Raw genomic sequence first — 72,089 nt, 5'->3', positions numbered from 1 at the left:
TAAATATTTGTAACACTTATAATAACAAAACCATATAAACACAAAATCCTGACACTTTTCAAGTATAATATTTTAAGACAGAGTCAGTGTCAGTCGGTAATAAAGAAACGACTTATCAGACTTTGCAGCGGCAAATTTACTTTTATTGGTCATACAGGATATAATACCACTGAACACTTAATTACTAGTATTCTTTATAGCAATCAAGATAAGTTAAGAACATAATTTTATCTTTTTCTGTTTCAGTACAAATAAAACATATTGAATACAAGAGAAAATTATCGATACAAATGCGTATACGAGGGTTGTCCAAAAAATTCGTGCACTACAGTTATTGTCGTGAGAGTTATTGATAAAAAGGCATGAATTATACATCACTTGAAGGGGAAATCTGTCTAAAATAAAAAACAAAAGAAAAAGCCATGTAACCGACGTGTCCTGAAAAAGAATCGTCATATGATACCGTTACCTTAGTAACGTAATACCGCCGCACGGCAAAAATTTGGGTTAGTTTATTAATTTAATGCATCACAGAATCCTTTAAACATTACATTTAAACGTCAAAATTCAGGGAAAAGTGTGTATACGTATTCCTGAAGTCACTAGAAAAAATAATGTCATTTACCATATTGTAACAGCCGTGAACAAATATTTCCGTGTGGTTGTCAATACTGTCATAGCATGAAAATGTCAGTCGCTAAACGTCTTGAAATATGGACGATCATTAAATTTTGCGCAATTATTAGTAAAACACCAACAGATACCTACAAAGAATTTAAAAGGGCAAGCGGTACCAGTTTAGTGTCACAAAGGCTGGTTTATAAATGGCACAAGCACTCTGTAGAAGGGAGAGGGTCGGTAGACGATGACAACCGATCAGACAGACGTCAGTCCGTAATGCCGGCGCATGTGCAGGGTTGTCCAATATATTCATATACTGGTGGAATATGTTGCATGTAGGTTGCATAATAACAATGAAAATAAAAATTACAAAATACTTTGCATCAGCCATTCCTCTAGTGACAGTATAACAAGTTATGACATAAAAAGCAAATGCTACTTTAAACACAAAGCAACAACAATTAAGACAATCAAAGTAATGAACTAACCTTTTTTTGTCGTGCGCAGGTATTACGTTACTAAGGTTACTGTATGATGATTCTTTTCCACGACACGCTGGTTACACAGATTTTTCTTTTGTTTTCTTATTTAAGACAAATTTCACCTTCAAGTGATATATAATTCATGCCTTTTTATCAATAACTCTCACGACAATAACTGTAGTGCACGAAGTTTTTAGACAACCCTCATATTGCATATAAATTGATACAAAAGAGATATTCAATGAATACACTTGAAACTATTCAACATATAAATGTATACATTGTACATTACATCGTTTAACTTGCCATAGACAAAATCATACAAAAACTCTGGAGACGGCAAACTCCTCGCAGATGCCTGCATATCTATTTTGGGTATATTTAGATAACTCGGTTTTAACGATGTTTTATTGTTCAGTTTTTAAAAAGATAAACCAGTAAGTTACAAAATGTAAAAGACCACGAAAACATTATATATCTGTCTATGCGAACATTGTTAATTTTGCAACTTGCATGATTGTATACAATAGTTGTCTACTCTTAACTTGCTATTTTTTTTTGTAATAAATGACCCATTCTTTCGATCAGGAACAGTCCAATTTCAGATTTCGGGTTTTCAATATAAAAATATAGATTTTTAAAGTAAAATGGAAAGTATAAAGGGAACTTTGTGTTTATCAAACGTCTTGTTAAATAGCTTTTTCTTTTGACATGTAATAAAACCATAATATTGCATGAAAACAATAAAACAATTGCATGACAGATGTCATACTTTCATTATATTCATTTTTTTATTCAAATATTACAATAAATACATTATTACAAGGAACTGATACTATAATATAAATGTTTTATTTACTTCTATATACTATTTTTATGGAAAAAACAAAACAAAAAAAAACAACAACAAAAAACAGTGGGTAATATTGAAAGATTCTGTAAATATAAACGATGAATGAAAATATTGAAAAATGTCATTGTCTGTTTTAGATAACCAGAGGGTACTTTACTCTAAGTCTAAGAAAATAACAGAATTACGTACAACTCGCGTTGAAATTTGTCCATGATATCTGATACAAGAACATCTCGGAAGATTTCAGTGAGTGGGATTCTTGCTAGAAATTAGACGAAATATTTAGGAGAAGATAATAGACTCTGTTTCAAAGTGCCGATTTAGTAAAGGAAATATAATAAAATTTGCATTGTCTTATACACTCCTTTGCACCGACGTATTAAACGCTATCAACTTCCAACACTTAACTTAAAGTAATGGAATCAATGTGTCCGATATAAAAACACTGAGATGACTTGAGGACAAAAACTTTTTTTCCGATTTTATACATCAATTTAATCTGATATAAGGAGCATAAAAATATGTGAACAGAAATGACTCAAAGGCAATGAAATCTAACAAATAGGAGATATGTGCATAATCGGTTTAATTTGAGTCTGTTAGAGAATAATTACAACCATTATGATTTATAGCTTAAGCAGCAATAATGCTTTAAAATTTAACCCGCAATTATGCTTCACTGCTAAAGAAGCAATTAACCTTAACAGTTTAATAAGCAAATATTCACAGTATAAGCAACAATTATGCTTCACAGCTTAAGCAGAAATTATGCTAAACAGTTTAAGAAACAATAATGTTTCACAGCTTAAGCAGAAATTATGCTAAACAGTTTAAAAAGCAAAAATGTTTCACAGCGTAAGAAGCAATTATGGCTCAGCAACTAAAATATAGACATCTTTGCTACATACGGAAAATATGTAAACTCGACACTAAACCTAGATGAAATTATATATTTCGTCATTGCTGGTGATACGTTGTTGATGCACCACTTCAGTAAATAGTATTATATATAGAATGAGCATGATCGTGCTGATACATAAGAAGTAAATTATTTTCAAGATGTGTTGTCCACTTAATACGTTTCTGGTTTTATTGTGAAGATACGGCTGTTATGTCGGATTATTATTTTTTATGACAATAGGTTCATATAAAATGGATAGTTCCTGCTGATGAAGGGCATTACTGTTTAAGAGCGTCTTGCAACATTATAAAGATATTTAGATATAACTGAGCTACAAGAAAAGGCTGATAAATCGACAGAACGCAACATCTATTTGCAATATTAATAATGATAAGTGATGTTTTTCTTTTAAATAGTGGAAGTTGAAATAAAAACAACGCGGAAGGCATTCCAGTTTTCTATTTTACTAATCGTTGTAGTAGTTGTTTTCCTAAATCTGTTTTGTTTCCTTTATCTACTTTTAATTCATTTGCATTTATTGTCAATTGTCAACCAACATAGCGGCTTCAAGTGGCATAAAGGCACTGCATGGAATGTTTTGACAAAAGACTGCTGTATTGATAAAGATTGTACCTCCGCCCGAATTGACACGCTGAAATGAGAGAGAGAGAGAGAGAAAACTTTTAAACATGTTTTTACATATTTCGGCTCAGGATTTTAATTGTCTGCTATTTATCTTATTACAATTTTAGTAATGTGTTTTGAATCCTAGCTGTAAACAGGAGTATCATTAACTCAAGATTTGACTGTGATATACATTTTTATGATTTATTAGTATTTTTAAACATGATTATATTTAGGTTTGCCTCTCTATGTCATGCCGCCAATACAAAGGACCAAAATGGAAATAAGAGCTTTTTTGTCCTTTTTTGTGTTATCCTTGGTTTTGGTGAGCATGTCATAGTTTTACTCGTATGTGATATAGTATTTAATAATGCTCATTTTTTTATCCTATGTTATATTGTTAATTATGTATATGCTTCCTTTGCCGAAATAAATCTATCTATCTATCTAGAGAGAGAAAATAGTAAGAACAGAATAAAATAATCATATGAATTGTTGTGAAGTAATAAAATAAAATTTAGGGTTTTACAATGTACAGTAGACTACATGATTTTGCGATTATTTGAAAGCAAATGATGGAAATCTAAGACAAAAATTGCACCTTGCATGTTGTGTAATGAAAGCGCTACATCGGTTGTCATTATGACATACATGTATATTTTGGTATGATTGTATTGATCTTTTTATATTTTTTCAATAACTTATCCATTCTGATAGAATAGCTACGGACGTTTTTGACTTTTGACGATAACTCTAAAATACATACTGTTAACATTCATTATCTCCCATATAATGATTTTTTAAAGGAACTCGGTAAAGAATAAATTCTAACTTCTGTAGAAATGGCAAATATGTGTTTAATGATGTTGTAATAATGGATGAAGAACATGACAGATGCTCATCACCTGATGAAAAAAATCGTTGAATGAGCAATATTTTGGGATAAAGGTTCAACAATATTAACGAAGTTGTATTTCGTATTTAATACGTAATCGCTATAAGTGGACAATGTCTTAAACGCAAAAGAGACAAAAGATGGAACAGGTATGTAGCCAATGTTTAACGTTTTTGAAACTAAACAGATCACTTAAAAAGTTTTAAAAACAATACAAACAAAAACATTTTTAAGCTAAATGGGTGTTTAAGATGTCTTTAGTATTAGGAAATTAAAACAAAATACACATCAAATAATGCGTTTGATAGTAAGTTGTGAGCGATTAACGAAAGCAACGCAATCCAAAAATGTATTTTTTTTTCAAATTTAATAGATTGTCTGAAAGAGTGGTCTAATAAAAATAATTTGCAAAACACAAATTTGAGATTTTGTTCCTTTGTTGCTTGCTTGCTTGTTTGTTTGTTGTTTTGTTTGTAAACTGTACATATACAGATCTACATATACACTTTTAAGGTCACATAACTGTTTCTTAGGTTTACCTGTTGAGGGATACAATAAAAAAGACCCATTAAACTTAAGACATACTTCTCTACTCCAATAGGCCCGACAACAGCATTGCATGGACTCCAAAATGGCAGATACCTGACGGATTTCATTGTAGACCATTGGTTCATATTCCGAAACGCAAACATTATAATAAAGTTTTCTTGTGTAAGCTCGATCACCTTCGTAAGATGTGTGTGTTAGATTTTCAACACTTAGTCTACAAGAGCACTGGCATGATATATGCTTTAAGAAAGTTACCATAACGATCAATATGAAGATTCTTGCAATACCTCTCATCTGAAAGGAAAATAATATATATTTAATGTATTGCATTGCAAACTGAGAATATAACAACAATGCGGTATAGAGGTTTTGTAACATTCAATACATGCCATTTGTCGTTTTAACTTATTTTGACATGTAACATTTTTTCCGTAAGATTATTCATGCACATAAGCACATTATGGTATACTTTTTAATTTTGGGCAAAAACATAAACCGTAACAGTATAACATTCAGAACAAGATGTTGAATTAATTACATGCATAACAATTTGGATTGCAATAGATAGCTTACACCGTTTTATTGAAAGAAAAGTATAATGACAATTCTAGTGAAATGCTGAAATACATATTGTATCATAGTTTGGGGACTTTTCTGTTGAAAATGTGTCAAAGTTAAATCGTATACATATACACGTACAGTGCGTTAACTGGAGTGCACATGTTAGTTACCCGCACTCCAGAGCATGTACATTGACTTGTTCATTTTTGCTGGGGTTTACATATTGTGACGGAAGAGAAAGGGAAAGCGACAGAAATATCATATTCAGATGCTCGTTCATTGGTTACTTTTTCCCGGGGTTTCATATTGTGATAGCAGGGAACGTGTTTTTATGTTTGATACAAACATCGTACAAATCAGATAGCCTCGTGTTTCGGTGCTCTTTCTATTACTTACCGGTTTATAGATTTAATTTAGATTTAATATATTATATCATTTTCAACATTTAAAAAGTGAAATGATGAAATTGATATCATGTGAATATAATCTGAATTTATATTATATCAATTCCAACATTTCACCAGAAATGCCATTGATGCTTCTAAATAATACTACTTCAATAAATGTACGGAATAAATAATTACATTTTGAAATATTTCATCTTGCCAATAACGTTGAGTGAACTTTTCCATGTATACTCCTTTACATAATATTAAATCTAAAAAGTCCTTACATTTTCAACATAATTATTTTATATTAAAATCAACATATCACTACTGTTGCAATTCTAACTATTGACCTTAAAATAGATACTCTTTTAACTAAAATAAAATGAATAAACAGGAACATTCATATATATTTCTTTGTACATAAATACATCTTTTGAAACTTCAATTTTTATGTACAAAAATGTATAAAATGCATAAAAATCCTCTGTAAAACAAATATCAAATTTGACATTAAAAGCTACTGCATATATAAATTGACTGATATATAAAAATTATTTTTTTAACATGACTACATATGTGTTGCAACTAATATATATATCTATACATTTATGACTAGATTTTAGGGAATTGAAAGGTCTGTCTCTAGGTAGCCATCATTTAGATATCATGATACAAATATGAACTATTATGAATGTAAATTAATAAATTGTTAAATATTTCGCCTAATAAATAAGTTTCAAAAAATATATGTTTGTTTTTTGTCAGGTGCGATACACAGAACATTTCAGTAAATTAGCAAATGGAGCTTCTCTGGGGTTAAAAAGGCTAAAAACATAAAATTTGAAATGCACAGATCTTGCTCTTATATCGGTAAAATATCTGGAAGATAATAAAGAATAAAACGCCCAGAAATCAATTCAAAGTAATTAAAGATATACTATGTTCATCCTATTTTAATCGCAGAAATGTATTGAAATCTATGAAATTCTTACTGAATATTCTTATTTGAATAAAAGATTAAATAAATTATGTATTGGAAGATGCGTTCCTTATTTAAGGCCAAATAAAGTTTGTCTTTCTAAAAAAACTTTTAATGATACTATATATTCATATTGTGACGTCCCTATGGTATGTAGACTTTTAAACATAACTTATCTTCTAGTGTAAAGTCAAAATATGTTTATTTCATATTTACAAAGAGACTGCGTAGCAATAACAATATTTTCTAATATCAAATTTGAACAAGTATATCTTTAAAAAGCTACACTTTATTCAAGGTTATTTTGCAAATTAAAACACTGGACGAGTAAATGTTCTGAAATTGGTACACAAGTTATATGTATAGAACTTTTTAAACCGTATAGAAATCTCGAAATCAAAATATTTTCGGCCCCATCATGTAAACAATATTCTCAGTGGAATTCTTTCAAATAATTCATAAAGTCGATAACCGAAATCAACACCCGGGAATACATTTTACAAAGTCCATCGTCATTATTTTTGCAGTATATTGTTAGAAAAGAGCATATAGTGAATAAGTTTGAGTATAATTATATAATTACAATGATATAAGTTAACATTTTTATCAATTTCAAAAAGATTTCTAGACAAATTTTTACATCTTTAGATTAGCATACATAATTATGAAGAATATATTAAAAAAAATTCAGTTTTCATAATTCAAATAAAAAACAGAGATACAAATACATATTAAGTAAGCAGTCACGTGAACAATAACATACATTTTACCTTTCTTCCAAAACCGTACAATCCCGTAGCACAACAACAGTCCACTATCGTTTATTTTCTTGTGTTTCGTAAAATGATATCAGCGCACAAATTTAGTGAATTATTTTCATTCAATCATAGTTTGCTGAAAGACAAAAGAATCAGAGCTATCTAGAGGACATGAATCATTTGCTCCCGCATCATCCATTTTAGCTGATCTTATCATAGTCAGAAGGGAACTGCTATATGTGGCAAGTAAAATGTTATTGTTATTTCGTATTAGTTACCCACGCACATGTTACAAAGCAACCATCATGTCACTTATTCAAACTATTTTTACCCATTTAGTTGTTCAACCAAGGAATGTTTGAAAATAGCTTTCACGTATTTACATTCAATAGCAGAATTGTAAAAGACACTCGCTGCTATGCATTCTAATTTTGGTAGATAAGAGATAATTTCTTGTGTGTCTTGGTGTAAAATTATAAAATAAAATAATAAATAAATAGAAAGAATAATAAAACAGATCTAAATAAACAAAATTAATCAAAATAAATAGAAATAGGAACGAAAAAGTAAAATCATTTATGAAAGTAGTTACAAATTCAGTAAAAGAATAAAAAGATAATTTCAGTATACATACCACAATAGGTATACAATACATTTAATGTACTTTCAGTCATGTCATACATAAATATTTCTTCAAGTATAATGGTATAACCTCTTGATATGCTATCAAGTCTTAACATCTTATACTCCTTTCTCTGCTAGAATCACAAGAGAACAGCCTTTCTCACCAGCATAGAGCCAAGACAGCCCGCACACCTTCAAAACCTGACTAGCCGCCATTCTGTTTACTAACTAAATTTACTTTTCATCTTGCAAAAGAAGGCGAATAAATTTAACAGCTAAGAGTTTGGATTAAACACATTATTATGTTACTAAGGCCTCGAGGACGGGAATTGTATGACGTCAACAACGCATTTCTTAGGACGTCATCATTTTGACGCACACATTATAATGCGACATACTAAATATACTGTAGGAGGATAAATGTTTCTTTTAAGTATTTTGTGTTTTAGAAGTTATCTTATAATGTAATTATAAGATATAGAACGTTGTTTTGATGAAACATTTTGAGACACTATACTATAGGGATTGTTATAATATTACAATACGTTGAGATTATTTGAACGTGATGCATTATTTTGCCTAAGTTATACTATATGACAAAGTCAAGTTCACTGACAATGAAAATTCGATGTTATTTAAATTTGGAATTGTTCTTATCATGCAATTTGAACAGAAACTATTGCGAAATAAATGCAAATTTTTGAACACAAGAATGGTTGTTAACTTGAAAAATCTTTCGGACTTTGATTAAACATACACATATGAATTTGTCGTTTAATATTTTATCAATTTCATTTTATTCTCGTCATGAAAATCATTTTCTAAATTAAAAGTTCAAATTATCATCAACAGTTTAAAAATGAAATACTGTTTTATATTCAATACACACCCCTTATGTAACATAATCGCCATGCTAACCAGAATGTAAGAGCTATTCATTAGGCAATGAAAGTGATAAAAAGTGACATTGAATATGATTGTCATTTTAATAGTTTCAAACAACAATCTAAATAATGAATTTCTTCTCTATGGAAATATCTGTTATTGAATGAGAAACGCTTAATGGGTTAGGATATCTCATTTCATTAAAAAAGTAAATTGTCCTCATACTATAATAGGATTATTACTCTTTCTTTCATATCATGTTCAATATAAATATATGCTCACCTTTTTATATGGAATCATTACACTATTCTTTTTTATGTGTATATTTATCGTTGTTTCTTTTTTTCTCCGCCGATTTTTAAGAAGCATGCCACTAGATCCATGCTTATTTTTATGAAAATTTTGAAAATGTATTTAAGAGTAAATTATTGTGAAGGAAACAAAAATAGTAATTTACATATTGAAAACGGGCCTTATAATCCCCGTAAATATTTAAAGAGGTCAAAATGCAAAATGCAAAATACTGTCCATACTGGTCTTGAGTCACGCAGTGGAAATATAATAATTGTGATATATACTGCACAATCAGTTATTTAGCGCAAATAATTTTACTTGAAAGACTTAGTTCATTTTTTTCAAGTTTGAGTTATTGAAATATTTTGACTCATCTGGTGGCAAGCAGCTTTGACTCGTTTTATTGGTGTTATATCGGCGAATGGTCCGCCTAACCGGCTTTACTGGATACCTAACTATTAACAACCAATGTCTGTGTAATTGACCGTGTTCTTATCAAACTTGATTTCTGAATCAGCGTTGAGAGACAAATTACCATATAACTTAGTGCCATAAAGTTTTGTGATTTGCACGTGGACCAAACCATCTTCCCTTTTAATATATTACCAGAAACATTGAGCCCTTGTGGCTGAGGGGTTGTCTATAATGGCTGAGGCATAATAATTGCAACTACCGTTGATCCCTGTGTGATCATAAAAGTCGACTCAATGGGTTCGAGTAATAACTGGGATCTATGCATCTCTTAGATACAGTAGGTGCGGCGGTTTTGATCCCTAGTTTGCTATGAAGTGTGGCCAGACGCCCTTTTCTATGTCTGACCACTCGGGGAATTAGCTTTAAATTGTAACTTCACAATTGCTTTTGAGATTTATATAACAACAAACTTCAATGTCCACATTCAGTTTCTTTTATTCCATATGATTTGCTAAATCTTTTACACCAGTCCACCTTATTATTAATTAACTATTATCTATTACAATATCAAATTAAATCCTTTTATTCACTTCTAATCTTTCTACTCAATGTATTTTCTTTTTTTATCCTAACCTTCTTAACCTAGACTTAAACCTAAACTGACCTAACTTTCCCCCCAAATCTGTATGTCCAAAATTCTATCCAAACCAAAGTATCTGCCCCCTTTTTGAATTTATCCAATCAAATAATATATTTCTTATCTTTAATCTGTCTATCATAATTAATATAACATTATCACATGTTTATCACATGTGCATTTGACCAGCTTCTAAGTTTTTACATCAAAGGATTTCACACCTAAGTGATATTGCTTTGAGAAGCTAAAGAAGCAGACCAAAACTAATTTCAGTCTATCCCCCTCAGCTTTCCAAAGAACTAAAATATGTTATTAGATCACATATTAGCATGATATTAGGTTGATCATAAACATAAAACAAAATATTGCCTGGCTACAGAAGTTTGAGGAAAAAAATGAAGCATAGCTAAATAATTAAATGGTGGACCTTAGATTCGCTTAGGAAAACGCCTAAGATTTTTCTAATGCTTTAAAATTTTCTAACGCATAATGTCTACTGGAAGTTATTACGTAAAAGAGAAATATCTTGATGACGATCAAAGGCAAAATATGAAAAGAATACAAATTGCGCAAAACTTAAGTAGAATCTTAAAACACCTTGCAAATAACAGATAATAAAAATATTGATATATTAAAAGATTACAATTGTTGCTATTTAAACAATCTATTTGTGACAATTAGGATTGTTTTTCTTGTAACTAATTTAATTTCGCAATCTGCTGTTTAACCCATCAACCTCATCAATGTCACGAAAGATGCCCGATAAAATAAATCAAATACTTGGTTTGCAGCTTGGTTTGTAACTGACCTACTAAGGAGATAAAGTGGGTTTATTAGATAAATAGTGAGACTCGGTTATCGCAGCAGTGGGCGTCTTTAAAAAAAACATACTCGGCCGAGATAAATCTGCTTTTACTTGCAAAAAAAATCATTTTTCATTTTTGTATTCATTGAAATTTTTTTTATTTCAAACACAAATATCTGTAAAATGTCATTAGAAGGAAAAAATAAACAAATGAAAAAATCTGAGAAACTTAAGAAGAAAGTTCGTTTCCGGAACTTCTTTAGGTTAACCAAAATTGGACGCATACACCCGTGCCAATCATTTTATTATATTATTTTACTCATCTAAAAATTGCCAATGAGATTCCAAGTTTACATTTTGTAATTTTAATAAACAATGAAACTTCTCCTTATATTCAGTTTTACAGAATCTCAAAACTGATTTTAGATGACATTCGACTGAAAAATGTATCATTTTGAATTAATTGACAGGAGTCACAAATTAGCAAATAACTTTAAAAGTGGTATCACGTATTAACACATGATAGAATTTAATGTGACCACACATTAAAGCATTAAACACGTTGATACAGAATATACGTTGAGGACATTTTGATCTTAATAACGACCTAAATGTACTTATATTTATCTAAAAGTCGAACACTCTGATAGCCCTACATAAATCTGAGTACATTATCGTATTATATTGCACATATCCAGCCATTGGAAGACTGTACAAAAGCACAGGAACAGAACTGAGCATATGTTTTGTTTTGTATTAAGCATATATAAAGCTTATCTTGATATACAAGAGCATATAGAACAAAACAGAACATATATATAATTTGAATTAGGCAGCTCATGTTTATTAGACAAAATATACATGTACATGCATGAATATGAAAAATGGAAACGCATATCAATAAATTAATGAGAGTGTAATACAACACATGTAATATAAACAATCCTTATATAAGTTTAAACATTACAACAGGATGGGCTTATATAATATCCGCATTAAATGAATCAAACTTAAACTTAAATGCTTTATTGCAATATACATGAAAGGCTAATTTTGTTAACACCGACTTCCTGTCCGAATTCAGCAATTCTAAAAATTTAAACATGCTAGGGTTTTTTGCAAAAATAGTTGGATATTATACTGTTTCCTAACATAATCATACATGCATGAATATCAAAATGTTAATGAATATAAATAAATAAATAAATTAATAAATAAATAAATAAATAAATAAATAAATAAATAAATAAATAAATAAATAAATAAATAAATAAATGATAAGAGGATATTTTTTTCGTTTGAGTGAAATATGGAATATATTTTCACGAAACATGATAAAATGCTACATATTTTCACATATTTTTATAGAAGATATTGAATGAGTGTAGATTTATTACTAAATTTATTGAACGAGTTGAATAGAACATATTATGCGAGCCTCTGAGCCTCTATATTGTTTTATTTAACGAGTTCAATACATCTAGTATTGCATCTACACGGATATTATATTCCATTTATCACATACATAAAATAAGAACGGTAAACTGTTAACCAGAGTCACTTTTACTTGACGCGCCTATAATGTAACGCTAACACTAGCGCCCTTTAACGCTATGTTAATAGCGCAAATGATGTCACGTCAAAGTGTTATTACACTTGTTTATTTTATGCTTTTCAGTGGATTACTGATTTATCCGTGAAAATTATATTTGATAATTTCACAGTGAACATTATCAAAATATAATTTCCCACTTTTCAATGACGAGACTACTTTTTTAAGATTTTCCCAATGTGGTTTTGTTTGTTTGTTTGTTTTGGGTTTTAAGTCACATCGACACAGTATAGGTCATATTGGGACGTTCCAGCTTTACTGGTGGAGGAAGACCTCAGGTGCCCTTCCGTGCATTATTTCAGGCACGAACGGGCACCTGAGTAGAACCACCGACGTTCCGTAAGCTAGCTGGATAGCTTTCCCCATGTGGTACCTCAATTTTAGTTTTGCTGACAATTTTAACAATGTCAGACTATTTAGAGAAAAGAAACGCTGAAATTGATAAAAAACTTAAATGTCAAAAATAATAAAAAGAAGAAAACTTACTTCTATTCATCCAAATTAATAAATCTCCAAATATCGTCTCTTAATTTTTTGTTTGTTTCATTTTTACAGTCTGAAAAATACATTCCTTCCACATGCAAAACTGCTCTTGATGACATTTGGGCATATTTAAGTATCCTACGAGTAATAATTGCCATATGCTTTATGAAAACTTGAAAAGCAATGACAGTCATCAGCCCGAAGAATAAGTAAACAACCCAGCGCTCGTAAGGCAGCCTTTCAACAAATCCAAGTTTCCAATTTCCAAGCCATTTTCTGAATGTTTACATATCAATCTGTCAACACTTATAGATATTGCCTGTTACCATCCTAAAACAAGTTTTCTTTCTTTTAAAAAGTTGTATGACTAACAAATCCAAATGATATCCCTCTGAATCAAACACAATTATTTTCCTCCCGTGAAATACACAAACGGCGGCCGTTTACATTTAACAGAGCCAGGTCTAATATAAATTCGCAGTAAGTAACAGAAATATGGATGGATGGTTGGACTTTGTCTCCTACTAGAATTGTTTGTTTTTATTATCATAACAAGCGATCATTCATATATTTTTAATAAATGAATAATATCACCGCCTTTTAACGTTGATTATCGAACTTATTTTTCAGCCCAAGACTTCTTGTATTTTATGAGAAATTCGACGAATTCATGTACATAATAGAGGCTACCAATGGGGAAAACAGATTTTAATATTAAAGTTTATATCAAGGAAATTTCGTTTTACTTGTTTTTAAGCATAAAATAAAAAGAAAATTTGTTTGTTTGTTGTGTAAGATGTAATTTTATTTCATCTCGTGAACTTTAAAAACAGTAGTGTATACTATTTTTAAAGCTCACTCGATGAAATAAAATTTCATCTTACACACAAACAAACAAATATCCTCTATGTAATATCGTTTAGTGTAATATCATTTTTATTAAATGGCTGTATTACACTCCTGCGCCGCGGTTTATGTGATAAAGAAGCTTCTTGTTTTGCCCTTAATTGCAAAATAAAGCACCATATTGATTGATATAGTACCATATTTCATGGGTAAAATTAAATAATAAGAGGAATTTTTTTCGTTTGAGTGAAATATGGAATATATTTTCACGAAACATGATAAAATGACACATATTTTCACTCGCGTCTCGGCTCGTGAAAATTTGTTGCATTTTCTCATGTTTCGTATATATTTCACTCAAACGAAAAAAAAACCTTGCTTGCTACACAGCTGCCATTGTACAGCGCGCATTAATTTTTTTTTAAGATGCGTCTTGTTTTGCACGCAATGTTTAGCGCTACATTGCGACGTCACGTGAACAAATCTTTGAGTGAGACTAAAAAAAAGGATTGGAGCACCATACTAAATACCGTATTCCGGTATATACCGGACAAGGCGCTTGAATGTTAAAATGCTAAAATCTTGCTTTTTCACCCAACGAAATTAACTTTAAAACGTCTAATTCATCTTTTCACACCGATTTATGTCTGATAATGATTGAAAAATTTAAAAACCGGCGAAAAAACCGATATTTGTCTATTTTGTGATCATGATTTGTGCAAGCGTCTACAGGTACTGCTCCAATCCTGTATTGATTTAAATCCCAAATCTTTAACGTCTGTACAGCGTTAATGACTGAATTAAAGAAATTGGTGTTCAGATTTGTTTTCTTAGTTGGACCATTAATTAATAGTAATGATTAACGATCTTAATGTTTAGGTGAAATTTACTTTAGATTACAGCTGTGTAACGAAAGGGTTAGTCCAGGTTATATCACAAGTGTTGCTGCTTTAAGCCTTAGATACCATAGATATACTTAATATACCAAAAGCCTTTCTCAGAACCCTGAAAATGTTATGTATACTAAATACTCAATAGTATTTTCCAATGCTATTTTCCAAAGACTATAAATTAACCAAACCTGACTGCTAATGAATTCACATTAAAGTGAAAAAGCTTGTTAACTAAAATATATTTCTAAACAAGTAAAAAGAAAGAGGCATTTAAAAGTATGTGGGCCGTTAGAGTCAATGTTTTATTAATTGTTATTCTTATTTGACTACTATGTTTTTATATTTATTTCTCATTTTTAATGAGTGACAGTAAGAAACTTATTAACGGTAGGTCATAGCTGAAGTCCAAGCATCAAAAACAACTCTAGTGAAAGTGTACGTTTTTAAGGGCAAATTATGCCTCAGAAATAAATAAACATTTTCTCCATTAGAAACGTAAAGTCAAACATGAGTTTAGTACGTTTATTAAGCCTAAGATTATGGTATTAAAGCATGTAAGATGCTCGGTACCCTCAGAAAGTAACGCTAAATGTAAAATAATATGTTATAAAAGTAGTAGAAATGCAAACAAAGTAGTATTGCGACTTCCTTTCAAAATACTAAATCACTATAAATGTACCAATTGCAAAAAAATAATAAATAGATTTATTAAAAATAAAGAAAGTAGAAAAAAGATTTTTAAAACTGATGATGATGAAAGCATTTCTTTTGGTATAATAGGTTTAAATTGACTATAATAACATGATAACATAAGTTTTGCAGTTTGAACTACTTTCAGTCTTATCCAGATATCTGTCCATTTGTCCCCACATATTGTTTCGTAAAATAACTGGACGATCATAAAAAGTTAGGAGCTGATTTTAATCTTATTGAAAGCAAGGCATCAGTATTCAAGTATCACTTGACATTTAACCTATAGTTTGTAGATGGCAATTTTTACTGTGAGAATAAAAAAGGTTGACACTGCGAATACAGAGCCTTCAATGAAAAAGTAGAAGAAAATCAATGCTATACAGAATATGTCATTATACGAGTAGCAGTAAAAGATCTGAATGTCACTTTGAAAACAAACTGTATTTTAATGCGTATATCAACTATATAGTTTCACCTTTCGAAATATTTTTACTATTTTGACATTTAATCTGAAGTTGTAAGTAGTTGACAACTTTATTCTACGTGGTTAAAGGAATCTAATATTGTTGTTAAATTTGCTCCTCTTTGATACATATGGCAACATCTAAAATTAGCTTGCAACTCTATTGTTTGCACATACACGTCACAAAAGATCAAATTAATCAGCTAAACTGACAGAATTAAATGATTGGAAGAAATATCAGGACCCCAACTGATGCTGTTTAAAGCGTAAACGTATAACTTATTATGTTGACCTATTTTCGTATGCGTATTGTTACTACTTTTTGTTCTTTTTCGCATTGTCGTCAATTATAGCGTTTATTTGATTATTAGGCCATTTATTTAAACGTTGCGTTGAAATGGATAACCAGTACAACTAGATGTGGCGTTAACAACTCAGTAAGATTCTTATTAATAGAAAAAAAAAATAAAACGGCTAATTAAAGTATCTCCTACACTTTACGTTGCTCTCTTTAATATGTTTATTGTTTTACTTATTTGCGACGGTTTTATTAGGTTTTTGCCCTTCTTGTGCCGCCCCCGGTAAGAAGGCCTAAATTAAAAAAAAAATTAAAGTCTTTGAGAGTCTTTGTCTCAATAGCTGTATTAAACATCAATTTATACCTTATGTAAATGTAGTTGTAGGCAGTGTCTGGAAAAAATGAAAGTCACATCATTTTGTTTTTAGTTTAGGCAAAGAATTAAAAAAAATGGAAAATACTAAATCGTATAATTGCGCATTCGAGAAATTGGATATTGTTTAATATGAAAATAACGGGAAGCATTTGAGTTGATATCTTATCTGTTTATTACAAATTTCTTCCAGAATGCGTACGTTTATAGAAATATTATTGCCAATGATTGTGTAGTTTGCCTACTCCTAAACCTAGGATATATAAATACAATTCAAAATCAAAACCACTACATTTGTAATATATTTCTATATCTTGTGAGGAAATTTCACAGAATTTGATTTACATTGACAAGAACAGCTTTAACAGGTATATAATAAAACAAAAAGAGGATTCCTTATTTCACAAAAAATAGACAAAAACAGAATCCTTAAAGAAAGCCCACCACGGAATAATGTTGGCTGTAGTCTCTGTTTGATTGAGCCTGTTCATTGACGGTATTGATGATTACAAGAAACTGTCCGCGTCCCCTAGCACCGGCTTAAGCAGAAGTCAACAGTTAAATTTTGAATTTAGAAACATCCGCTCATATGGTGGTCGTCATGCAACCTTCAATGTGACTCTTAAAGCCATTCCTAAAAGCCATTCCATAAAGTCACGGTTATTTGCAGCAATGAACAAACAAGTATCAAATATGACAAACAAACAAAAACTGGAAAAAGAATGGATACTCGGAAGCATTAATCACAACAAAAATACATGAAAATAGCAGACTCAGTTTGATTGGGTCTGTACATGAGGAAAAATGAAAAGGTGCAACATTCCTCACGACATCTAGCACCGGCTCAATTTTCAAAAGTCAACAGTTAGTGAAAAGTTTTCCAAGCTTTTACATTCGTACTTACTTCCCTTCCTGAAATGCATTACAAAACTGATAAATCATTAAACATATAGAAACAACTATATGCCTGTGACTAGAAAGAAACAGCATATAATTGTGTTCCTATAATCAAAACTATCTTCATTCCTAAATTATATGTGCTTCGCCAAGAAGGAGCACTCGCTAAGGAAAATCTTATCTCTTACAGCTGTTGGTTAGAATTTCGCTAAGGACGCTAAAGTCTTTAATGTGAGGAAGCTATTCAGTTAGCCTGGTCGTGCATATAATAATGCACTAAAGGTCATCTGAGGTCTTCCTTTACTAGTTAAGCTGGGAAGTTGCCATATGGCATATGCAGTGTTGATACCCCATAAAAATAAACAAACAATTAAACAAACTTTTTGTAACGGTTTCTAAATTTAACAAGTTTATTGCAAAGTATTTGACAGTGGGTCAATATGTATTTAAAAGATAACGTAAAACTTCTACTTTACATGGTGAAAATCGTGGATATGTATGTGATAGTATGCTTCAAAGCATACTCTTTCCTAATGGTACCAAATATATACATGATGTCTTAAACTGTACTAGTCTTTGGCTATACGAACAACCGAATGCAAATTTTAACTTAATGGTAAAGGCTCTGTCTGAAGTGTTAAATGAAATCCCCACCAAAACCTTAAATTCGGCTATTAATCTGCATAATCAAATTTGTAGTATTTATTATATTGAGATGGTTAAGTGTCTTATACGACTGTAACAGGGTGGATACATCACCATAAAAATGAACACAAGTTGAAGATGCGCACAAAATGAGGTTTTTACTTAGAAACACCATTAATCGTAAATAATAGTTTATTAACAGATGTCCAAACTATTATTTGTCAACATGGGACGTATTGTTTGAATTTCAAATAGGTCTCCTGAGATAATTCGGTAGGTAGAGACATTCCGAAATGGGTGCTCTACTTGCTTACGTCTGACCAGAGGGCACGTATAAATTGTCTCCAAGAATTACTGAAAATACTAGTGGAAGTAGTGGTGGTAGTGTTTATTAGTAGTAGTAGTGGTAATAAATTCACGGAAAAGTGCTGCCATATTTTTAATAATCATGGGAAATTGACGTTCTCTTTACATTTTGTAAATAAACATATAATAAACATGTACACAAAATTTCAATAAAGTCGGATAAAAATTAATAGTACAATTTCAAGTACTTCTAAGGTAATCGCAGTGAAACCGGCCCAACGTTGTAACGACGTCACGCTCAACGCATGTATGAGAGTCACCCAAAACACGCACCTAGTCCTTCTCGAAATACTCTCCGTGAAAGGAACACGCTTTTTACAACGGTTGATCCATGAATAATGCGATGCACTGTGCCAATGCTACAATCCGATCTTTCGTGTATTTCGCGAATTGTTATCCGACGATCATTGTCAAGCAGCTCCTTTATCACAGCGACGTGATTTGACGTTACGTTGGGACGTCCACTGCATTTGTTGTCATTGATGCTTTGTTGGCCGCCTAGAAATCGGGCATACCACTTGTACATTGCTGTTTTCTTCATCGCCTGATCACCATATTTTTTTTTGTAATCTTAACATTGTTTCTTTCTTTGAAAACCGTTCAAAACACAAAATTGTATTGAAGATCGTTGTTCCGATGCCATTTTAACGCATACGCACTAAACAATATGGCCGCTGAACGCCTAAATGACGTCACAAACTAACATGACGTCATGTGCGTAACGCCAACATATTGCGCGTAAATTATGCAAAGTTTGGTGAAAATCGCACGGAAAACGTTAAAATGCGACGAAATTATTAACCAGAGACTATTTGAGCGGTACTCGATTCTCAACACTTAATAGTGCTGGCATCAATGATCCCGAAGGACCAGAAAATATAACAACACTGAAGTGAAGTACGGGGCAACTTTTTACAGCTGCCACACAGCACTTGACACCTGCTGTTGTGAAGTATAAAAATTCTGGTAATTCTGGTAAAGTTGCTATAACGCGCTCTCATTATTTGTAACAATTGTGTGTTTTTCTTATGCGATTGATTTCTAACTTATTCTTTTTGTGAACAGTATGTGTTACAAATATTATTTTTACAATTCAGTTTCACTATTTTAGTGTCCGTTCGCAACGCACCTTACCATGTGAGATCAAGGAAGACATTAAACAGTTTGTGTAATATTAGGACATTTTCGTGCTTTGCTTTACAAACATGACAGCTGTCAGTACGATTTATGATGACTACACTTAACCAGTAGTTGTATCAATATGTATATTGTAGTATTGTAGAAGCCAAAAGAGAATTCAATTTGAATTTAATAGTCCATCTCGTTTTCACCTTATACCATTTCGTTGACATATATCAAGCTCTGACCTTATATCAATAGACAATTTCTGATATTACATAGTAACTGTTGCAATTAAGTCGCCGTTATTGCTTATATCCGTTAATATTTCAAATTTGTTTAATCTATATATCAATTTAAAATGATATTTGATACACTCTTTTCTTATTTGCTTTCTTTAAATTAGTCTAGGGTTTCGCAAATGTTTTTTGTGGCACGTATTTATATAGATGTTCGTATGTAAGAATTTCTCACCAGAACGCTCCAAATGTACTTCGGAATAGCTAGAATCCAATGCTGTAAACAAGGTAAACTTTTATTAATATATTATTTGTTTAATAGAAAACACAATATTTTTTTCTTTAAATAAATAAAATTTAATATGTATTTAATGTCAATATTTTTTAGAGTCTACGTGAATACAAAAAGAAATTTAAAACGAAAAATTACATATGCATTAAAAGTTGGTATTTTAAACAAATTTTGCAATGTCTTCCTCGGTCTGTTTACATGAAACGTAAAACAATCATCTGCTTGCTACAGCAGTGGATCCGAATATCCGCAACATTGTTGCATCTAATTGTGCAATTAAGCTTTCCCCAACTACCTAACTGCAGCCCAAAAAACCTAAATGTCTTTGACACATGGTTGTCGGTCTTTTTTAAATACTCGCTTCAGCTTGTCCAACAAGGTTTCCCGTCAACAATGGAAAATTACAGTTTTACCTCAAATATGTGGATATGTCTTAAAAAAGTAAACAAAAAAGGGGGGTTCAAACATTTAAAGCGTCGTTGTTTCGATAAAAATTATATCTATTGACCAAGCAGTTGAACATAATAAAAATACCTATTTGTTATCACAAGCATATTGGTAAAAAATTACTCTCACATATAATGTTTGGAAATTTGTACAGGGATTTAAAGAAAGAGAAAATGTGTCTTTTAATGTTCTGCAACAAATAATGTGTTTGTAAAAAGGTACATTCAAAGTCATTAATATAATCATTTAGCATATATCATTTAGATTAGCGTTTGTTATAATAACAATGTACTTCTTGAAGTTGGTCATCTAGGCGAACGCTTGATTCACGAAATACAAACATGCTAAACAATGTCAGTTACTTAAAATTTAGTTCATAAAGTTGTTTACAGAGTTGTTCAAGTCATTCGGTATCATCGATTCAAAACATTAGGTGGATGCTATTGATTATAAGAAATATTGCAAATGTACCATCATCTCTCATGAACAGACTCAATCAAAACCTAGTCTGCAATTGTTATGTAATTTTATTGTTTTCATTTTTCCTGAGCGATCAGCCCTTTTCGAGATTTTGTTTTTTTTGTTTGTTTCATTATAATGTAACTGATTACTAATTACGTGTGAGCGCTTATCTTGACAATAGGCTTATGTGTACAGCTAAAGAAAATTATACCAGTGAATGCTACGAAATGGTTGCAACAATTGCAGACATGTGGCGTTTGTTTAAGTTATGAATTTATACAATAGTGAATCCTACACGGATGATGAAACAGTTGCCAAGATTTGGCTTTTGTATATAGTCTTAAATTTGTACTTCAGTGAATGATACGAGGTTGTTGCCACATTCGCCTCGCAATTTATTATGAAATGCTGCTTTTCAGCCTTATATCATTTGGAAACCCTGACCCGTGTTCGCTATGACTAAAAAAATGGTTAAGAATTAAAACTACACAAAAACTACACAAAAACTACACAAAAACTACACACTCTAATTGATTAAGTCTGTTCATGTGATAGAGGTGATAGAGAAGTGTAACATACATAAACATGAAACAGTTCACTAGGCTTATGTTCTTTATTATGTACTTTTAATTCGGTAAAACAAGAGGATAACTAACTGATTCATAATGGGCAGTAATGGGGGCTCGACCATCTTCGTAATTTCTGAAATAACTACGTCACAGTGAAAAAACAGCCTATCACGTGTCACAAAAGTACCAAAAGTCTTTTTGAAGCAGATAAAGTGGTTTCGGGTTTTTCAGATTTGGGATAGGTAATGTGGTACTAAGACTGGTGCTGTTTTGTCTAGAGCATGGACGTATGTGTTTTTAAACGCTTGAATAATATTTTTCTAAATGTAATTTGGGCTATGATGCAGATATTTATACTTATAAAACTCATTTTGGTTGCCTTCACACCATAATAAGATCTGGAGTCGATATGAATCCCCAATTTATTTATGAAATGTCGCTATTACTTTTTTTTAAGAAATTCATTTAATGTAGCTTTAAGAAAACCAATATTCAGTCATTTTACACACTTGTTTGTACCATAAAAATTAAAAGGTTCTGAGTGAGAACTTTAATTTATTAGGGGAAGAAAAATTAAATAATACATGTTATGTCTAATTAGAATTCGTATTTCTATTTATCATGCGATAAAACACTTATTATATAGCGAACTCAATTGTAATGTTGAAATATCATGACTGGGGGCTGCATCTCGGGTTAACTTAATTTTCTAGTTCTTCGTGATGATTGATTCTAGTACATAACGGCCTTGATCATTTTTTGTAGAGAAAAATCCTTGCCCCATGCCTATACTATAACATTTACTTATTGGGGTTTAAATTGGGGGGAAGGGTGTGAATTGAAAGGATCTAATCTTTCCTGAGGCCATATATCAAACAGAACATTTTAACATTCTTAAATCCATCGAATGATACACCATATTAATTCATTAATCAATTTCAACATGAAACACATTTTGAAAGCATCGCGCGACCAAAAACACATCTAACTTTCGGAGTCTACTCAACTGATATTTTAGAGCAATTTGCATAAGTTATGTTTTTTACAATTTTTAATGGATATATCAGATCGAACACGAATATTTATTTATGTGATATATATTAAACATTATACATACACTATTGGTGTTATCTTTTTTGTAACATATTTCAGCATGCACTCTCATATTAACAACAAGTCAATTACAAGTAAAAGGTACTGTCTATATAGAGAGCTGTATACAACCACGCCTTCATTTATTGCTTTCTTGATGTGTACAAAACTAACACATTGCATCACGACGCTTGATGACATAAAGCTACTGCTTTTTGTGCAAACACACATCACTAGTAAAACAAAATACCTGTTGCAATTTTACTGTAGAATGTAATTTTCTATCAATATTGAATGCAACTTGCGGCATTGATATACATGTATTATGTATAATTTATGCTCTTTTGCTTGTTTTGTATAATTTCATTTCAGTCTAAACTTTTGTTTTATCATTTCAGATGAAAGTATCAGTTTATGAAATTTTAATGATGATGTTTTTAGAATTAGTAACCAGGGCGTATTGTGAATGCTCTTGCACACTTCAGTCGGTACGTATTCAAGATAATGATATAGACGGTGACCACCTGGTGACACATTTACTGCACACAAATGCCTGCATCGGTCTGTCTAAACCTAGTGTTGTCGAATCAATTTTAACTTCTGCCCTACATGCATCAGCACGTGAATGTTGTTGCAAATCATTGTGGCGATACGTGGTATGTAATTTATTAATTTGTTGTTTGTTAACATTAAATGGACTCCACTGATTTTTTTTGGCAGGAAGGGACTGGAATTAATTTTGCGAGATTAATACTACATTTGATGCAGGTATAGATAAATAACTTGTGTACGAAATTTCAGACTATTCGCTCGTTCCGTTCTTTTCCAGAATAATTATTCTTATGTGAAAAGGAACTAAAATTGAAAAGCGTTTAAATGCTTTCCATTCAAATCGGGTTAAGAATAGCACAAAATAAAATATTCAGATTTTCAGTAAATTTCTGAGTACTTTTGCAAACCTTTCTGGTTTAAGTGTCCCACCTGATCCAATTAAGAAATTTATATTTTCTGTTTTAGGCTTTTAGAACTCAGTGGAGTACATTTAAAGCCAATAATATTAGAATTGAATAATAATTACGTAGTTTATTAAAATGAATTTATACCATTCAAATAATCTTTTATTTTCTCATTTATTAACAAATATTAGGGAACGTTTACATTAACTTTGTCATTTTGTATTATAAAGATAATTTGCTGACTTTGTTCATATTGGTTTGTTAATATAAGCTTGATAATGAAGTACTTTATTTGTTGATGCGACAATAAAGACGGCTGAAATGGACGTCATATTTTCAATATCTTGATTTTATTTGTGTTTAATTTCAGCCGGCACTAGATATCAACCGCGAAGTCTTTGTTAAAACAGTGTATGTTTGTGAGGCGATTGATTGTTAATACCAGCACAGATGTATTCTAATATCCTATCTTCAACTTTTTCTAAGTTATGTTTATCGGTGACAAGCACTAATGTGTCAAATGATGCGAATAACCAGAAGTCTTCAATTTAAGATGCATGTACATATATTTATAAACTTCTTAAATATTGAAAATAATTTTAAAAGAAATGTAACGCTGCACCTGTGGAAAAACAGACACTACTCTGTTATGCTAACACGAGCAGCTTCATAACCATAATATTAAAGCAATTTTTATTTCTCAAAGTCTTATTATTTTTGGATTTTTTTACAGTTTCCCAATAGTTACTCATTTGCCATATAAACGAATCCTTTCCCTCTTTTGCTCTTTGGCAAGAAGAATGATTTTCGTTATCAAGTATTTTGTATGTTTCCAGTTTACATTTGCTACGTTTTCAACACATAGTGATATATCAGACGATTCTTTCTTCAGTTGTTTCACATTTTATATACTCTAAATCCATTATTAACACAGTATTAAACACATGTTTGACCTTTGTGAAGATTTTTTTTAAATTTGTTTCTGAGTTTTGCCTTTAAGGTTTTTTCTCAATCCATAGAATTGTCTTTATAAATAAGTTAAACCAGTACTACTTCAAGTCAATCAAACTACCGATCACCAAATATCGTCTTGGAATTTTTTGTTTCATTTTTACAGTCTGAAAAATACAACTCCTTCCATATGCAAAACTGCTCTTGATGACATTTGGGCATATTTAAGTATCCTAAGAGCAATAACCGCCAGATAACTTGAAAAGCAATGACAGTCATCAGTCCGAAGAATAAGTAAACAACCCAGCGTTCGTATGGCAGCATTTAAAAAATTCCATGGTTTCCAATTTCCAAGCCGCTCTTTGAATGTTTACACATCTGTCAACACTTATTTATTGTCTGTAACACTCCTCAAATAAGTTTTCTGTCTTCTAAAAAGATGTATGACTAACAAATCCAAATGATATCCCTTTGAATCAAACACAATTATTTTCCTCCCCTGATATACACAACTTTTAAAAATGGCGGCCGCTTACATTTCACAGAGCGAGGTCCAATATAAATTCGCAGTAAGTAATAGAAATAAGTATGGATGGCTTGACTTTTTTCTCCTACTAGAAAGTTTGTTTTTATTTTTAAAACAAGCGATCATTCATATTATTTGAATAAATTGAAAAATATCATCGCAATTTAACGCTGATTGTCGAACATTTTTTTCAGCCCAACAATTTTTGTATTTTATGAGAAATTCGACTAAAAGAAGGATACCATTGGGGAAAACATATTTTAATATTAACGTAAATATTAAGAAAATTTTATTTAAACTTGTTTTTCAGCATGAAATAAAAAGAAAATTTGTTTGTTTGTTGTTTAAGATGTAATTTTATTTCATCTCGTGAACTTTGAAAACAGTATTCTCACTCGTGGCTACACCACTCATAAGAATAAGCTTTTAAAGCTTACTCGATGAAATAAAATTTCATATTACACCAAAAAACAACAAATATCCTCTATATACTAATATGAACACAGAAAATATAAGTCTATTCAACAAAACAATATTATTTCTTTTAAATGAAACAGATTGTATCGCTGTTAAATACATAACCGTTGTTGTCGGACTTTATATAAAAAGAAACAAAAAGCACCACAAATAACATCCACACACACACATACGCACACGCAAACGCACACACAAACACAAAAACACAAATACATTAACAGAACAGCAAGTTTGCATTTGACCGTTACTTAAAGCAGCAGATGATCATGTTGGTTACATTGTTCATTTTGTTTAAAAAAAGAAATCTAATACAACATTTTATAAGAAAAATATGAGATTTAGGGTAGATATCAAAACCGAAAATGTGAAGAAGAACGATCTAGATTTAAATAGTGTCAGTTTAAAAATATACAACGTCGACAGTTGAATGAGTTGATCAAAATAATTTATTGTGACGCTTTGAAAGACTAGCTCAAAGAATAACATGTATTATTATATAACTATCTATCAATCCCAAAGTTACCCAATCATACTAAAGCTAAGTATTCACAATAAAAAGATAATTAAGAACTACCGAATATTATGACATATAAGGTGACCGTCTATTTATTAGGATAAAGAGGGTTGTATCGGCTGATCAATACGTAATTAATGGAAAAGTATCAACAAAGTGGCCGCAAAATGTATTTTGAAGCTTACGGCATAATGATAAGATCATAATAAGTAAAATAAGGAAAACTCGACAACTGTCGGAAACATAAACCGTTTTACAAGGTGGCGATGGAGTGAAAATTGATTGTTGAAAGGGCAGTTGTCGGATATGTATGAACTGGAATGTGTGACGATGGAGTAAACATGGTAAATTAAAGTGAACATTGGAAGCATATTAACACGGAAAGTGTGATGATTGAATGAATTGAAGAATTGATGAATCGACATATATTTATTTATTTCAATCTCATCTATGTAAAATACATGTATATAGCCATTCTATAAGTATTATAAGAGACTAAACATCTAAAACACTATATCACACATAATAAAAATCAACATTTACCAGTGTTACACAGCTGCTCAAATATTAAGGTCTTATTTTGTTTAAATTATTGACAAATGGTTAGTGAGTAAATTTGAAAGTGACACGTAATAACATGCTAATTAAAGTTAAAACGTCAAACACTGGAAATATTTCCTTTGTACATTTTTAGAATGTATGTCATGATAATATAATTGTTGCAAATACTAATATCATTTCTTACAGTTTAAAATTTTTACTATATAAAGTATTATTTCTAATTTTAAATATATCACAGCGGGAGTTTGCGAGAATTCTAACCAGAACATGCATACAAATTATCATTATCAGACATATCATAAAAACTATTGTCTACAGATTGAGCGTTCTCATAAATGACGTCACGTATTTGATTATATATGGCATTGTAATAAAACATGCATTGCTGTCTCAGTAAACTCTTCCCAAAATGGACATCCTCTTTCAGCTACAGGCATGTTAGTATAACGTCCAGTTTCTATTTTTAGCGGCGCAACACCACACCTGAATTTGTTTAGCGCAGACATATGACAATATGGTAATTGTAGTTTACAATATAACTCAGTACCATAACTACTCTTAAACAATCTGGATGTTTCTATGTTTATTGCGGTTAATGCCATTTACACCTGTGTATCTATTCAAATCAGTTTGGCATTGAGCAATATGACTTTAATAATAATAATAATAATAATAATAATAATAATAATAATAATAATAATAATAATAATAATAATAATAATAATAAAACCAATGTTTTAGCTATTTATTTCTCATTTCTATATGTTTGCTTCTTCTGGTGTGACATTTACAGCTCGTAGTTTTATAGAAATTTATCATCAAGGCTACACAAAGAATGGAAAGTCAAACAACGATTTATATTGTCAAAGTTTAAGTGTTGCTTGATTAAATACCGTTTTCCTAAGGCCAAAAAATTATTAACAACATTTTAATTATGTTATTTATACCCAAATATTAATTTACAAAAAAGTTTTCAGTTTCTACATGTGTTTGACATATATTGTAAGTCGAAGACAACACGCCGTGAAATCGTGCACATTGTTCTCAAACGAGAACATTTATTGAATGACTTTCTGAGATACCGCAAAATCCACGCATGTCTATTGTACCAAACTTAGAGAAATATGGTCACAAAATTGTATTGTTTTAACACGACAGCCAACCAATTTTTTCATTAGATGTACGGTAACATGATTTCTTATATTTAAAACAAAATATCTCATATAAAGTAGGATTGATGTAGAATAATAATGATACAATCTGACACTTTACAAACCCACTTATTGAGAATTGTCAATTTCATCATATCAATAAAGTGACAAAGTGTCTGCTTTCTCCAAATGATGATATCTGAATGATATAAATTTAAACTCATCATAGCACATATGGTGTTGTTAATAATCAAAGACCTTGTTTATTTGTTTCCTTCGAGCTGATCCATTTGTTGTTAAGCTTTTACACTGGATACACCAATCTAAGGTAAATATACACATATTATTTCTTCCATCTTATCATTAATTACATCATATTTCAAATTGTTTGTTTGTTTTGTTGTTTTGTTTGTTGACTGGATTTTAAAGGATTTGAAAACAATTTTTGTCATATCTCAACGGCGGGTTCTCATAACCTGCTGTCCTCCTAAACAAACAGGTAATTACCAATTTCTCCGCACCTGCCCGGCTATTACTTTCACACAATTTCTGAATCCACCATGAGAGACAATTAACCATTAGATTCAATGGTCAAGATCAATTGTCGCGGAAACTTCTCCTCATCTGTCGATAAGCAATAAGTAATTCTTGGAGATAAGCAATAAGCATTTCTTGAATTACAAACCCTTTGCTGTCCGTATTGAGCAAAGCAAGCGGTCATTTGTTTTAATGCTTTTATATTTCAAATTAGGTCAATAAAAATATATAACCATTTGGATTGACTTACTTATTGATAAATTTAATGACTCACATAATAACTTATAATAGGTAGTTATGTTTGAAGCAGCATCTCCTCTGAAACCTACCAAATATAAAACTTACAAATGTTAATATGAACTGTCGTACATAAAAAAGGAAAAGCACGTAGGAGGTGATAAAGAAATATACAAATAGTTGAATTGAAACGCTATCTTTAGTGCGCTCTTATTCCGATTTTAGTGAAAATCATTTAACATATTTTCGGCACTTTCGTACATTCAACATGAATGATTGTTCTGGAAAATAACAGAGTGAGCGAATATTCTGAGATTTGCACAAAATAAATTACTTATTTAATATTTACATTATATTTGGAAACGAATTGTTGTTCGATCCACGAGTGTGTGGCGAGATTTTTTTACGACAATTGATCTCGGATATTGAGTATTTATAAATATCTCGCAAAAAGATATATATATTATGAATATAATTTTCCGTCCCGTAATGTCAAACATTCACAGTGGAGTTTGCTAGAATCATTCGTTTAATCAGTGTTACAAAGTTGAACGTCTAAATAATGAAAAATGACTTCCAACGAACGAAACGGTGACAATCAAATGTTTCAAGTTTCAAGTTATATTTACATATTCTCAGTCTGCATACATACAAATACAAAAGATAATACATATACAATTAGCTGAATATAATATTTGAAAAGAGAGCATCCCATGTTCTTGTTCTTTTAAAAGATAAGTTGTTTAAAAACATTTTGTTTTAGTTATCAAATAAGCGCGATCATGTAATTCATTTTAATTTGTCAGATTTATAGCCTTTTTAGATATTTGTTTGTTTTTGCTTTTACTTTTTCTTAAATATCAGTTGTTTTTCTTGTATTTTTCAATTAACAGAACAGAACAGAACATAGTTTATTTCATAACTTGTACACACATAGGTACATCGTTATAACAAGCATTTTGAAATATAATTTTACGTCACATATTTTACAATTACACATAAAAAACCTATCAATGCAATACTGAGCAATGGGATATTTAATACATACAATGTAATACATTACGTATACTAACATACTAACAAAACTCCATTAATCAATTATATATTCATATCTATAAATTACTTCTGTAAATGAATAATTAACAAGTGTGGCTCTTTTTGTCTTTATAACTGGCGCGTGTAATCTATAAACAGGGCATTATCTAAATATTTTAAGTAATTACTGTAAATAAACCTGTATTTCGAAACAACGATTGTACTATTAAAGACTATTCATATTGTTTTATTGTTTTATTTACAAACAGTTGAGCACTTCTGTAAGCACATTTTGACTATCAGGAAGTGATCTGTTGATCATATCTATTGAATTACAATGTAGTTCGTGTCAATTTATTAAAATATTGGTCCTTTAAGACAAATTGAGCAAAATACGTGTGGTAGAAGTAGAGAAAGGGAAAATATTCAAACATGGTAGAATGTAAAAAAACTAAGACTCTTCGGCTAAAAGTAAAGACACAAGACCAAGAGATGAGCAAAGCTCAGCACTTTTGTTTCCTTTGGCTTATATTAAAGTGACATTATGCTCATTTAGTTCGTTGTTAAGTTGAACAGAATTGAATTTGGTTATATATTTAAAAATACTGTGTATAATAATGGTCATTGACCAAAAATTGATAATGAAAACTGTTACTGATAAAATTTAACAAATATAAAAAGACTGCCTCACTCGTTTCATCAAGTATACGTTTACGATTCATTTCTAAGGATATTTAAAGAATTTTCTGTGAATCATATGTATTTTTTTTGATACACATGACCTGGACTATTAAATTGAAGACATTTCTGTCAAAGTGTAAAGTTATTTTGACTTTGATCAGTAGATTTAGATGGGCATAATTTCATTTTTAAACGATTGATGTGAGCTAATCTTCTCAATCCAATAACCATGTGTTTAATATAATTAAAAAAAAAAACATTTTAAAACACCGAAATGGTTTGAAATGTATTCGATCATCATAATGTATAACAAGCGTACGGTTTTTTAAAATTGAATTGGGAATCTTTTGGCATTAAATTTAAAGGTCATGGAAAATAATAAATATATAGGTATATTCTGGTTTCCTAGCAGTTTCCGGTTCAAATCGAACTTTTAAACAATTGAAATAAAAATATGTCTACGACGAGTACAAAAAAAAAAATCAAAGTTAAGTACCTGTCAAGCATAACCATGTTTTCAATGTTTACAAAATTTCATAGCAGTTTTACAGACCTTCTTTATTTTGAATATAACTCAATACCAATAAGAAATATTAAGATGATTTTATCAAAGAAATAGAACTTCCCAAGTTCCTAATCTTTTTCACGTCGTCTTCAATATATTGTTCAAAAGTATTTATTTACCTAGAATGGGGTATCATTTTTTGCGCATAGCCATTCAAACTAGGAGTCCGAAGGTGGTGCTTATTTTTAAACGTGGCATGTTCTCTAAGGTAATTTTAAACAACAGACCAAACTTCCAAATATATAAATCGCCGTATTTTTGTAACTGCTGTGATGCATAGAAAACAAATGTCTCTCTGACTTAATGAAGTAATGTAAATGCCCTACTGGTAAAAAAGACCACACTGGACGAAAATTATAAAGGGCCGGGAAAATGCTAGGGGCCAGAAACTGCCAGGAAACCAGTATAGTTTTAGCTTGCTGGTGAAAAGAACACATGCATCAAACATTCGTTATCTTGAAGCAGCGAAATAGAACCATTTGGGGATTCAAAATCATGGCAGACAGTAAAAGAAATACGATGTAAACGCAGAATGAAATTGACATGGAAGACATTATATGAAACCATAAAAGTGACGGTATGCTTATTATTTCATTGTCAAGTTGAGGTGAATTGACTATATAATATAATTCAAAAGATTGACCAACAGTAGGTACAATAAAAATATATATGCCTAAAATATAAAAAGTCTGACCGACTCTTCTTTATAAATTAAAGGTTAGAGGTATATTTCGATGGATATAAACACACACTTTCTTGATGTACGAGAGTTATTCATTGTTCATGTGACGTAAATTATAAAACTGAAAGGCATTATGGCAATATGTAAACTTATTTTGACTTTCATCTGTTTAGTCACTTAAAACGCTTTAATGGGTATAATCTAAAATTAATTATGTATAACAAAAGTGTCATTCTGTTGTTCGAACATGTGTATTTCACTTATTGAGTGTTTGTAAGTTTATGTATATATTCCTTTTTATTAGAACTATATACTTCTTGTTTCGAACTTCTTAGCATATTAAGGCAATTGCACGAATATATGTTGAATTGAAACGGTATCGATACAAAAACAAAGAACAAACAAAAAACGATTGGCAACATCATTTGTTGTATTTTAATTCAGTTTCTGATCGTAAAATCTATTTTTTAATTCATCCTTGTTTATGTAAGGTAATCTTGTAATGGCGTATAAATCTTTTAGCCTGTCAGAAAACTAAGCTTGGGTGATCATCTTAACATCTGACAAAATTGCAACCATTTCACCGTTGTTATACAACTCTCGGAAAAATAATTCCAGTCCCGTCAAATCAAAAACCTTCAAAAGTCGAGTACTTTTCAACTAAAATGTCCAACAGTTGTCAATTAACATAATATATTTATTGATAACGATTTTTGGAAAAACTTTGAACATAAGCTTGTAGGCATTGGTTTTTTTATTGAATAAAGTGTTTTTGACAGTTTTATAAATATCTAAGTCTACATGTTTTCTCTTCTAACTTAACAGAAACAGACACTAGAAAGATACCTATAACCTTAAGGTATATTCAAAAAGCTTGCTTAAGTTGATTTTATTAAAACCCGATATAAACATAATTGATATTTACAAATACAAAAAAAAATAATCTACTTGTGAGTTATTAAACATAGTAGCTTTCTTCGTATCAGAAATCACTTATGTCATTTGCTGCTTGCGTCAAAATAAATTCTCAAAAAGTACACGAACCTAATGCAGTTTTATTAAAAAAAGAACTCATAACAACTTCAATAACGAAACAAAATTGACAATATTTAATCTCTTTTTTATTATCATTATAAACGTGTAACATTGATAAGACGGTATTACTAGGTGTTTTATAAATAAATTCACGACTTTTTAAACGACATTTTGAGTGTATAGTATTAATAAATAAATCCAAAAAAGGCTAGTTTATTTGTTTTTGCAGTGGTGTTCGGCAATTTTGTTTTAAACTCAAATTTCAAATAAGATGTTGGTTAAATTGCTTTATCAGGCGTATTATCTAGCCCAATATAGACTTGACAGCAGAGAACACGTTGTCCAATATAAATTTAGTATTGTGCTCAACAATGTCTTTACCTCATATTATTGTACTGAAACGTTTGGCTTTACATACGCTAAAATTATCATAAAAGCAAATTTTCTTTTTATTCAAGATGGACAACATAAAATGTAGAATTGCTTCTGTAGTTTTGATCTCGATCGTGAGCAACGCATGGTGCCATTGTACTTGTACCACAACCCCTCAGACATATGAATATATCAGTTTAGATAGAGGGCGCCAGATATCCAGAATACTTCACCACAGCGTTTGTATGGCTGTCATAGAACCTGTCGTCATGGGAACGCCATTTGACCTGAGGTCAGATTTTACAGTAGAACCTTGTTGCTGCAAAGCTTTCTGGAGACATGTGGTTAGTTCTTATGTGTCGTGAATTATTTAGTGTTGTTGTTTTACATTTTGGATTTCACCACTTCATTATTAAACTACTAGCTCTAGGTCTGGTATTTTCAGAATGTCACTTTAAGTTTTCATTTATATATTATATATCATTGACATATATTCGGATTATTCGGAAATCGATATCATATAAAACTATACACCTCATGTGTCCTTGTAAAGTCCATTTAAGTATATTAACAAAACAGTACGAAAAATAAAAGGAATATAATATGACTGTTAAATAAATAAAACAACATATAAACCAAAACAAAGGGTAAAGAAGGTATTACATTGATATACGATTATTTTATCATTTCAATTATTACTAATACCTTATACATTCTTGAAGTAATCAAGATATAGAGAATACCATACTAGTGTCTTACATTACAATGTTTAATGTGTAAATGAATAATATCTTTCTTCAATTCCAGTACTTTTAAATACATTTTCAAGACTTTAATAATAATTAGGCGAAATATTCACATTTTATTACTAGTTTTTAATTAATAAGGAAACGCACGCAAAGATCAACGTGCCTGGTTTTTGAATGGCTTGCGGATATAGATCTTTCTTTTTTCCGAATTGAAAGCTAATCGTTTCAAATTTCAAAGAGTTTTAAGTGTGTCTAATGCAAAACGAATCACTTTCCTCGTGCATATAGTGAGTACCATGCATATTCCTGTCATGAACTGATATTTCGTCACCTAGGAGTATATTTTAATCGTGAGCAAAAAGTTGCCAAATCAGGTACAATAAACAATGAGAAAGGTACCTAAAACTATTTATCTACAAAAAAAAGAGTTTAAAAAAGTTGCGTTAAAAGTGTATTTTAGTGTATACTATTTCTATAGAATTTAGATGTCTAACATATCCTTTTAATTTACAGAACCTTTATGAACCCGAAAGTTTTCCAATAGATTTGTATATTAAAACGCCTTACAGTCTTTGGAATTTAGAATAGATAGTTCCAAGATTCAAAAGGTTTAGATTACTCAAAATAAATCAGCATTGAATTATTTCTGCAAATTTGATTAACTTGGATTAAGAGCATAGGTGCCTCAGAAACGAATACCGGTATTTATTTCTTACTATAGAAAGGGCAAAAATAACGTTCAAATAATGGTTTAGAGCTAGTTGCAACTTGCCAATAGTTTATATTTGACTTAACACTGATTGCTAAAAGATATACTATGTTCATCCTTGAGTAAAATATTTAAATCACATAAATTTATTGAAATCTTCATAATTCTTAGTGAATATGGCTATTTTGAATAAAATAATGAATAAACTATGTATGGCAAGCTTCGTTCCCTATTAAAGATCAAGTACAATTGGTCATTAATTTTCTTAAAAAGAAACTGTCAGTTTTTTTTTAATGACACTCTATATTTATACTGTGACCACCTATAGTATGTAAAGTTTACATAACATATCTACTTTGTGAGAAGTCAAAATATGTTGTTTTGTATATTTACAAAGAAACTGCGAAGCAATAAACAATATTTTCTAATATCAAATTTGAGCATAGTAATCTTTAAATAACTAGTTTAACATTCATCTTATTTCTTTGACTATTTTATAGCAGCGTAAGTTTCTTGCATTAATGACTATCATTGTTTCTGATCAGTAAATCTGTAACTAATAATTTCAAGTAGCCGAAAGGACAAAGGAGTTACCACTGTTTTACGTAATTGTAAATGCAAAACGAATACTATTACTTATTTCAAACGCATCCAGTGTTTTATATTGTTATACATGTAACTGCAGATATTCTATGACAATGGATCAGACAATCTAGAATAATCATTTGACAATTTATGTGCGTGCAGTTATTGATAACATTTTAACTAAGCCAATACATGTATATACACTGAAAGCTTTAACGGATTTTATCTAAAAATATAAATAATAACTAACTAAACCTTTGAATTTGCATTTGTTTTATAATCCATTTTTTCTCCTTTCAGCCATCGTTGGGTAGAGGAAATGTGCTTTATGTAAAGACAGTTTATCATTGCGAAACTATCAACTGTTCCAATCACGAATGAAATAAAACTGATTTTATATATAGGTCCGATTACAGAGTTGTTAAAAGCACCATGAGTTCACGATGAAAGACATTTGCTTGTTTTCTTTGTATATGGATCGTGCCGTACATCGAAATAAGATCTTTCGAAGATGGCCATACACGTATTTTCATAAGAAAATTATTATTTGCAAAAAGTTTCCTTTGACATGAGAATATGATACAAATATCCAAAGATAATTTGTATCTTTTAAACTAAAACTGATAAACGACTATGGATAATACAGTTTACAAACAATGAATGCAAAATAAGTATAACTAACATATTAGGTAGATTTTTTCAAATTAAACTGCGTTTAAAATCATTTATGTGTGTGTTGTTTTTTGTTTGTTTGTTATTTTTCTTTTCATTGTATTTTCACAGTCCTTGTGTTTACATTGATCTTGAGAGAATTCTTTATTATAGAATTTATAGACTTACTGCTATGACTGTAAGTTGTTTTTTTTGTTGCTGCAAAATATCGCAAAAACTGTTTTGTCACATGTTCCACTTGGAGCATCGATGTAAACAGGTGAAAAATCAATTGATGCTTAAACCGGTGCTGGGTGCATTAGAGGTGCATTAGAGGTTGTAAGTGCACTTTTCACTGTTAAATAATCAGATCAAATTATATCAATTCTGCGATACTCAATTTTTTGTTTGTTTCACTTGCAGTAAATACAACATAATCACTAGCTAGAAGTGTCTGGCAAGCATTTCCATGATGCATTTAGACGTTATCTGGGCAGACATGCAGTTGTTGTTTCTATTAATATTCGCCACTAAACCATTCGAGCTCGGGTTGGGGACATGGTTGGAATCCGGTCTGCGTGAATCAGTCAATTGTAACCTCCTCCCATAAAAGGCCAAAAAACATTAGAAAGAGGGCATAATCAGGATTCACACAGTGGTTTAAAGTGGTGGCGTGACCGAGTGGTATAAACAGTCCGGACAAGTATGCTAGGAACTGCAAGTAGCTGGGGTTTTAGCCCTGTCAGTGGCAAGCCAATGTTACCATAAGCAAGAAACGTTTCATTCGTTCATTTGTACTGGTTGGTTCCAGAAATGAATTTAAGAGTGTGTCTGTTAAGCGTACTGCATACGAAATAAAATGCATGTAAAGAATGCATACAGTAACGTGCTGTACAGCGGGAGATATGATGTTCATTAGGTACAAATGTCGCCATCTTACCGTTTAACATTTTGAAAACAATACCATAACAACAACAACAACAACAACAACAATTTATATTTTATATATGAATGATCAATTTTTAAGTGATGACACACTAACATATACACACAAATGTAAAATAAGAGACGACAATAACAAAGGCAATATCACTACAATACGTACAAACAGTTAGCAAGATGCGTTACAGATGGACTTTTTCAATTAAAGCAACAATATTTTCTACCAAACATGGGTTTCAAACTACAATTGAATAGTATCGTATATACTGGACAATTCCATTGTAGATTCTGTCTCGTACACATTATTTCGACTTCCTCTTGTTTTTTCATTATCATTTTGATTGACAGACTTAACAGGTATTGATGGCATCGAATGTATAAGTTTTTCTTTGAAAAGCGAATCATCAGCTTTAAGATATGATTTCGTATAAAGAATGCTTCTCAAAGTTAAATCCATTTTCGTTTGAAGGAAAGATTCATTTAATATAACGATCAGTAACCGCTTGTTTTTCTTACGCATTGCTGAATAGTGTGCACTCCTAAATTCAAACGTTCCCCATCGGCTGTTCATAAAATTCTCTGACAGTAAAATGATAATTACAGCACTGTTGTCAATTGTTTCAAGAATAGATTCAGCGATGTCTTCTCCAACCGGGAAGTCTCGATAATATATGCAAATATTGTACTTTGGTTCAAGCATGGGTATTAGTCGATTTTGAACAAAAACAATATCTTCTTCCGCAAAACATATGAAAGCATCATATTTCCATTGAACATTTTCGTCTGTCTTGTTCGTGCAACAGCAGGCTAATCTGATATTCCATCTATAAAAAGCAATAACCTGAATTTCGTACCTGAATTTGAAAAATAAAATCGCGATTATACAAGTAACAAAAACTATTGCTGCTATTGGAATACCAATTTTCATTACTACATCTTTCAGATCGGAGATGAAGACAAGGTTTGTACAATTTTCTAATCGAAACGTTGACAGAGCTTGGCCATTTTCACATCTTGTGTGATCAACTTTAACCGTGCTGCTTGTATTCAACCAATTAATAAGTTGTTTGTTTTCACAGTCACATCGTAGAGGGTTTCTAGACAGATGTATGTCTTTAAAGGATTTCAGATACAAAGGTTCGAACACTTTCAAACTATTTTCATCCAACTTAAGAAGTGTTAAATATTGACAATGTGAAAATGTTCCTTCATCTATTCTTTCTATCAAATTACTCCCTATATCTAGCCAAACTAATTTAGTGCATAAACTATTCATAGCTGTTCTTGGTAAAGTTTTAATTTTATTATTGCGCAGAAATAAATGTTCTACGTAGTGCAATTCATCAAAATTACTAATATCATTAATGAGATTATAACTGAGATACAGATATACAACATGTTTGTAGCAAGATGCACTGAAATAAACAATCTCATTATGCCCCGCATCAATGTCCTTAAGGCTTGTGATACTGGAACAGGCTTTTCCATCGTCAGGTCTTGAAAATATCGGCATCAGGTGCAGCTTATTGTCTCTAACTTTAAAGTATCTGAATTTCCTTGAAGATATCAATAGACGGGTAACGTTTGATAACCTGTTTTGCTGCATTTCAATCTTATCTAGGTTCTCGCAGTTTGCAAACAAATCTTCGTCCACTGATTCTATATGATTTCCGTCCATAAACACACTTTTTAGCGAGAGTGCTTTACGAAAAAGTCCTTTAGGCAAGTATCGGATGTAATTTCTTGACAATTTTATCGTTCTGAGATTAACTGAAGAATCAAATGTACCAGCTTCTATAATTTCTATTTTATTGTTTGAAAGATCAAGACTACGAAGACTTGATAAATTACTGAATGTTTCATAAGAAAGCTTCTTCAATGCATTATTTTTTAAATTTAATAATTTCAGAAACTTTATTTCGGAAAGCTTCCCCGTTATTGATGATATGGCATTGTCATAAAGGTTCAATGTGTCTAATTCCAATCCACTGAATGTCTTTGAGACGTCAATAGCCTGCAGACGATTGTTTCCAAAATTCATGTATCGCAATGTCGTGTTTAAAGATGTGAAAATATAATCTGGTAAAAACCTAATGTAATTGTTCTTTAGATCAATCGTAATAACATCTGCTAAACCTTCAAATGGTTTCTTTGATATCGTGCGAATCGAGCAATTTGCCAGGGTTAGAATACCGTTTAATTTAAATGACTCAAAATTAACATTAGAGAGATCTCCGATATTATTGCCATCTAAAGACAAAGAGTTTAACGTGCCAGCTCGGCAATTGGAGTTATTTCTCTTTGCTTCTTTGATATCACGTATGCTATTGTTCTTAAATGACACAAACGTAAGCCTCGGGTTTTCGCAAAATAGATCACTGGATATTGACTCGATGTTACAATAACTGAAGTTAATCCAAAACAAATTTTTCAGAGGTTTAAATACATCTGGAGTCAAATGCAATAAATATTTGCTAGATATTTCAATCGTGATTAATCTTGACAAGCCTTTAAAGGTATCTCCGGTTAGCCTTTGGATTATGCAATTTGAAATCTTCAAGTATTGCACCATTTCTAAATATAGCCCAATATAGCCTCTGCTGATCTCTAACATAAGGGTAGAGTTTTCATAGCCCCCTTTGCATTCAAATGAGAGTAAAACTGTTTCTTTTACAAATGTGTTCCAGGGAAAAATCTTAGAGTTATTCAACACGATGCTAGACATTTCGTCTTTGTTATGCTGTCTCACATAACTGATTGTTGAGTGCGAAGGTATAAGACGGTGGTGAAACGATAAATGCCATACTGGTGACCAAACCCAAGTTATTTGCAGCTCTTTATCCTCTCCAGCTGCAGATTTTAATGACGTAATAAGGAACAACAAACTAGATATCAGCAATAGGTTCATTTCTCCTGTAATAATCATTCTCTTTATTGTGTTCGTTTATTTTGTAAATTGTTAGAATATTTACCGTTCCAGTTTTATACTGTGTTCAAAATAACTGTGATTATACGCTTGTGGAAGGGTCTGGTGTGTGAAGCTTACTTCATTCGAGTGTTCAACCTGTATGTAAAATAAAAAAAATAATAGAAGGCCCAAGCAAATAAACATATTTGATATATCTTTCGTTAATTATGCCACGCGCGGAATAATATTTGTTGACAAATTAAACTATAATTAACATCAAATATTTACAACTATTGCAAGGTGGTTGTAATATAAGTGGTTTTAATATTACTTTTAAACAATCCAAGACTGCATTAAGCAAAGAAACCTTACTTACAACACTATTTATTTAGTCTGACATAAATCCTAGGAACAACTAAGTATATATAATATTGTAAAAACTTACCACTTATTCCCTCCGACTTTTGTCTACTGCTGCAATGCTATGTGTCTCATATCGAGCGCTGTCGGACTTTATGTAGAGTGGTGAATGTCAATCTGGCGCCACAACAAGCTGTATGCAAATATTTTCAAATTATGAAAAATTTAATTCCGGATATTGTGGATTCAAATAAATTGTCAATTTACTTTTTATATGGCACCGTTTTTAATAAAAACAAGTCTTTAATTAAAGTTTAATTCGAAATTGAACTTTGATAGTAAATGCTGTGTTCATATATTTTACATGCTATACCTTTTCAAACAAGCTCAGTCGTTCAGATAAAATGATAAAATATTGTTTAAATCTGTTGAAAAGTGAAATTTAGCAGCGATGAATGTCGTTGATAATGAGTTTAAATGGGCCTGAGTAGATGGTGCAAAACTAGAGTGCTGGGTAAAAATATACTTCATATGAATATAATATTAAGCCTCGGGTATCAAAATGCTCGAACCCCGTGTATGACATTTGTTCTGGGTATAAATACATAAATGTTGAGTGCCAGGATTGAACATCCGTCGATTGTCAGGTATAAAAAAACAACCTCAAGTATCGAATATAAAAAATGAAGTATCGAATATGAATAAAGAACCTCAGGATTATGGAAACCTACAATGCCGTGCTTAAAACGATTTTTTAGACATTTTTTGTCTATAACGTTTCTTTAAATCGTTGGGCTATATCAAGGAGTTTTTAAACGCTACCAGCTATCGACTCGGTCAATATGTCATCTGCAGGTGAATACCGAATCATATTCAATGGCTCACTAGTCAATATTTGTATAATATTTGTCTTAAAACACAGCAGCAAAAGTGCAATACAGCATTTTAGGTGTTGATAACTATGCACCCTGGATATTAAACTATGTTAAGCAGCTCTTTGGTCGGTTGTTACAACACTTATCGCATAATATTTGTTCATTAAATACAAATATAATATCAAAAATTCTAGATTAGTATATACCTAATAGCGGAAGTTGTTTCTTAATTAAGTCAACATATCGAAATATTATTACAAACAATATTTATCCTTTTCTGGGAAATATGACAAATATGTTTAATTACATTGTGCTTGACGGCGATTGTTTCCTTGTTACATGATAAGGAATGGCCTGGAGAACATTTGTTGACCAAAGTATCACATTTGTTGACCGCAGTATTAATAGCTTTAATTTCGAACCAATTCGTTTCAACCTTATGGGGTCGAAATATCAAATAACGAAAAATAAGGCTAACAACAGTATAGAGCCTTGTGAGACATTCTTGGCTCTTTATTGGTGGCAAAGGCTTATCATTTTTTGGTTCAGCAGGAACAGAACTTGCAAGAATTTTATTAAAGCGGCTCTCCTTTAGAAAAGGCAAAGATAAAGAAAATAGGCCTGCTTGAAAACAGTATATAAATGTTATGATATTTAGAAAAAAAATCCCAATTCAAGTGATATTTTGAACTATTTGGTAAAATATGACTAAATTTACTACATTTAATCACAATATTTCCACTTCAGGAGTAAGTGATACTTCTGTTTGTTTTGGTTCATGGTGGACATTTAATGAATGCTTCCGATTATGTTACTTAATGTGTACATTTTTCTTAAATCATAAAAATTAAATGGATACTAAGACATATTGCTTTACTGTTAATAACGACATACATGTATTCATCAAATGAGCCGCGTCACGACAAAACCAACATAATGGGTTTGCGACCAGCATGGATCCAGACCAACCTGCGCATATCCGCGCAGTCTGATCAGGATCCATGCTGTTCGCATACAAACCCTATTACAAGTAGAGAAACTAATAGCGAACATTATGGATCCTGGTCAGACTTCGCGGATGCGCAGGCTGGTCTGGATCCATGCTGGTCGCAAACCCATTATGTTGGTTTTGTCGTGACACGGCTAAAATGTTCATTACCTTTTCGATTTTGACGTTGATTTATTAGATAAGGTCTGCAATTTTTTTAAATATATGAATAATACAAGAGAAAATAGGTTTGTGCGAGTATATACACATATACGGAACACTTCGCCTTTAACTTAAACAAACTCAGAAAGCGCAACAATTGCTGGACATGCATAGCAATCGCAACTTTTCGGCCCTTCCCGTCATTTTTCGGATATTATTGAGATGGGGTATGACTAAAATAAGCAATGGAGATTTTTTGACGCAACATGTTTTAGTAAAACAGGCACAACGTATGCTTTTTTTAATGAAAATAATTAAAATCTAAGTAATAAAACAGATTAACTGAGTGAAAAGTAACTTTGTTTTAAGATGTATCACAAATTGTTGCAACAGCTAGGTTGTTTTGAAGGATTCTATGCTGGTAAAATGGCCGCAAAATGGACAAATTCTTGGTGCAACGGAGATATTTTCTGTAAAGGGAACACTGTATGGTTATAAATAACATTATTAAACTAAAATAAATTATATAATTATATTAAAGTATTTGGATGTTATACATGCGCGAAATGGACATATTCTCAGCGCAACGGAGATATTTTTGTATAAAGGGCACAATGAATGTTTACATATTACAATAAATTATCAAACTTACATTTAATCTATATATTGAATATATGAAAGTTTGTTTCAAAATTCAATAGGAATATTTTTATTATCATGTTTTGAAGGGTTATATATACCATATGTATTTTGGCGCAACGGAGATGGGTTTTTTTGTACAAAGGGAGCAATGTATGATTATAAGTTACAACATTACTATCAAAATAATATTCTTTATATTGAATGTATTGAATATACCATCATACAGTTTGTTTTAAATTTCAGTGGGTAAAATTCTAATGTTTTATATTTTGTGTATTTTGAAGGGTTATACTCTATATACCGTCAAAATGGACATATCCGGGTGTTCCGACTGGCGTTGCAACGTGATATGTGGTCCGATAATTTGCTGACTGATGTGTACTTTGGTAATATTCCGATAATAAACATTACTAATCACAAGTGTGATTCGATTATTTTCATAATATGTAATGGCGAAACGTGTGTGTTTTGATAATAAACAATATCGTGTATTTCGATAATATGCATGCATTCTGACGTATGTTACGATATTACATTTGTATAATGACGTGTATTCAGAAAATGTAATAGCGTGTATTTCGATAATGTAATGAGGTGCATACCGATAATATACATGAACATGTATGAGGATGTGTATTTCGATAATATAATGAGGTGTCATGTATTTTAAGTGTGGGGTTACCATGGCGATAAGAAACGCAAACGTTACTGGTAAAGTATAAAACATGATATAAAATAATAAAAAAAAACTTAATATTTATAACTTATAGTATCATAAACAAATTCCGAGGGTATTAATAAATCAACCGGTAAGTCATTGTAACCTGACAAAGATTTTTGATAAAACCTTAAACATGCTGATGAATATATTATTTTTGTGAAAAATGCATTCTATTAATTAAGATTGTACATCGTGACGCTCCCTTGTCTGGTTTCCTGCCTACATTTATATAAGGTAGCACTCCACAGTTAATTTCAAGTTCCTGCCGTCAATGTCCTACAAGCAATACGTCTAATAATTCTGATACCAAACTACACAACCTGGAAAAAGAAAACACATTTTGTTGAGAACATATATGACATAAGATTGCAAATCTACAAAGAAATTATCCCATCTGCAATAAGCAGGCAGTCAAAAAATTTGCAATTCATTCCGTTGAAGCCCAAATTCGACAGTGGCCCGAGACCCAAAACAACACATTTCGACCCTCTGGCAAAAAATATCTGCAAATATACAGGCTAAAGGAACACCGTCTCTGCTTTAGCAACTCCCTATACATGCAAAATATCACAAAGAAACTAGTCCTCAACCTTGTAGATTTTTTGCTACTGCTAACAGTTTGTACCCCCCTGTAAAATGACTTTTTTTTTACCGTGCATTCTGTATAAAAGCAATGTTTACAAAAAATGGCGGCCTTGACATTCATAATCAACAGCATGTGATTTCTGGCCATGTTTTCGAATTTGCCAGTGATCATATTAGATGTCACAAAAACAAATTTTATGCTGAAAATGCATTTTAAAGAAAACCAGTCATTTAAATCCAGAATATTCACTATATCCAAGAAATCCTCCCTGGCCATTCGAAGCTGTGGCTTACATTACTGTGGTGTGCTACTAACGTAGTAGAAGGGGAAGGAACTCCAGACTAGGCGCTCCCATGCAGGGATGATAAAATGATGTACAAAAAATCAGTATTTAAGTATGGGCATGATGAATTTGAAGACGTCGGTAATTCTACTCTAATGCCCGCTCGTGCCTGAAATAATGTTATAAGGGCCACCTGATATCTTTCTACTCTATTAAATCTAGAAAATCAATCTAACCGAGTCTGTAACATTTTCAATGTTGCCGTTTTTTGGGGATTCTTTTTGTTTCTATTTTACCACCCTAAAATAAAACGTTTAGTCTCATTTATTTCACATCAAGCTCGCAAATACACTAAATATTGTTGGGGCGCATTCTTATCTCTTGCTGTAGAACAGTATTTATAAAATACATGTAGTAAAAATTATTTTACAATCTCAAAATTCTGACATTAATGTCGCCGGTAAAACGGTTTGGCGATGATGGTGGTGTCAATGGTGTCAAAACTTGAAAGCCAGTTTCATTTTGTGACCCATCTCGGCAAATCACTCCGTAATACCGTGAATATGGTGCAATTATTCAATCGCAACTTCTCGACCATTTCCGTCAACCTTCGGATAAGCTAGGGCGAAGTTTTCCGAATGTCAATCAGTGTCACAATGTTCTGGATAAACTGACGCGGAGATAAAAGAAAGCAACTTCCAGTCAAGTTGTTGCTCAAACATTTCTCTTTCTGAGAGGAACTCATAACCACTAACCCTAAACTATAACCCTAACCCTGGAAGTAATCTGAGTGATTTTGTAGGGAAAAAAATGGGTTAATAATATTGGTTAAATAATATATTATTAAAAATGGCCACGGTCTAGCGCAGGGATCGAATATGAATGTATCTTTGACAAAGTCTACGTATGCACTTTGTCTCAGACTTATAAGGCTTTGTGTGGTCTTTTCCGTAAGCCTGTCTCACACAAAACACGGTTGGGCACACGGTTCCCACACGGTATACTCGGTTATACACAGATTGACTGGTACGAGTATTTAGCTCCAACCGTGCCTGGGGATTAGTTGGCACGAGTTAGACCCGAATGTAGCACGAGCATGTACGAATAAAGGACGGATATACTGGGTCAAGCAAGGTTGAACACGATTTGCATACGAATACATACGATTGTTGCACGTTTCAAAGTACGGTCTATAGTACGACCTGGTACGATTAAACTCGACTTTTACTCGATTTACTCGACTTCCACACGGTAAACATACGGTCCCGCCGACTTTTGTTCGAGTTATGCTCGAATTATCACATATTCGTGTACGTTAATTTATTTTGATATAAATTGACACATTCTGATGGCTTGGCTTATAAATTTTCGAAATTTCAACGAAGCACACCTATATATGTGAATTTTGGTGCCAGATGCAACAGATGACAGGATAATGGAATGAGAAATCATGGTAAGACTTATAGACATTGGAGGGTCCTCCTGCTCATCAGGCTCGACAGGGTCAGAAGGTTGGAGTGGTCGGCGGGCCTGGATGACCCTTCTTGCATCCCTTCTGTGCGTGGGAACCTTCTTCTTTAGATACATTCTAGTATGATGCAGCAAGTACTCTGAGTAGATCTAACCAGTGAGGGTGGCAGCAGCTAGGTAGTTGTGGTTTAAATTTGGTTGTAAAGTTCATGTTGATGTAGAGGCTGTGTAAGACCGTGCGAGGCCGTGTGAGACCGTACGTGTATATCCGTACTATACCGTGTCTGCCATGTATGATTCGAACTTGAACCGTATTGGTCGTATGAAACCGTCTGTGCACTCGAGTGAATGGTACCGTGATCGTGTGACATTCGGATGTGTTGTATGTAGGACTTGGGGACGGTCTCGAACGATTCCATACGATTTATATACGATCTTGACACGTTTGGGCTCACTCGTGGAGTGAACTTCAAATACGGTTGTATATACGGTCTCACACGGTCTCTTTCGGTCTTGTACGGTCGTTTATACGATCATACGCGGACATTACATCCGTGCCAGTTGTTTTTTTAAGTTTTAAAATCATACATGGCTTGCAGCAGCACGGATATACTGGAATGGCCCGAGTGTAACTCGGTTAAACTCACGGTTAGTTCGGTTGTATGTACGGTTCACATGGGTGGCCAACCGTATAAGCCGTGTGTTCTGTGTGGGAAAGACCGATCTGGTGTTGTTTTTTTTTTTTTTTTCTAAAAAATACCCAACAAATTTATAAATAAAATGGGATAAAAAATTATTTGTCACAGAAACAATAATATAATAGATCTAATATAATAATTGAATGACTGAATGAATGAATGAATGAATGAATGAATGAATGAATGAATAAATAAATAAATAAATAAATAAATAAATGAATGAATGAATAAATGAATGAATGAATAAATAAATAAATAAATAAATAAATAAATAAATAAATAAATAAATAAATAAATAAATAAATAAATAAATAAATAAATTAATAAATAAATATAAGCAGGTTGTTATGATATCAGTTTAACGTGACATTAACCATCACCTTTATATATTTAGTACAGTTATTCAATGGGTAGCTCATAAATTGGACAGGCGATTCCCGCCATTTACCAGTTCTTAGATTAAACTACATTAATTCACATCTGTGTTCTTCTTATTAATTTACTTCAGAACTCCGTATAATTACAAGCCACAAAATAGAAAATATTACACAGGGTATTTCAAATCAGTAGCTTTCTCATACAACGGTACGTAACTCAGTAACTGACATTTCTGTTAATATCAAGCAAGCATGTTTGTAATAAATTGTCACTGATCAGCGCGGAAGTTATTAAAGACATGGATGAGAAGTGAGACAAAATTATATTTTGTACTAATTTTTAAGCTTGTAACATTATATAGGACACGTACAGTCTCGAGACGATGACGATTAAATTTTCATTCGTTAGAAACATGAAACACATCACATGACCTGTCATATGATTTGAGGTCACCGCCATCGGAGATTGATTGTACGAAAACGAAACTCATTCTTCTGTAAATTTTTGTTTTTACAATTGAAAGAATTAACGTTTCTGGTAAATTTTCTTTTAGATAAGTGAATATTTATATTTTTCTATATTTGTAGGAATTTCGACGGTAATCGGAGGAGAAAATCTTATCTTCAAGAGCAAGGAAGTAAAAAGTAAAGAAAAAAATGGTTGTGCAACTTTTTATTGCGGCGTTGATGATTGCATTAAGTAAGTAATTATTATGCCTTATATGGATATTTTTAGAAATCGGTGTATCAATTTTGCTTTCAGAGCTTTTTTGTGACAATACATTGTGTGTATTTAATATAATTTAGCTTTAGATCGTCTTGATTATCAAATAAAAATTGCTTCTTGAAATCCCTAATCCAAGCATTTAATTTAAGTCCTCAGTGATAGCATTTATAATATAGCATTTTGACATATAAAACTGATCTTGACCAGTCAGAGCAGTCTCTGAAATCAAGTAAAACCTGAATCCGAAAGTTGGTGCTTCTATTTTACTAAAATAGGGTATAACACGTTGCAGTCAGTCAGGGAGGAACTGGAAAGAGGGAGAATATTCTACCCTTCTACTCAGGTGCCAGTTCATGCCTGAAATAAAGCTGGAATGTCACCATATGACTGTTAGTAGGGCTTCCGTTTATGGCAGTTTGTGAGTCATTTACTTCAGTGGACTTGATGTTGGCCTGTGACTTCCAAAATCTAATACTTTTTCTTTATCTATATAATGAGACTTCCAATATCAGAGATTTTGCCGTCTCTGACTTCCAAATTTTAAATCTTAATCATAATGGAAGCCCTTAGTGTCAGGGGTGTGGTCATGATTTTTGTCACTTGCCCACAGACAAGTTCAACTATCTTCAGTTCTGCTTCATTTTGGTGTTTACATACTAGAATGAATATTGTTCATTGATAAGGCCATCATAAGGGGTATAAATGCAGTTTCATATCTTCCAGAATCCACTGGCTCAGATTTTCACTTGTCCATGGACAGTTCAATAGAAAAAATGTACTTGTCGGCCACAATAATTTCTGAGTTGGACAAGTCAGGCATAGGATTTCCACACCCCTGACTGTTTGGTGCGACATACAACACAACTGAAAAAAAAACAAGTCCTGAATCTGCTTTGTTTTACCTAAGTTAATTTTTAATCCATTTACATATGTTTGACATTGGAAAATAGCTCATGAGCTAGTGATTTCTGTTATATTAATGTATCTGACATAAAATAAATTTCATTGTTATTTTGTATCTTGCTTTCACCATGGAAGGGCAGGTCAATATCCTAATTTTTCGTCTGATTGACCCTGTAAAAGACCTATAAAAAACAACTTTAAAATGATGATAAAGTTTTCCAAAAATTCAAAATTTAAGACAGCTTTTTTTCCAAATCAGCAATTTTAGGGATAATTGTTCCAAAAATCAAGAGGCCTCTTCCCATTTTTAAGAGAGTGAATACTGCTTGACAATGGTTCCAATGAAATACTGTTCAAAGTAAAATATTGTTAAGTGAACACAAAATGTAATTTATAAACAACAAATGGCTCTGCAAAATGCCTCCGGATTCATGCTAATTTTTATTTTTAAAAAAATGTACTCGAAAGTGAAATATTGTCAAGTGAACAAGGAAAGAAATTTATCAACATAGCAAATGGCACTTAAAATCTAGGAAATGTTAATTTCAGTTAGTGATCGACTTTTCATGAAAAATAATTTATCTTGATATTTACAGGTGCAGCAGCTGACATTAAATTCCCAGAAACGGGTGACGCATGTATTCTCATCAATTTTAAGAGTAATAACAGTCTGAGTTGGACACCAAAAAATGGATCAGAAATGGTATATATATATAGATAAATATTTGTCAATAGGTTTTTACATCGCACCAATGCAGTATTGATGGTATAGCAACATTTCAGCTTAAGTAGTGGAGGAATACCTCATTAGCCCCTCTATACATTATTTGAGGCACAAACAGGCACCTGATAGAACCACAGATGTTCTGTAAGCTAGCTGTATGTATAGCTTTATCACATGAAAGAATTAGAAGACACATGCGTGGCTAGAACATTCAGTGGTGTGATGTCCATGACCGTAACCAATCAGCCACAGACTCCCCTAGAACTGGTATTAAATACTAAAATAAGTAAACATTAAAAGCTATTATCATTTTCGAACTTCCGTGGCCCGGTGTCGCGTGATAATCACACGGGATATGTTTACTATAAGCTGGTTTAATTATCACCCCTTCCTTTTGTTATGCCTTTTGTAACTTGCTTGTAAACGTCAAAGGCTCAAAATTTTGTAATTTAATAGAGACAGATTGATGAGTCGAAGTCCCAATATGTTGAAGTTTTTATGTAAGTCCCTTCAACTTCGACTTCCAAAGTTCTACTTTGTATTAAGATTGTAAAAGGTCAGATTTCACAATAAGACTATGTTCTGCAAATATAGAAGCAATGAAGCCAAGTCAGCAACTTGAAGACATAACAGTTGCCAGTGCTGGATATGATTCATTGCAGGATATTTGGATCGTCAATGATGATTAAACACATTTTGACCAATTTGAATGTATTTTTAGCTCGACTATTCGATGAGAATAAGTAGAGCTATTGTAGTCACCCCAGCGTCGGCATCGGCGTCTCCTCATAAACCGTTGAGCCAATTTCATCTACACTTCACAGGAATGTTCCTTTGGTGATCAACTTTAAAAATTGTTCAAAGAATTTAATTCCAAGCAGAACTCTGGTTGCCATGGCAACCGAAAGAAAAGAACTTTAAATCTCTTCTTTTAAAAAACCGTAAGAGCTAGAGCTTAAATATTTGGCATGAAACATCATCTAGTCAGTGTTTTCCAAGTTTGTTCAAATAAATGCCCTGGGGTCAAAATTGGCCCCGCCCCGGGGGTCATTGATTTTCCTTATTTGTATATAGTAAAAACTTAAAAAATCTTCTTTTAAAAAACCCAAATAGCTAGAGCTTAGCTATTATGCATGAAACATCTTCTAGTGGATGTCTATGAAGTTTGTTCAAATAAAAGCCCTTGGGTCAAAACTGGCCCCACCCCAGGGGGTGATAGTTTTTCCTGTTATGTATATAGTAAAAACTTAAAAAATCTTCTTTTAAAAAACCTTTAGAGCTAGAGCTTATCTATTAAGCATGAAACATCTTCTAGTGGGTGTCTACCAAGTTTGTTCAAATAAAAGCCCTTGAGTCAAAACTGGCCCCGCCCCAGGGGGTCATAGTTTTTCCTGTTATGTATATAGTAAAAACTTAAAAAATCTTCTTTTAAAAAACTTTAGAGCTAGAGCTTATCTATCAAGCCTGAAACATCTTCTAGTGGGTGTCTACCAAGTTTGTTCAAATAAAAGCCCTGGAGTCAAAATTGGCCCTGCCCCAGGGGGTCATTGTTTTTCCCTTTATGTATATAGTAAAAACTTAAAAAATCTTCTTTTAAAAAACCTTTAGAGCTAGAGCTAAGATATTTAGCATGAAACATCTTCGAATAGGTGTCTACCATTTTTGTTCAAATAAGGGCCCTGGGATTAAAATTTACCCCGCCTGGAATAATTGATTTTCCTAATATGTATATAGTAAAAACTTAAAAAATCTTCTTTTAAAAAACCCAAAGAGCTAGAATTTAGATATTAAGCATGAATTATCTTCTAGTGAGTGTCTACCTAGTTTGTTCAAATAAAAGCCCTGGGGACAAAATTGGCCCGCCCAGAGGGGGGGGGTCATTGTTTTTCCCTATATGTGTATAGTAAAAACTTAAAAAATCTTCTTAGAGCTAGAACTTAGATATTTATCATGAAACATCTTTAAATAAGTGTCTATCAAGTTTGTTCAAATAAAAGCCCCTGGGTAAAAATTGGTCCCGCCCAAGGGGCCTATATACAGGTGAGCGATTTCAGGGCCATCATTGCTCTCTTGTTTAGAAAAACTACCTGAAATTACATTAAATCAGTTCTTAAATTAAAAAAAAATACTTTTGAGAGATTAAGATGGTATCCATTTCAGTATATTGAATACAATATCTATTTCAGGCTATTCCAAACTGGAATATCTCAAAATCCACTTACAAAATTGATGATGGGAATTGCACAGGCACGCCATATGTTGTCATAAAATTCTTTGTTGACAATGCTACCATGAGATTCGATTTTAATAATGCTACAAATAATGTTGATGTCAAGATGACCTTGGATTTTGTACCAGAGATTGTTTTTGGTAGCTTCAACAACACAGATAACAGTATGTGTAGTTATTAGAAAATTATGGATTTAATTTTTTGCAGCAGGTGGGATGAATGGGAAGTGGTGCTACATTTCAGTGTGAGGGCGATTGATAGGGAAGTAGTGTTGGATATCAGGGTTACAGTGATGGGTAGGGAAGTAGTGTTGGATATCAGGGTTACATGGTTTTGGGTAGGGAAGTAGTGTTGCATGTCATGGTCAGGGGATGTATAGGGAAGTTAAGTGTTGGATGTCAGGGTTACAGGGATGGTTAGGGAAGTAGTGTTGGATGTCAGAGTTACAGGGATGGTTAGGGAAGTAGTGTTGCATGTCATGGTCAGGGATGGAAAGGGAAGTAGTGTTGCATGTCAGGGTTACAGGGATGGTTAGGGAAGTAGTGTTGCATGTCATGGTCAGGGATGGATAGGGAAGTAGTGTTGCATGTCATGGTCAGGGATGGATATGGAAGTAGTGTTGCATGTCATAGTCAGGGATGGATATGGAAGTAGTGTTGCATGTCATGGTCAGGGATGGATAGGGAAGTAGTGTTGCATGTCATGGTCAGGGATGGATAGGGAAGTAGTGTTGCATGTCATGGTCAGGGATGGATATGGAAGTAGTGTTGCATGTCATGGTCAGGGATGGATAGGGAAGTAGTGTTGCATGTGATGGTCAGGGATGGATAGGGAAGTAGTGTTGGATGTCAGGGTTACAGGGATGGTTAGGGAAGTAGTGTTGCATGTCAGGGTTACATGGATGGGTAGGGAATTAGTGTTTATGGTCAGGGTGGCATAATGAGTGGGGAAGTGATGTTGGTGTAATTGAAGTGGTGTTGGATGTCAGGGTGACTGGATCGGGGGAAGTGGTTTTAGGGGGGAACGGGATCAAAAAGGAGTGAGGGAGGTGAGGGGTGGTTTGGGGGGTGAGATTATTTACCACCTTGAGTAAAGATTAACCCCTATAAAAGAATTTTAAGACCCATTCTGCAAAAAAGGGCGGGCCCTTTTTAGATCACCGGGCTAGCTCAAGGTGAGCTTTAGGTTTAAAAGCCCCGCGCCGTCACACTTTTTCTAAATCTAGTGGTACATTTTTGCCTCAATCATCATCAAACTTTGTCAGGATGCTTGTCTAGGTAATAGTTCAGATGAGTTTGATGGGTCAGGTGAGCAATATAGGGCCATCTTGGCCCTCTTGTTCCCCCTATCCCACGGGTCCGAATATGGGCCCCATTCCATATCCAAATTATGTTGTTTTTTCCAATCCAAAAAAAAATATTCCCAATCTAGAAGTCGGCATTTTGAAAGAAAAAGTACTGCATTTTCAATTTTAGTGACTCGAAATAGCGTTATGGAATGTATTTATGTTTTGTGAAAAAAAAAATAGGAATTTTAATTGATATCAGTTTTACATTTATACACATTTTAGCCTGTCTTTGTATTTTTGATATGACAGAAAAAACTGAACAATTGAAGTAAGATTTATGTAGATTTATTTTAACAATTGTAACACCTTTCACGATAACCTTTTTCCCAAATTGGAAAATTTTACGACACAAATTCCCAAATTTGCCATGTGGCATTTTCCCAAAATAGAGGAAAAAAGGCCCGTAAGGTATCAATATATTGTAGGTTTTCAGACAATTCTTTAGATTTAAACACATATTGTCAAATGTTCCTTAATGTGATTCTTTACATATTTCAAAATGTAAGATTCTATAAAATATGCAATCAGTTGTACCAGAATCTCATGAAAAGGCCTTTTAAACTGGACTGTTCCAAAAGTTGTGAAGGCTAGTGTACTAGGATGTTGGCGTCCAGCTTGGTTAAATTCTGCATGCAAGCTGCTATCTCCAACTACTGAAGGGAAAGAGTTGAAACGTCACATATTTTTTTAAAAGATTTAAAGTATAATAGGAGGTCACTCTTCAAGGCACATAACTCTTACCATGGATGTTGTTGGACTTATGACCTGACCCTTTGTAAACTTAAAAAAATTCTCCATTATTCAAGCTCTTGTTTTACCATTATGCACTTAGAAAAGTGGAGGGCGCTGTCCTTCCAACAGCTCTTGTTATATTTAGAATCTTTAAATCAGTTTTTTTCTGGTTAAGTTTCAAGACTTAATAGTCACTTTGTAAATTTTGTGCATTTTTATTCAAATTAATTTGTAAAGGGGTTGGGGGGGGGGAGAATGAGTTTGGTTTCAAGCAAAAATATTTCTTTTCTTGTAAAGGTACTGTGTCCATATCCACTAGCCTATATGCTGGAACTGTTGAGGAGGCATACAAGTGTAATGCACAGAAACAAGCAGCTGGTAAAGACAAGAGTGTCGAATATGGTCTTATTTTGAGATTCACAGACATGAAGATCCAAGGTTATGGTGTAGAAAATAGCACGTTCAGTAAAGGTAAGACATGTTTTGATGTTAATATATTCAGTAAGTTTGTCTGATTGATAATTTAGGGGCTGCTGATCAGACTTACAGGCAAGGTAGAAATGAGCTGCGTCACGACAAAACCAACATAGTGCGTTTGCGACCAGCATGGATCCAGACCAGCCTGCGCATCCGCGCAGTCTGATCAGGATCCATGCTGTTCGCTATCAGTTTCTCTACTTGCTATAGGGTTCATAAGTATGTTGGTTTTGTCGTGACGCGGCTCAAATGTCATCCTAACAATCCATCTCCAACATTGGGTATAATGGTTATATGTCTCTCACCGCTGATTCAGATATTGTGGGGAAATGCTGTAATTATTCGTCAGTTGCAGAGAAATTTGTAAATACTCTGTCTGTTGTTGTTTTTTTTTATCAAGTTTGAATGCAACATACATGTGGATTTTCACCAAACCTCAATTTTTTACTTCTTGAAGGGGTTTAGAAATATAGAGAAATATTTCAATAATTATAGAAATATACAACTCAAAATTTGCTACGGATCACCTTTTTGACATTGCATATTTCAGTCCTATTATCATTATATTTCCACTAATTATACACCTGTACGGGGACTTCATAATCGTTTACTTAAGTTATCGATTTGTCATGTTTCCACCTTGCACGATAAGCACGTGGAAAAGCATACCCATAGAAGTTTTGTGTTTTAATGCCATGTGCTTTCACTTAAATGTGTACAAGCAGCAAGACTTCTCTCGTATTATTGTAAAACTGTGTTCAAAATAAACAAACTATGGCAAATCGACAGGTTAGATCCAAAGAACACAAGATAAAATTGTGATGGCCTTATTCAATCAAATGAAATAAAAAAACCTTGAAAATTCAATGTCCCCTCTTACTTAAATGTCTGCACTGATTTATAACACTGATTGGACCCTGGACCTCTTCACTGATAAGTCAAGGTGTGTGGACTTCACAGACAGGCAGGCTAGGGTCTGGAGAAGTCCAAAGGAACGCTTAGCTCCAGCAGGGGTTCAGTAATGGTGTGGGTGGGAATAAGCGCTCAGGGGAAAACTGACCTACACATCGTCGATGGCAGTAAGGTATGTCAATGAAATCTTAGACGTACGCATGTATGCTGGCGCAGTCAGCCCTGATTTAATTCTTATGGATGACAATGCCGTGAACACAGAGCCCACATCACAAACCGATATCTTGAGGAGGCAACTATAGTCCGCATGGATTGGCCAGCGAGGTCCCCGGATTTAAATCCAATAAAGCATGCTTGGGATATGCTGCAGAAAGCCATTTCTTCACGCCACGTCCTACCAACAACAGTTCAGGAGCTAAGACATGCAATCATAGAGGAATGGGCCCAGATTTCTCATCACAAGGTCCGAAGGCTCATCAGTAACATAAAATGTTCTCTCATGTTAAAATGTACTGCTTTAATAAACAGTAAAAATATAAAGAAAAATAAATTGTTTTTAACAGATGTCGTCGAATGTGATAAAGACATAACAACCACACAGGAAACTACAACCGAACATATTACAACTGCAACAAACCCTCCAACTACTGCAGTCCCTACATCTGCACCGAAAGTGACACTTAAAGCAACCGACGGTAACGCTACCTGTGCAATGATGATGGGAAAATTTACCTTTATCATTCCATACAATGGCACTAAAAAGGTAAAGCTTTGTTTATTGTCAATACAGAACACCACCAACAACATATTTATTCAAATTGTAAGGCCATCAGCCTGTAATATTCTATGCAAAATGAATAGAATAGAATAAATAGAATGGAAAAATGCATGATATAGGAAATTGTAAAGCTTTGATGCAAATAGATTGGTTGGTGATTAAAAATTTCTTAAATAGTACCATACTAATGCATTTTTTTCAGGCCAAACTCAGAAAATGTTTCCTATTTTAGGCATTTGAATATATTTCTAAACCTTAAAATGTCCATTAGGATGCAAAGCAAAAGGTATTTTTATTAAATCATTATATTTTGACAGAAGGAAAGTAGAATCTATAATTTTAACAGGATGTTTTATATTACATAACATTTTGTTTTTGATTATTCAGTTAAAATACCCTAAAACCTGCTTGAAGGATTGTATACATGGTTTCTTTTTATGGATGGTTTAGATTAAGCTATTTACATGTATATGCTGTGAAAGTTTCTGTTTGAATTTAAAATGAAATCCAAAATGCTTGAATAAATATGGTAGTTAAATGTCTTAAAAGTGAAATGATGCATGCACAAAATCATTGCTGAAACATTTTATTCAGTATCCATGTGTGTTAAAGAACAGAGATATTTTATGTTACTACTCTTTCTAAAATCAACAGTAAGTTTTATGGAACCAGTATAATTTTACTGTTGTTTAATGTTACAAATATATTTCATAACAGATAGCTTTCTACCCTTTAATGTCAGGTTAACATTGTGTAATTACATAAATATCACCTAGAATCTAGGATAATATCACTTTCTATTGACTGTCATGTGACCATGTCTCCACCAATCACAACATGGGAAAATTATAAGTCACATGATAGTAATCAAAATGTGAAAGTGTTGACCGATTTACCAATTTAATGATCTTGTAAGTGTATTTAAACAAATGTCTTTATTTTTAGACATCCAAGACTGCGAATATTTATATTCCAAAAGATGTAAAAACTGAAGGCAAGTGTATGAATGCCAACAAAACAGATATTCTGACCGCTAACTTTTATGGAGACAACTTTAAGATGACCTTTGCATTTAAAGGCGACAAGGACAATATCTGGCTAGACCAATGGGATGCCACAATTGTATATGCAGAAGAATTTTTCCCTGATATAGATGCCGACCAAAGTAAGTAACTGTTAATTTAAAGATTTTCTAACAAAGCAAAAATTTCAGAAATCAGTATTTCATACTAATAGATATGTTAAATATTTACAAATTTCTATTTGTAGTTATATTAGATTTATATGGGAAAGACAAATCAAATATCTACATATATCACATAGAAAAATATTCATTTCTTATTTTGTTTCTTTGGGTGAATTCAGTGCTGTCGGTTATCTTTGGATTCACAGAATGTCTGTGTCAGTCGTCACCTTTGTTTGTCCGTGTCAGTCACCTTTGTTTGTCCGTGTCAGTCACTTTTGTTTGTCTAGGCCAGTCACCTTGGTTTGTCTAGGCAAGTCACCTTAGTCTGTCCATGCCAGTCACCTTGGTTTGTCTAGGCCAGTCACCTGTTGTCCGCATCAGTCACCTTGGTTTGTCCGTGTCATTTACCTTGGTTTGTCTAGGCCAGTCACCTTAGTTTGTCTAGGACAGTCACCTTGGTTTGTCCATGCCAGTCACCTTGGTTTGTCTAGGCCAGTCACCTTGGTTTGTCCATGCCAGTCACCTTGGTTTGTCCGTATCAGTCACCTTGGTTTGTCTAGGCCAGTCACCTTGGTTTGTCTAGGCCAGTCACCTTAGTTTGTCTAGGCCAGTCACCTTAGTTTGTCCATGCCAGTCACCTTGGTTTGTCTAGGCCAGTCACCTGTTGTCCGCATCAGTCACCTTGGTTTGTCTGTGTCATTTACCTTGGTTTGTCTAGGCCAGTCACCTTGGTTTGTCTAGGCCAGTCACCTTGGTTTGTCCATGCCAGTCACCTTGGTTTGTCTAGGCCAGTCACCTTGGTTTGTCCATGCCAGTCACCTTGGTTTGTCCGTATCAGTCACCTTGGTTTGTCTAGGCCAGTCACCTTGGTTTGTCTAGGCCAGTCACCTTGGTTTGTCAAGAATTTGTGTAAAAAATATCGTAAGGAATTTCAGATTTAAGGAATCTTGATTTAAAACAGAAAGGACTTTTTCTACATTTCTTGCATTCATATATTAATAAAACAATTCTTTTGAAGTTATTATCATGAAAGAATTTTAAGAGAAAAAAAATGCAATTTCATAAAAATGCAAGAATTTGGGAAAGAAACATGCTGGTTGCTATTGTGATTTTTTCTTATAAAAAATATAACAACAAAAAAGGACCCATTAAAACAAAAACAAAAAAGAAAGAAAGAACAAGAAAAAAGCAAACAAAAAATCTCAAACAAATGTTTATATTTATACATGGAATTTGGACAAGTCTATTCAGGAAATAAAGCGGGCTATCAGCAATCCATGTGTAGGTGTTGTGGAAAGTTATCTGTTACAAATTGATTGATAAGATAAACTTCCTGATATATCATTATCATTTGATAGGTGTACATGTATGTTGATATCATTATTTGATAAACTTTTATCTTTCTATTCAAAGTTTACACTATAGGCAGAGTAAATATATAGAGGATATTTGTTTAGTTCAGTGTAAGATTGAAATATATTTCACCGAGTGAGCACCAAAAGATATATTTCACGAGTGGCGCAGCCACGAGTGAAATATGAACTTTTGGTGTTCACGAGGTGAAATATATTTTGATCTTACACTAAACTAAACAAATTTTCTTTTTATTATATGCAAAGAAACGTTTAAAAAAGACATTTAAGCATACTTACTAAATGAAAAGGGCGCCAAATAATAATACAACGTGACGTCATTTACGACGTCACGTCATTAAGTTGGTTTCCATGATTGTGAACGCTTGTATTTCACTGAAACAACGTACCGGGCTCAAATATTCAAAACAGTGAAATTATCAAATTGATAATTTCACTGTTTAAAACAGTGAATTATCAGTTTTTATTTCACTGATATATTTCTATAAACCACCGAAAAGCATGTAATAAAAAGATGTAAACTCCAAGGCTAATGTCACTTGTGTTTTGATTGATTGAAATAAATCAGTGTTGTATTCCATCAATGATATATGAGCCACAACACGACAAAACCAACATAGTGCGTTTGCATCCGCGCAGTCTGATCAGGATCCATGCTATTCGCTATCAGTTTCTCTACTTGTAATAGAGTTGGTAAGCGAACAGCATGGATCCTGATCAGACTGCGCGGATGCGCAGGCTGGTCTGGATCCATGCTGGTTGCAAACCCATTATGTTGGTTTTGTCATGACGCGGCTCATATATTTTTCCTTCTATTATTAAAGGCACATAATTTCTTTGTTTCTGTAGAAAGGACAGACATAAAAAATTAATAACGTTTTAAATGAAGGTTTTTGAGCAAGTTATGTTGTCACTTGAAGAAAGTAGCACTGAATTTCAAATAATTTGTCAATAAATTATAATTGAATAGAATGTAAATAAAGTGCATTTAGTATTTTGACTTCCATACAAAATACTAAATCACTATAACTGTACTCATTGCCAAAAGGCAACAAAAGCAAAAGATGGTTCTGGTATTTTGCCAGTGAGTAAATTTTTGAATACTAGAACAGGCCACTAATAAAAAACTGAGAAATGAAAATAAAAGCGTTTTTGGGGCATAATGGGCCTTTAATTACATGTATGTTTTGTTTAGTGTACATGTAGTTTTAAAAATCATTTCTATGATGTAGTATGATTAATACACAAGTATATGATGTTGATTGTTTCACATATAACAATACCATCATTTAAGAAAATATTTTTATTGTTAATTGTCAAGTGATCACTTACACACTTGTTTACTTTCACTAACAGTGCATTACATTTATTCTAAAGTTTTACAACTGTTAACTATACTTAAACATGATTAACCCATGCTTGACCTGCTGAATTTCTTAAATGAACTTGTCTACCCGTCCCTAGATTTGCCACTACTTGCCAGCTATTTCCACTGAAAAGGGTGGCATTAAGTGTAAAAAAGGTGGCATTAACTGGAAAATGACAAAATTCCACTCTTTTTCCACTGTAGTGGCAAAATTGCCAATTGCATTGAGTGGAAATTTGAACATAGACTTTTTTTATGGTGGCAAAAGGGTGGAAATTGGTGAAAAATGAAACTTAGTTTATTTTGAAGGTGGAAAATGAGTGGCTTTTAGTGGAAAAGTGAAACTCTAACTATTTTCTGGGTGGCAAAATAGTGGAAAAAAACTTAGAAAATTTTGTGAATAACTTTTAGTCGAAAAGGGAAACTCTTAACTATTTTCTGGGTTGTATAAAAATTGGTGGAAAAAAACTGAGAAATCTAATAATTGTGCATTGCAGGGTTTAAGATTTATTTAAGTCAAAGCTCCAAACTGAAATAAATCTGTTTATAGTTTGTACTCTACCAAAGCATCAAGTGAACTTTTTATCAAAAATATAATTTATTGAAGTTGAACAGTTAGAAAATTTTATCAGAAACTCATATTTCTTAAACATCCTAGAATGCCATGAACACAATTCTGATACAAAGTCACTGCCTCACAGTAACGGTATGATAATTCCAGCTGTAAAGTAGCAGGAAAAGACACAGAAATTGGACGTAAAATCACTTTTCCATGCGTTAAACACATATAATTATGATCAGGAAAAATTAGAAAAGTATGGGGTTACTTAACTTCCCATTTTTTATGGCAGTACTTTTCTTTAGTGATGTAAAATTTGACTTTCAAGTCAAAATGTTTATATTCCATTCTATGCTTGTAAAATAAAATTACGGCTTTTAAAGTGTACTTTGTTCTTTAGTTATAATCTGTACATTAATTAAATAGTTGAAATGTTCTTCTATTCCCAGAAAATGCACATCTCTGCATAAAGTTTGTTGCTTCTTCTATGATATTTAATGTCAATCTTGAATAAAGTTTGACTTTTGTCTTTTCTTCTAATTGACATAATAAATTGTCTCTTCAATATTACTTTAAACTGATATCTGGTGAGTACTAACACTTTTCATGTAATGCTAACAATAATTAAAGTGAAAAATGCAAAGGGCAATAACTCCAAAAGTATGCAAAGAGTTATGGTTCTTAAACACAGCACATTACTCAAAAAGATCTATATCTGTGAAGTTTCAAATTAATATCTCCAGTACTTTTTAAGCTTAATGATCAAGACAAAAATTAAGCATAGAGAAGTAAAAAATGGCAATAAACCCCAAATCATGCAATAAAAAGTTATGGTTCCTTGGCATTGTAACTTCTCATAAATGAGATTTAGTTATATGTGGAGTTTAAAATTATTGTCTCTAACATCTTTTGTGCTATGCTTTCAGAGGCTTTAAATCTATTGTAAAAATTAATGTGTGAAAAGTAAATAAGTCATAATGTCTGATAAATTTCTTACAATCAGGATAAGTAAATACTAGCTAGTAAATACTGCATCCTCTAAGATTTAACAACACAGCATACATCTCAGATCTGATAAAACTACTGCCCTCTTATCTAGTAATCTATGAATGGGGGTTAATAGTTTACTCATGCTGACCAGAATGTTCCATTTGATTATTTTGGGAGAGGCAACATTATACATGTTTTTATGTAGAATTTGTCTTAAAATAGCATGCTAAATTATCTTTCAAAAGCTTATTTCTACTCAATCTATTTAGGTATTAGATATAGTTATACATTCAAATGAATGTAAAAAATAAAATGATGGGTGCTATGGTTTTTGGAAAATCCCTCACAATTTAAAATTATAATGGACTGTCCATGCAGTTACACCGTTGTAAAGTTTGAATTCAAAGGAATTGAGGTCAGTTAAAGCTTGCAAACACAAAGGAAATTATTGATATTGTAGCAATTCTGGAGATATTTTGTTTAAAATGTAAGGGTGCATATTTTTGATTTCTCAAAGAAAACATTTAAAGTCTTATTAGTGTGGTAAATAGAAATGAGAAGTTTTAACTGAAGTGTGAATGTGTAGACAAGAAGATAAACAGCAGAATCATTCCCAGTCAAAGTTTCAGGTAAACAAATTTTACATACAATAATTATTGTTATTTATGCAGAAACTGTTTAGTGTTTTGACAGTAAAAATATGAAGTGGTATTGTATAAAATTGTGTTTTATATTTGTTTTGTTTGTAACTTGACTAAAAAGAAAGCTGCATGTACAATGTACATATAAAGAATGTAGGAATATAAAGAATGTAGGAAGATCTTCATCATTTCTTAAATACAATATGTTAGAAATTTTAAGTTTGAGAAAAAAATTATAGAAATTAATCAGTAAGTACAATATCATTATGTACAATATTACATCAATCAAACTATAGATAACCTGAGGTACCTATTACTACAACTTTCATGCTATAAACAATTTTCCTTGTGTGTCACATGTGGAGCAGATTAATAGTAACTGATTTATTAGTAAGTTTCATTCCTTCATTGTTGTAATTCAGCTTTCATGGTGCATTAGATAATTATATAACCATAACTAGACAGTCTAGAGTAACATGCTATTAGGAGAATGACAGTTCATAACAGAAACAGCATTAAATAAGAATTATTATTTTGCAGACACAAAGCAATGAGGAGCAGCCTGGAGCAACACATTTGATCTTCAGTGGCTTTACAAAGGTATCTTGTTAATTCAAAGTTATTTTAGAATTAATAGGAAAGAAGTGTCACATTACCAATAAGACACTTTTCAGTTCTTGATAAATATAGCTATTAGTCACTATTTACAAACCTACTTTAATTCAAACTCTTTATGACACTTTAATTTGCATTTACATTTTGTTTTACAAGTTTTAGAGTTTTTGTACATTTTAGCTTGAAAATTTTATCAAATATTTATCCTGATGAAGGTTCGTTAAGAACTGAAACTGGAAGATTATTAATTACTCAACCTGCACTGGTGTTGATGTGTTGTATTTCTTTATTTCTTTCTTATTTTAAAATTTTAGAGTTGTATACATATACCAAGGTCTTATAAAAGTGTTTCATTTTCTGTCTTTACACATTAGATATTGATAATCATTTTCTGTCTTTACTTATTTGATATTGTTAATCATATTTTAGGACCAAGTGATGGCAGAACTGAAGCCATATGCCTCAAAAGAGAAAGGTACAGCAAAGCTCTTCAGAATGCTATTCAATATAGAAGAGATTAAAGGCCGCTCATTGTTTGGTATGAGGAAAGGGAACAGAGAGTCTGACGCCAGACCTTCTTGTGCAGACAAGGCAAAACTTAAGTTCTTGGAAGGTAACTAATGAACTGAATGAAAATATCATTTTTGATTCTGCGTATATTTTCTGCCTTGGAGTAAATAAGAAAAGTCTGATTCTTCCACGTCTGCAGTGCTGTTTTTTAAAGTGTTTTAATCATATCTATGCTCTCAAATTGAATATAGAAATATCCAATAGTCATATAAAAATGTAAGCTTATGTTTTTAATTATTGTATTAATCATTCATAATTTTTTTGTTTTAGATTGTGCGCTCGAAAAGTTGCCGACAACCTAAAGGACTGAACTCAAACCGTCCAGGAATAGCAAGATAAACTGAAGAAAATAAATGGACTAATGTTTTGCTATTTTTTGAGACAATATATAATTTCATATGGAAACATTAAAAAGGATTATTTTTAAAATTTGTTTGTTTCCAATTTAGGGTACAGGGTGACTTTCAAGCAGTTTCCAGCTATTGCCACCCACAAGGTGAAAAATTTCTGAAAGGGTGAAAATAGGTGGCATTTAGTGGAAACTGAATTTGCCACTATCTGGTGGCAAAATGGTGGAAAAGTGTCTAAATACTCCACCAATTTTCCACCCTTATGGTGGCAAAAGGTGGAAATAAGTGGCATTTGGTGGAAAATAAGTTTGCCACTCAATGGTGGCATAATGGTGGAAATTTGTCTAAATACTCCACCAATTTTCCACCATTATGGTGGCAATAAGTGGAAACAAGTGGCATCTAGTGGAAAATGAGTTTGCCACCCTAAGGTGGCATAATGGTGGCATTATGGTGAAAGTTTGTCTAAATACTCCACCAATTTTCCACTCATTGGTGGCATTTAGTGTAAAAAAGGTGGAATTAACTGGAAAATTATATAACATCAGTCCTGCTCAAATTTTTCACCATTTTCATGATTTGGGTGGCGTTTTGGTGGCGTTTTGGTGGCATTATTGGTGGAAAATTGTCTAAATACTCCACCATTGAAAAGGGTGGCATTTTAGTGGCAAATCTAGGGACGGGTAGCTTCTGTTTTGGAACTGTCCATTATCATTTTTGGGGATATCAAAATGATAAACTAAATTTGGTCAGCAAATGGTATAGAGCCTAGTCATATTGCTGTGTTTCAGCAGTGGAATACATGAAGGCCCTTTATGTCTCAGCAATCCTTTTATTCTTATTTCTCAAAAGCTTTTAATATTATTTTTGATGTTGTGTTATAGTGTCCGATACATTTTGAGGCTTCTTGGGCCTTTAACAAATGAGCCGCGTCACGACAAAACCAACATAAGGCGTTTGCGACCAGCATGGATCCAGACCAGGCTACGCATCCGCGCAGACTGATCAGGATCCATGCTGTTGGCTTACCAACCCTATTACAAGTAGAGAACCGCCTATATGACTGAAATACTGTTGGAAAAAGGCGTAAAATTAAACAAACAAGTAGAGAAACTGATAGCAAACAGCATGGATCCTGATCAGACTGTGCGGATGCGTAGGCTGGTCTGGATCCATGCTGGTCGCAAACGCATTACGTTGGTTTTGTCGTGATGCGGCTCAAATAGATTTACCATACTTGCTGCAATACAGTATGGACATTTATAAGTTCTGTTTGTCTTTTTCATAATACTCTACTTATTTTTGGGAAAAAAATGTTAAACTGACATGGTTTTGATATGCTACTGGATATCCCATTGTTGTTTTTAATCTACATGTATATAAGTAAAGTATAACATATGGACAATGATGAAAAAATGTTAAAATGTTTATGACTTTACAATATCTTATTATAAGATATCTGCCTGAGCAAAATAAAAACAACTTTTTTATGCCCCTACTGAACTTTTCTTATTGTTAACAGTCATTTTGAATGGTTCTGTACTTTGACCATGATAAATTCCTTAATGTATTGTTTGAATAATTGAATACTTGTTTTACAAAGCACATTATACATATAGTCAAAGGTCATATCATGTAGATGTAGCATGAAATGAAGAAAAAAAATTATTTTGTTAATGTTGTTGTTTTTTTTTGCTTGAAACTACAGCCTAGTATAGGCCTTTTCTCAGTAAAAGAAAAGTGTTGAAAACTCCCTGTGTTATCTTGATACTTGATAAAATTTCAAAGACTTCTCTCTCTCTCCTTCCCCCACTCCCCCCATACCAGCTCAGCACCTTTATTCATAATATAGTTTTTATGAAAAATATGATTTACAAAAAAGTTGCTTGGAATAATTGAGGAGAAACTGTGTTTTATCAATTTCAGAGGGTAAAAATGCCAGTTTCTCTGTAACATTTGATAAGGCATTTAAAGCGAAGAATACAGGATCCTACCTGTGCGACTCTGATACAACAACTGGTCTTAAAAACGGGCTTGAACTTAAGACGACTGACTTCCAGTACACCGCTCTACAATCTAATGTAACAAAGTTCGGAGATAAAGGTAAGTTACTTCTAAGTGCACTAGGGCTGTTATTAGAAATGATTTTGTTATATTGTTGATCAATTATTGGCATTGATTTGATTGAAAAAAATCAGTAATTCTAAGTTGATATCAATAATAAATGTCTTGAAATTAGGGGAGGTGGCAAGTCAAAAGGACATGTCTGAAACAGTGCTGTTGTTATTTCAAGCATATTATATTTTATAGCAGTGAAGACAAAAAATAGGCGGAAAAAATCATGCAGTTTGTGTTTATACATTATACACATAATAATTGTATGTGCATGTATTACTGAAATCATGAAAACCAGTATGAAAGTGAAATAAAGAAAACGGGTATGAAAGTGAAATATAGGTAAGGAATACTTGATATATCAATATATTATTGATAACCCTCTTGTCCAGAGAATAATTTTGTATATCAGTAATAAAATGGTGGATGGATGTTACTATTTCAGATGTTGCAGAGTGCACTGCTGATGCTAAAACAAGCAGTGTTGTACCGATTGCTGTAGGAGCGGCACTTGCTGGCCTCGTTGTCATAGTACTGATTGCTTACCTGATTGGTCGTAGACGTAACAGGAAGGGATACGAGTCTGTGTAAACATGAACAAAACAATAACAATTTACAGTGATGAAGATTAACTTTTTATGGATTGTTAAGTAACTGAACAAAGAAAAAAATCGCAAATTGCATATTTTGAATTTTTATTGACACGATATCATTCTTTTAAGATCATATACCAGATACGTCCGTTAAAAATTATGATGTGCTTCAAGGAATTAAGTATCAAATTCATTTTTCTGTGCCAAACTTAAGCTACACTAATATTTAGGTATAACTTATTGCACTTCAGAACATGTGCTTATGGGCAGTAAATACTTAAAAAAAAATACCTTATCAGCAAAGCTGTCGTTTGTGAAAATTCAGGACAAACAAATAAAATGCATTGTATGAACTAATTAATTTATTTGATATTCTTAGTGTCAGAAGAATGTATTACATTTTTTTCTTTCTTATTAAATTAAAATCTTACAAAAATCTTTAGTTTTTAATGGACAAATTGTTGTTGTTATTTTTTGTAATAATCTATCTATAAATAAAACGAAATATTCTGTCATTTTTTTTTTTTCAGATATGTTATTTTTACTTTGTTGTTTTTTCCAATAACAAAGTTGAAATGTTTTGTTTTAGAAATGAATAATTGCGTTAATTATATATATATATATAATTTTTTTAATTGAGTTAATATTTCACTTGCTTTCTGAGAATTGTATAATGGAAATATGGCCGATTAGATATGTGAATATTACCAATTTTTAGAGATTTATATGAATAATGTAGGGAGTTTCTTACATGGAAGGCTACAAAAATGACAAAGTATTGGATTCGGCTGTGTATATATTATGAAGGGTAGTTTCTATATTCAAGCTGGTAGGGTTGAACAGGGTTGGTTTGCAGAGAGACTTTTATAATAGAAGTCGATATTCTTGAATGCTAACCCTGTTTCTATGTTGGTAGCTATTGGGCCGGCATTGATTATGTAAGATTATCTATGTGGTCAGGCTGCCATTAGGATACATTAACTTTATTTATGTGAAAAAAATTAAACTGGGAAGTCTTTTTCTCATGTATAGAGCCAGGCCACATGCCAAAGTGTGATGTTGGGCCTCTGGCTGAGTGGTTGAAGTTGCTGAATATTTATCACTTGCAAATCCTAACCAACATGGGTTTGATAAGTTTTATACTTTTGTGTGAGGAAGCTACATGTATGCAGCTAGCTTACAGAATGTTGGTGGTTTTATTTGGGTGCCCACTCGTGCCGAAAATAATGCACTAATAGAGCAATAGAAAGTTAGTGTGAGGTGCGGCCAGGCTCTGTACTGTTGACTTAGTGGTAGGATAGTGTTGCTGAATTCCTTAATATTTCTAATGGACTCTTCCTAGTTCAAAACAGGGCAAGCCCATTATGTAAAATTTAGGTCGTTCTTGTGAAAAGGTTGAGAACGAAAATGTTAACAATGGCTCGTTGATCACTATTTTTTTCATTCCATTAATTTGTACATATTATCGTGATAATGCACAAATTGTATTTAGATATATTGTACTGTATTGTATGCGTGTATTTGTAGAGAAATAGTAAAATCGTGTTTATATGTCGGAATGAAAATATTATTTTTTATTTTTTTGACAATGATTGTAGCTCAGTTTGTTTTTTTTGTGACGCTGGACTTAAGAAATTAGTTCCTTTTTTCTGAATGTTGCTGCATTTTTACACTGTGTAATTTGTTGGAACAATTTTTGTAAGTTACGGAAAGGCGAAGGTTTTTCTTTGAATGACTGTTTCGTAGTAATCTGTGAATATTTACTTGTTTCCCTGCTCATTTAAACGTTGTTTTGTGTACGCAAACTTATTGTTACTGGCTTGAAAAAGAAAAGTTGTAAGTAACTCTTATTGTATGTGCTTTACTTTAATAACAGTGTTGACAAGGTTGTAAATATTGATAAATTGATTGATTGATTTGATTGATTGATTGATTGATTTTGATATTTTTCTCAGTGTTCCAATATATAATGTTATTTTGAGGTAAATTGTCGCCAAAGATTCTTTTGTCCATATTTTCAATAATTTTATGTAGCTTTAGAAACTATACAGGATGGTGTATTTTAAAATTGGCCTATAATTTAAACTCTATATATTCCTTTAATAATTAAATATTTGAAAGTAAATGGTACTTTTCTAAGAAGCAACGTTGTATATTTGTAGCGGAAAAAAGTGTGAGATGATTTATTTTTTATTTGTTTCTATCAGCTGAGCATAATTATACGTAATTAACTCATGAAATATGATGTTGTATGTAAGTATTAAGAATGATTTAGACCAGTTCATGATTTAGACCAGTTCATGATTTAGACCAGTTCATGATTTAGACCAGTTCATGATTTAGACCAGTTCATTCAAGTGGAAATTTTCCAAGAGTTCAATTGATTTGATAAACTGAAAAATAAATATACAGGTTGTAATGTAATTACATAGATATTTGTCAACATTTTAGGTATATTTTCTATATTTATTGCCGAATTTATGCATGCATGTACAAAAAAAATAATTCCTGTACCAATTTGATGAAGAAATGCATGATTGCTGATGTTGAATGAAATTGGTTCGCATAAGTGCAAGATTTTTGTTAACTTGTTTAAGAAAAAAAGTCTAGTTACAAAAACAAATCTTAAATAAACAAATCTTTATTGTCGTGAACTTTATAAATGACTGGAGTTACGATAGTTTATCTATGTAGGAGATGTAGTAATATGATGCCGAAGACAGCATATGTTGTGTTTGTTGAATCCTTTGTTAACTATGTCATTCAAGAAATTAAAAAATTTTAGTGCCGAAACTGTCACATGTGCGACTGTATTTGTAATGCAGTTCACTTTGTTAGACGGAAAGTACAGCCCCTGCCTTAAATTATCGAGGAGATATAAAATTTTGGTGCGGAGGCACGTATGTGTATAATTTATTTCCTGTTCTTTGAGCAAAATAAATAATTTTATAAGTATATTGATGAATGAGAGATAGAACTGTCTCGATAAGGTGATATATAATCAGAAGTGCTATATTTTCACTGTTCTACATGTATAATGAATATATTGATGCATGTAGATGAATAAACTGTGCTATAAATAGCTTAATACTCAATAGTTTAAATTCTTCTATTTTATTTCTTATAAAATGTGCTAAGTTGGTATAAAAGTGCTGGTGAATGAGTTAGTGCAATAGGTATAAAGTATACGTTATTATCTGCACGTTATGTATTTCATTATATATAAAAAATTATTTCCCATCTTGAGATGAAACATTTTTGTGTGTACATTAGAAAATAATTTACAGTGTAAACAAACTTTTTTTTTTTAAATCAGTGTTATAAACTTTGTTAAGTTTACACATGATAAATAGTTTAGAAGCAAATATTTGTTTTAGTACATACTTACACGATTTATATTTTACTTCAAAGTTAGTTTAAGTGTACTTTCATCTCATTTATAAGTATAGACTTTAAAATTAAAGAAATAAGAATGTAAAATATGACTAGATTTAGATTGTGTATTTTATGATGTGTCAGTCAGTAACATGCGAAATACAGTCAAACTCATGTTAAAGACCACCTCTGACTAAAGATTATCATGCTATTAAAGACCAATTTTTCAAAAAAAAAAATTAATTGATAAAATTAAACAGTAACCCCCAAATACAGACCACTTGTCTGTAAAGGCCATGTTTGGTCTCTCTATTAGGTGATCTTTGTTAACATGTTTGACTGTATTCACTCTCTAAGATAAACACCATGTATTGTTATCATCTATTTCACTGGTTTGTAGTTAGATGTTGAATAAATGCTTATTTTTTTGTAAAATTTGGTTTGTTTGTTTTACATACTTTAATCTTTGTTCTAGTTTAAGCACACACACACACACACATACATACCACTATGTCCTTGTGATGTCTGATAAAATTATTGATGTTAGCTTATTGCCAGTTGTAATATATTGTTAGTAATTCCTTGAATAGCTTTGTAAAACAAAACAAAAGTAATGTACACATCAGTTTGAAATGAAGTCATATGAAGTTGACTCTTACTGTAAAAAAAAAGATATCTACATTTATAACTAGTCTTTCAGAGGACCAGTAGTGTGAAATGCTGACCTTGTAAACCAATGTTCTTATTGAACTTAAATCCTTTGTGGTACATTTGTCACATCATACCCATCCAATGTGAATCATTGTCCTTGCTGAATTCTTATCCTATGTGAGTTTGTCTTTATTGAACTTTAATCCTATGTGAAACATTGTCACAAATGTGAATTATTGTCCATCACTGGCACACTTTTGTCCTATGTGAATTTTTATGCTCCCCGAAAAAATTTCGGGGGAGCATATAGTCGCCGCCTTGTCCGTCCGTCTTTCCGTCCGTCCGTCCCCTTTTCTTGTCCGGGGCATAACTTTGAAACAACAAAAGGTATCAACATGAAACTTTGTAGGTAGATAGATCTCATTGAGTAGGTGTGCAGTGCACAAGAACCGTAACTCTGCCTTGCCTAATTTTTGAATTATCCCCCTTTGTTTATTTTACACTTTGAACTTTGTCCGGGACATAACTCTAAAAGTATAAGAGGTATCAACATGAAACTTTGTAGGTAGATAGATCTCATTGAGTAGGTGTGCAGTGCACAAGAACCGTAACTCTGCCTTGCCTAATTTTTGAATTACCCCTCTTTGTTTATTTTACACTTTGAAATTTGTCCGGGACATTACTCTAAAACTATAAGAGGTATCAACATGAAACTTTGTAGTTAAATAGATCTCATTGAGTAGGTGTGCAGTGCACAAGAACCGTAACTCTGCCTTGCCTAATTTTTGAATTATTCCCCTTTGTTTATTTTACACTTTGAACTTTGTCCGGGACATAACTCTAAAAGTATAAGAGGTATCAACATGAAACTTTGTAGGTAGATAGATCTCATTGAGTAGGTGTGCAGTGCACAAGAACCGTAACTCTGCCTTGCCTATTTTTTGAATTATCCCCCTTTGTTTTTTTTACACTTTGAACTTTGTCCGGGACATAACTCTAAAAGTATAAGAGGTATCAACATGAAACTTTGTAGGTAGATAGATCTCATTGAGTAGGTGTGCAGTGCACAAGAACCGTAACTCTGCCTTGCCTATTTTTTGAATTATCCCCCTTTGTTTATTTTACACTTTGAACTTTGTCCGGGACATAACTCTAAAAGTATAAGAGGTATCAACATGAAACTTTGTAGGTAGATAGATCTCATTGAGTAGGTGTGCAGTGCACAAAACCCGTAACTCTGCCTTGCCTATTTTTTTAATTATCCCCCTTTGTTTTTTTTACACTTTTAAATTTGTCCTGGGCATAACTCTAAAAGTATAAGAGGTATCAACATGAAACTTTGTAGGTAGATAGATCTCATTGAGTATGTGTGCAGTGCACAAGAACCTTAACTCTGCCTTGCCTAATTTTTGAATTATCCCCCTTTGTTTATTTTTACACTTTGAACTTTGTCTAGGACATAACTCTTAATGTATAAGAGATATCAACATGAAACTTTGTAGGTAGATAGATCTCATTGAGTAAGTTTGCAGTGCACAAGAACTGTAACACTGTCTTGCCTACTTTTGGAGTTATTGCCCTTTGTTCATTTTGACACTTTGAACTTTGTCTGGGACATTACTCTAAAATTATAAGAGATATCAACATGAAACTTTGTAGATAGATAGGTCTCATTGGGTGGAAGTGCAGTGCTTAAGAATCATTACTCTGCCTTGCCTTATTTTGAAGAAATTGCCCTTTGTTTATTTTTACTTTTTGACTTTTGTCCTGGACATTACTTTAAAACTATTAGAGATATCAACATGAAACTTTGTAGATAGCTAGATAT

At 32.3% G+C, this 72,089-nt stretch overlaps 3 protein-coding genes and 2 long non-coding RNA genes across 6 annotated transcripts; 3 read left to right on the top strand and 2 right to left on the bottom strand.

Moving 5' to 3' along the window:
* Nucleotides 1-3,208: 3,208 nt before the first annotated feature.
* Nucleotides 3,209-7,748, bottom strand: LOC132724449 (uncharacterized). The gene is made up of 3 exons (XR_009624912.1): nucleotides 7,625-7,748; nucleotides 4,962-5,219; nucleotides 3,209-3,509 (listed from the first exon to the last, which is right to left on the bottom strand). It is a non-coding gene; the product is annotated as an uncharacterized LOC132724449 (long non-coding RNA).
* A 20,667-nt stretch (nucleotides 7,749-28,415) lies between these two features.
* LOC132724463 (uncharacterized) lies at nucleotides 28,416-36,107 on the top strand. Its single transcript, XR_009624914.1, has 3 exons — nucleotides 28,416-28,524; nucleotides 33,427-33,684; nucleotides 35,684-36,107. It is a non-coding gene; the product is annotated as an uncharacterized LOC132724463 (long non-coding RNA).
* Nucleotides 36,108-37,115: 1,008 nt separating this feature from the next.
* On the bottom strand, nucleotides 37,116-39,517 carry LOC132724465 (toll-like receptor Tollo). The gene has a single exon (XM_060709335.1). It carries the CDS (start codon nucleotides 39,015-39,017, stop codon nucleotides 37,218-37,220), a length of 1,800 nt encoding a protein of 599 aa, XP_060565318.1. The 5' UTR covers nucleotides 39,018-39,517; the 3' UTR covers nucleotides 37,116-37,217.
* Nucleotides 39,518-47,415: 7,898 nt separating this feature from the next.
* On the top strand, nucleotides 47,416-70,045 carry LOC132724459 (lysosome-associated membrane glycoprotein 1-like). Of its 2 annotated transcripts, none has more exons than XM_060709325.1 (9): nucleotides 47,416-47,518; nucleotides 47,635-47,746; nucleotides 49,273-49,379; nucleotides 51,587-51,794; nucleotides 54,008-54,181; nucleotides 55,663-55,862; nucleotides 56,823-57,042; nucleotides 65,454-65,630; nucleotides 66,088-70,045. In XM_060709325.1, exons 2-9 carry the CDS (start codon nucleotides 47,704-47,706, stop codon nucleotides 66,231-66,233), a joined length of 1,275 nt encoding a protein of 424 aa, XP_060565308.1. In that variant the 5' UTR covers nucleotides 47,416-47,518; nucleotides 47,635-47,703; the 3' UTR covers nucleotides 66,234-70,045. The 2 variants fall into 2 exon arrangements, with proteins under 2 accessions (XP_060565308.1, XP_060565309.1); XM_060709326.1 differs by lacking the exon at nucleotides 47,416-47,518 and adding an exon at nucleotides 47,525-47,543.
* LOC132724460 (uncharacterized) lies at nucleotides 60,815-64,183 on the top strand. The gene is made up of 4 exons (XM_060709328.1): nucleotides 60,815-61,980; nucleotides 62,533-62,592; nucleotides 63,037-63,220; nucleotides 63,448-64,183. Exons 1-4 carry the CDS (start codon nucleotides 61,930-61,932, stop codon nucleotides 63,477-63,479), a joined length of 327 nt encoding a protein of 108 aa, XP_060565311.1. The 5' UTR covers nucleotides 60,815-61,929; the 3' UTR covers nucleotides 63,480-64,183.
* Nucleotides 70,046-72,089: the final 2,044 nt, after the last annotated feature.

Source organism: Ruditapes philippinarum, unplaced genomic scaffold (assembly GCF_026571515.1).
Source record: "Ruditapes philippinarum isolate M1 unplaced genomic scaffold, ASM2657151v2 ctg176_1_1_1_1, whole genome shotgun sequence".
NCBI classification, from domain to species: Eukaryota; Metazoa; Mollusca; class Bivalvia; order Venerida; family Veneridae; genus Ruditapes; species Ruditapes philippinarum.
The sequence above is the reverse complement of the archived record's forward strand: the minus strand, read 5'-3'. Positions and strand labels throughout refer to the sequence as shown.

Bases quoted from the DNA above. Each gene is read 5' to 3' on its own strand.
- LOC132724460 (XM_060709328.1), top strand. From the start codon at position 61,930: ATGTGTAGACAAGAAGATAAACAGCAGAATCATTCCCAGTCAAAGTTT. The intron at 61,981-62,532 runs GTAAACAAATTT...ATTATTTTGCAG, and splicing joins ATTCCCAGTCAAAGTTTCAG to ACACAAAGCAATGAGGAGCA. The intron at 62,593-63,036 runs GTATCTTGTTAA...ATCATATTTTAG, and splicing joins TCTTCAGTGGCTTTACAAAG to GACCAAGTGATGGCAGAACT.
- LOC132724459 (XM_060709325.1), top strand. From the start codon at position 47,704: ATGGTTGTGCAACTTTTTATTGCGGCGTTGATGATTGCATTAA. The intron at 54,182-55,662 runs GTAAGACATGTT...TGTTTTTAACAG, and splicing joins AAATAGCACGTTCAGTAAAG to ATGTCGTCGAATGTGATAAA. The intron at 57,043-65,453 runs GTAAGTAACTGT...TATCAATTTCAG, and splicing joins TGATATAGATGCCGACCAAA to AGGGTAAAAATGCCAGTTTC.
- LOC132724465 (XM_060709335.1), bottom strand. From the start codon at position 39,017: ATGAATTTTGGAAACAATCGTCTGCAGGCTATTGACGTCTCAAAGACA.